General features: G+C 33.2%; 2 protein-coding genes and 1 non-coding gene across 4 annotated transcripts; 2 read left to right on the top strand and 1 right to left on the bottom strand.

Moving 5' to 3' along the window:
- The first annotated feature begins 14172 nt into the window (after positions 1 to 14172).
- Positions 14173 to 16278, top strand: LOC100817205 (transcription factor MYB17). The gene is made up of 3 exons (XM_003543905.5): positions 14173 to 14349; positions 14475 to 14604; positions 15076 to 16278. The coding sequence occupies exons 1-3, from the start codon at positions 14217 to 14219 to the stop codon at positions 15791 to 15793; spliced, it is 981 nt and encodes a 326-aa protein (XP_003543953.1). The 5' UTR covers positions 14173 to 14216; the 3' UTR covers positions 15794 to 16278.
- Positions 16279 to 28925: 12647 nt separating this feature from the next.
- LOC112998899 (small nucleolar RNA R71) lies at positions 28926 to 29032 on the top strand. The gene has a single exon (XR_003264078.1). It is a non-coding gene; the product is annotated as a small nucleolar RNA R71 (small nucleolar RNA).
- A 19122-nt stretch (positions 29033 to 48154) lies between these two features.
- Positions 48155 to 59272, bottom strand: PIN6A (auxin efflux carrier component 6a). Of its 2 annotated transcripts, XM_041007827.1 has the most exons (7): positions 58331 to 59272; positions 56234 to 56814; positions 52118 to 52325; positions 51259 to 51344; positions 50506 to 50663; positions 50232 to 50308; positions 48155 to 49216 (listed from the first exon to the last, which is right to left on the bottom strand). In XM_041007827.1, exons 1-7 carry the CDS (start codon positions 58759 to 58761, stop codon positions 49150 to 49152), a joined length of 1608 nt encoding a protein of 535 aa, XP_040863761.1. In that variant the 5' UTR covers positions 58762 to 59272; the 3' UTR covers positions 48155 to 49149. The 2 variants fall into 2 exon arrangements, with proteins under 2 accessions (XP_040863761.1, NP_001276195.1); NM_001289266.2 differs by lacking the exon at positions 52118 to 52325 and having other exon boundaries at positions 48572 to 49216; positions 56197 to 56814; positions 58331 to 58761.
- Positions 59273 to 72089: the final 12817 nt, after the last annotated feature.

Below are 72089 nucleotides of genomic sequence, written 5' to 3'. Positions count from 1 at the left end.
GAAGAACGAACGAAGAAAGATGAAGAACGGTGAAGAATCTTCACAAAATCGCTCACAGAAATGTTTCGGAAGTGTTACAGAAGCACCTCGGCTTGGATTTTTTCCACAGAAACAATTTTCCTCACTAATTTCGAGAGAATCCTAAAATACCAAAAGGGCTGAACAATTTACTCTACCCTCTTTCCCCTATTTATAGGAGAAAAGAGGGAGGTGGTTGCCACCCAGGTCGCCCAGCCGAGCTGGGTTGCTTCCACTAGAAGGCACCGCCTTCTGTTGGAACCCCCTGGAAGGCCCAAGGAGGGCCTGGTTGCTATTTGCACCCCCTTTTTACTAAATACACCCCCTTGTGTTTTTTTGTTGATTCCTTTCCAAAATGTTATGGAACTTTACAGATTACGTAACGACACCCATTTTCTTTCCGGAATGTTGCGAAACTTTACGAATTATGCAACAATGCTCTTTTTGACTTCCGGAATGTCGCAAAACTTTACGGATTGCACAACAATGCTTCTTTTTGACTTCCAGAATGTCGCGGAACTTTACGGATTACCTAACGATGGGTGTTAAGTACCTCGAGGCGGCCAAGCGAAGGTTGCATGCCACCAAACAATGGTCCCCGGACAAAATTAGGGTATGACAGGACGCATGGGCTAAGTATGAGCCCACTTATCTTTGTACATATTAGATTATGATTTCATTATTTTTGGGCCTTGTATTTAGGACTCCATAATGTAGGTAGGGTACCTTAGAAATGTACGATTTTTCAGCCCTTGTATTTTTTAGGGCACCTAAACTAGTTTTTGTATTAGGGGTAATTTTGTAATTTCACATACATTAAGTGAATATTTGATGTGTGTGTTGAGAAATAAATTTAATTGAATTGGGAGATGCCCAATCCAATTAAATTTTAGAGGGGGAGTTGAGCATTTCCTTGCTACACCTCATTGCCACATCATATAGTCACACTTTGTGCATGTCATTCATGCTTTACATGCCTCATGACACCTAAACACACTTAGTGGAAAATCTTGGACTTGATCTTGGATTGGTGGACTGAAACCATAGTTAAAATTCACTAATCATAATTAGTGAAATTTTGACTCCAAAATTTGGCTTCACAAATTCAATTTCAAATTCAAGTGAAATTTGAATAGAAATTCAAATTTCCCTCCAATTTTGTGTGACACTTAGGCTATAAATAGAGGTCATGTGTGTGCATTTTTTAAACTTTGATCATTTGAGAATTACACTTCAAAGTTCAGACCTCATTTGAGGCACAAAAATTTGTGCTCCTTCTCTCATTCTCCCTTTACTCATCTTCTCCTACCTTCAAGCTCTTATCCATGGCTTCCTATGGTGGTGAGCTTGTTCTTGACTCATCTTCTCCTTGAAGTGTTGTCTCCAATCATCTTTCTTCCTTATTCATTCCGCTGCCATTAATCTCAAGAAGAAAAGGACTCCATTGATGAAGAAGATCCAAGGCCTACAAGCTCCACATGGAGCTATATCAATAACTCTCAAACAGAAGCACTTCACTTAATCAAGGTAAACAAGCATCATAAGCAATCATGAAAAATAACTATCAACCACAATCATTTCACTCAACCAAAGTAAACAATCATCATAATCAAGCATGAAAAATAACTATCAAACACAATCATTTTACTCAACCAAAGTAAACGATAATCATATTCAATCATGATAAACAACCAAAGTTAAACATTCATCATAATCAAGCATGATAATTAATCAGTACAAACATCCAAAGTGGCTAGGATTATAAGTTATTTAGGTCTATGAGTCCTAATTCTCTTCTAATAACAAGGAAGTTTTCTTTGGGGAGAGGTTTTGTAAAGATATCGGCTAATTGATTCTTTGTGTCAACAAATTCTAATATGCAATCCCCTTTTTGAACATGGTCTCAAAGGAAGTGATGCCTTATTTCAATATACTTTGTTCTAGAATGCAGAATAGGATTTTTGGACAGATTAATTGCACTTGTATTGTCACAGCGGATAGGTATATAATCAAATTTTAAACCATAATCAGAAAGTTGTTGTCTCATCCAAAGGATTTGTGCACAACAACTTCTAGCAGAAATATATTCCGCTTTTGCAGTTGATAAGGCAACACTATTTTGATTTTTACCATGCCATGATACTAGAGCAGAACCAATAAAATGATAAGTGCCACTAGTACTTTTTCTATCAATTTTGCATCTAGCAAAATCAAAGTCAGAGTATCCTACTAAGTTATAAGTTATAAGAGGAATTCTTAGGATACCATAACCCTAGATTTATAGTGCCTAACAAATATCTCATTATTTTTTTAATGGCACTTAGGTGAGATTCATTGGGATTTGCTTGATATCTTGCACACATACAAACATTAAACATTATATCAGGTCTACTTGCTGATAAATAAATAAGAGATCCGATCATACCTCTATATTTCTTTATGTCTATTGACTTACCAGTTTCATCTTTATCCAGATAACAAGCAGTGCTCATAGGAGTGGCCATGTGTTTAGCATTTTCCATCCCAAACTTGTTAATTAGATCTTTGCAATATTTTGACTAACTAATAAATATTCTATTCTTTGTTTGCTTTATTTGTAGTCCAAGGAAGAAATTTAACTCACCCATCATGGACATTTCAAATTCATTTTGCATATCTTGAGAGAATTCTTTACATAGAGAATCATTAGTTGACCCAAAGATTATATCATCAATATATATTTGTACTAAGAGAATATGGACATTTCAAATTCATTTTGCATATCTTGAGAGAATTCTTTGCATAGAGAATCATTAATTGACCCAAAGATTATATCATCAACATATATTTGTACTAAGAGAATATCATAAAATTTTCTTTTGATAAAGAGTGTAGTATCAACCTTTCCTCTTGTAAAGTCCTTTTCTAAAATAAATTTGCTCAATCGTTCATACCAAGCCCTAGGGGCTTGTTTTAAACCATATAGAGCCTTTTTCAATTTAAAGACATGATTGGGCTTATCTGAGTTTTCAAAACCAGGAGGTTGATCAACATAAACTTCTTATTGGATGAAACCATTTAAAAAGGCACTTTTAACATCCATTTGATAGAGTTTAAAATCCATGATGGATGCAAAGGCCAATAACATTCTAATGGCTTCTAATCTGGCTACTGGAGCATAGGTTTCCTCAAAATCTATTCATTCTTCTTGATTATATCCTTTGGCCACTAGCCTAGCCTTATTTCTAATTATTATTTTCCATGTTCATCCAATTTGTTTCTGAATACCCATTTAGTTTCTATAACTGGATAATTATTAGGTTTGTCAACTAATTTCCAGACTTTATTTCTTTCAAATTGATTTAACTCTTCTTGCATAGCAATAATCCAATGTTCATGAATTATGGCTTCATTTAAATTTTTAGGTTCAATTAAAGAAACAAAAGCCATATTATTGCATGCATCTTTGAGAGAGTGTCGAGTTGTTACCTCTTTTGAGATGTCACCGATGATATTATCACCGATGAAATCATAGTTCGTTTGTTATAAATTCTAAAAGCTTTACTATTCAAGGAATAGCCAGGGAATATACCTTAATCAGATTTTGCATCATCTTTCTCATTGTTTAGCACAAAACACTTATATCCAAAAACATGAAGATGAGAAATGTTCGGTTTTCTTCCTTTGTACAATTCATATGGAGTTTTCTTTAAGATTAGTCTAATTAAAGCTCTATTCATTATATAGCATGTAGTATTAACAGCTTCAACTCATAAATATTTAGGAAGATTTGTATCATTAAGCAAAGTTTTGCCTATTTCTTCTAAAGATCTATTTTTCCTCTCAACTACTTCATTTTGTTGAGAGGTTCTAGGTGCAAAAAAATTGTGTTCAATGCCATTTTCATTGCAAAATGATTCAAAATCCTTATTTTCAAACTCTCCTCCATGATCACTCCTAATAGATGCAATATTGAGATTTTTCTTGTTTTGAATGATTTTAGCAAGTTTCTTGAAAGCATGTATGAAAATCATCTCTTTTGTAAGTGAGAAATAATGTCCATGTGAATCTTGAATAATCATCAACTATAACAAGAGCATAATAATTTCCTCCAAAACTCATAGTTCTAGAGGGACCAAAAAGATCCATATGCAAAAGTTGTAAGGGTTGAGTTGTAGAAAAATATTCTTTGATTTGAAAGAAACCCTTACTTGTTTTCCTTTTTGACATGCATCACACTATCTATCTTTTTCAAATTTGAGTTTTGGTAAACCAATTACTAAATCCTTAGAAATTAGTTTATTTAAATGTTCCATGTTTATATGAGCAATTTTTGTATGTCATAACCAAGAATCATCATCTTTACTAAAAAAACATTGAGCATGATTTGATGTTTTATCTAAATTTATCATGTATACATTATTAGTTCTATAGCTTATACGTTTTATATTTCTATCATGTTTATTTTAAATAACACAATTATGAGAATCAAATGATACTAGAAAGCCTTTATCAGATAATTGACTAACACTTAGTAGACTATGATTAAGACCATCAACAAGTAAAATATTTTCAATGGAGGTAGATGGATTCATACCTATTTTTTTGATTCCAAGAATTTTATCTTTGTTGTTGTCTCCATAAGTCACATATCCACTTTTCTTGGGAGATATATGAGTAAATTTTGATGCATCTCCCGTCATGTATTTAGAGCATCTGCTATCAATGTATCGGCTTTTCTTCAAGAAATCCTTCATTCACGTAATTATGTTTTTGACTTAGGTACCCAAATTTTCTTGGGTCCTTGATTGTTAGTTTTGATCAAGGATTCTTTTGGAACCCATATCATTTTAATGTTACTACTATTTTTCCTAAAACAACATGTTGATGCACTATGTCCTTTATTTCCACAATAAAAACATGTTAAGAAAGGAGAACTATTCTTTTGAGAAGATGCAAAGAAGTTTGTATACATTCTCTGTTGTTTTTCAGGTCTATATCCTAGTCCAGCCTTATCAAACACACATCTTTACTAGCATAATGTCTAAATTATTTTTTTCTAGAGTAAATTTGGCAAGAGAATTTTTTAGATCTTTAATTTCTACTTTAAATTTATAACAACATTTACATTAGTGAGATACTTTATTAATATCTTGTATGGTAGAAGATTGATTTGTATCAATTGGTTTTAATGTTTTTACTTCAGTTTTAAGATTTTCTAGTTCTATATTTAATTTCATAACTTCTTTTTTTTAAATTTGAAATTGTTTTCTTAGAAAATGAAACTAGTTTGGCAAGTTTGACTGATTCTTTATGCAAGTCATTAAATGCATCTTGAAGTTCATCAAAGGAAATAGATAGGTTATTGTTAGAAGATGTTACCTCTTCTTTGCTATCATAGTTTTTGGCCATGAGACTCATATTCACGACTTCATTTTCTGAATCCCCTGATGAATCTATATCATTATCTTCCCAAGTGATGTAAGCTTTCTTTGCTATCTTGTCTTTGAAAATTTTCTAATCAGACTTCTCCATTCTTTTCTTGAAACTGGGACAATCAACTCGTAGATGTCTAGGTTGATTACATTCATAGCACTTTGGAACAAAAGGAGAGTCTTCTCCTTTTCTCTTTGGATTGAAATTTGTTCTTCTTTGATTTCCTTTGTTCCTTAGAAACTTGTTGAATCTCTTTATGAAGAAACTAAAATCATCATCTTCTTCTATTTCATTCAAGTTTTCTCTGCCACTTTCTTCTTGAATACAAAATGAGGCTTTAAGTGCAATTCCTTTCTTTTTCTTGTCATTTTCTTCATGTTGATTTAGTCTTATAAGTTCCATTTCATGTTCCTGAAGCTTTCCAAAAAGAGTTGCAAGAGACATGTTAGTGAGATCTCTTGATTCTGCAATTGCAGTTACCTTTGGTTGTCATTCCCTGCTTAAACATCTTAGAACTTTGTTAATGAGATCCTCATTAGGAAATATCTTTCCTAATGATGCAAGATGATTAACTATATGTGTAAATCTCTTTTGCATATCTTGTATGGTCTCATTTTGATTCATTCTGAAAAGTTCATATTCATGTGTTAAGGTGTTTATTCTAGATCTCTTAACATCTGTTGTTCCTTCATGCATTACTTCTAATGTATCCCACATTTCTTTTGAATTATTACAATTTGAGACTCTAGAGTATTCATCCATTCCTAATGCAAAGGTAATAATATTTTTAGCTTTTAAGTTATATTGTACTCTTCTTCTTTCCTCTTTATCCCATTGTTCCCTATATTTTTCCATAGTTGCATTTCCTACTACCATTGTAGGGATGTAAGGACCGATTTCAATGCCTTCCCAGATGTTTAAATCTATAACCTCTATGAAGATTTGCATGTGGGTTTTCCATTAATGATAACCCACACCATTAAATATGGGAGGCCTATTAATGGAGTTTCCTATGGGAAATATGAAGTTTGATGAGGCCATAATTATTCTTGAAGTTTCTAAATTTATACAAGAATCAAGCTCTGATACCACTTGTTGGACAAGTGGCCTCAATAACTTAAGAGGGAGGGGGGTGAATTAAGTTAAAAAAATTCTCATTTAATTGACTTCTAAATCCCTTTTTAAATCTATTTGTTAAGAATATTGAAGATGAAGATGAAAATTATATCAACAAAATACTTCAAGTGTGCAAGATAAATAAAATATGAAAGATAAAGTAATCAAGATAGGGAAGAGAAAAATGCAAACTCAGTTTATCCTGGTTCGGCCACTTCATGTGCCTACGTTCAGTCCTCAAGCAACCCACTTGAGATTTTCACTAACTTTGTAAAAATCCTTTTTACAACTTCTGAACACCTGAGGGATCCCTTTCCCTTGTGTTTAGGAAACTCACAATTCAAGAGACAAACAACCTCTTGAAACTCACAATTCAATGATTTGTTTTTGAGAGGATAAGACAATAAGGTTCTGAAAAACTTTAAAATCTTTCATAAATAAGTCACATATTTATAGGCCCTTGGTGGCTTTTCAAAAACATATGAAGAGACGTGACTTGTCAGAGTAATTTTTAAAATTTCCCACTAGTAATTGATTACACAGTTATGCAATGAGAGGTCATGACTTTTCAATTTGAATTTCAGGAATTTCGTCACTGGTAATCGATTATAGACAAGTGGTAATCGATTATAGCTTTCAAAATTCAAATTTCAAACTTCCTGAAAAAGCTTTTTAAAATAATTTTGCTTATGGTGATCAATTACAATGTCTGGTAATCGATTACCAGTGAAAAAATGCCTTTTTCAAAAATGTTAAAAATATTTTAAAACTTTTTTATAATTAATTTAAAAACTATGTTGTGAGGTCAAACCTTTGCAATCACTAAGAGACTCTTTTAACAAGGATTAAACTAAGACTTAATTTTCTTCTTGATCTTTGTTTTCATGGTCCTTATTTGGATTTGATTTGAACTTGAAATAAAACTTGTGTTGCTTCTATTTTGACATCATTAAAACCTTCATACGCATACATTCACATTTATACAAGAATAACTTGGATGTACACATATCTCACTTGCATGACTATGAAACATGATAAAAACCAAATCTTCTATTTAAAACTAATCATATGTGTGTGTGTGTGTATATATATATATATATATATATATATATATATATATATAAAGACGATTTTTAAATTGAATAAAAAGGTAATACAATTGAGAACAAAAAAAATCTAGTAGCTTTTAAATTAACTTATTTTTCATAAGCTATCTCAAGTAGTTTATCAAAATAAGTTACTTGAGGTAGCTTATGAAAACTAAGTTACTGAAATAAGCTTGTGTAACAAACAAGTTTAGCTTTACTCAAAGTTGTTTATAAACCAGTCAAATGAGTTTATAAGCTTCTCAAAAGCCTTATCAAACATAAACTTAGGTTATGTTTGAAAGAGACTATGTTTGGTAAAAATAGCTTATAAGTTAGCTAAAAGCTTATAAGCTAATTAATTTAATTGCAAGTATTTGGTAAGACTAACTGATATGTTGACAGATAAATGTCAAAAGACATAAAACAAGATAGTCAATTGTGCATAGGTTTAGTTTACAAAAAGTGAAATTTTTTATTTTATGAATTGAATCGATAATATAAAAATCATGCAAGGAAACAAATTAGAAATTAGGTCACATAATTTTAGAAAAAACATAGAATGGTTCATCAAATAATTGTAAAGTTGATATGATTTAAAGAATTTTTAACCTTAAAGAATGGTGTAGTAATAACAATTGATGAGTTGATTGTCTTGTGTATCGTGTGTGTGTAAGAAAGTAAAGTTAAATAAATATCAACTTTTTTTAGACAATGAATAAATAAGAGCTGATAAAACATAGCCAAACTAGCTGATAAGCTAGTTGAAGCGACCAGTTGAACAACTATAAGTTAGCTAAAAGCTTATAAATTAATTTATTTAATTGAAAGTATTTGGTAAGACTAATCGATAAGTTAACTTATAAATGTCAAATGACATAAAATGACTGATCGAGGCCGTACCCGAATCAAATAAACACGAAAATGCAGTAACTAGGAAGTGATCCTAGGTCGTTTCCCAACGAGCAGTGACAAGCCAAATGTTCATAATATACTTGCAGTAACAGTAACGATGAGGGGGGGGGGGGTTGGTTGTTTGGTAATTAAAGAGCAGAACAAATAAAATGGAATACGAAACTACTAATATTAAAAACCAGTTGTTTCCTCTGATTCAGAAGCCACTCTCTTATCCTGGGTGATGGAGAATTCGTCCCTAACAGTCAACCACTTAATCCAACCCTATTTCAATTTACTAAGCGAAAATCAACTTAGGGTTTTCAATACGTGATTAGGCACCACATACACCAGTTAGCCCTTCGTCCATTAAGCATGAACGCAAGTTAGGCTCAGAGGTAATTAATCGAACACGAAGCGTGCACTGATTAATATTCACGAAATTGGGATAATTGGTGAAGGGAAAACTGCCAGGAAACCACATTACAAACGAAACCTCAAAGAGAGTTGGGCTTCGTCCTCAAAAGGAAACAACACCAGAAAATCTAGCCTTCCATGGATTCAAACAGAAAACGCAAATGAAACATGAAGCAGAATCGTAAATGAACAAGCAGAAACGTAAATGAACAAGAACGTAAATGAACAGAAACGTAAATGAACAGAAACGTAAATCAAAGTAGTAGAAGAAGCAAGAATGAACTCATAATTAGAAGCAGAAAACGAAAATTTGCATTAAGAACGAAAACTGTAACAAGGGAACAGAAAAACGTGAAAACCTAAAACCAAAGCTCTGAATAATGAAAATAGCATAGCAGAATAGAATCCCCTGCACGAATCCCAAGGCAGCTATTTAAAAAGAGTCACTCAAAGTCACTGGGCCCTATTACAATACTCTGGCCCAAAACGAAATAAACACTGAACAACATAAAATAAAATTGCGAAATTTCCTAATTAGAAATTAACTAAGGTAAGCGCTGCTTTATTTGCCCTCTTCAAGTCCACAACCAAAATCCGGATTAAGCCCAATGTTTCATTAATTCCTGAAATTAGATTAAAAACATCAAATTAGCTAAATGAGCCCAAATAATAAAACTGCCTAATTAATTGACAATTAAGACCAATCAATAATTAAAATGGTGCAAAAAAGGTTTAGAAAATAGAAGAAAATGATGGCACATCAATGACATATTTAATATTTCTAATATTTGAATTTTATTTCTAATAACTTGTCATCTTAAAAGTAAGATAATAATTTTTTTGGAATTTTGTATTATAAAAAATGATAAAATTAAATTTTTCGTTTGTTTTTGGTAAAATAAAACTAAATTAAATAAACCTTATTAGAATTATATTGTTTAAAATCATTTTTTAACATTTAAATACTTTATTAATAATATTATTTTAAAACTAAAAATAAAAAAGTATTTTTCTTATAATTTTTCTTAAACATTTTTTTTGTTTGTACTAGAAGAACATGAATGTGTACGCCTCTCACTTGTGTGACGAAACATTATACAAATCATATTTTCTAATTATGATCGGTAAAACATTTGATTTTTGTCTTTTATTTACTAGTTTATTTCTTATGTTTTGTTCATTTTATGCTTTATTTGGTTAAACATTTGATTCTATCCTAGAGTTTAAATTGTTTTTTTTTTTTGCTCCTTTAAAATTTTCAAACATTGGTTTTAGTCCCTCTAAATTGTATTGTCTGTTTTTTGTCATCCCTCTAATTTTGAAACGTCCACTTTTACTCTTTAAAATGATTTAAATAGTGCTTTGTAGAGAAACAAAAAGTGGTTCAATTTACATTTTGAGGGGGACTAAATGATGCATTTCAAAATTATAGGAAGAAAAAATGAACAAAAGGTAAAATTGAATTTGAAAATTTTAAAAGAACAAAAAATATATTTTACTTTTTTTTTTTACTTTTTAAAAAAAGATTATTTGCCCTTGATGACCACGGGTCCTAGATCCGCCATTGTCGTGACCCATCTTCTTGAAGATAGCAAATAAATATATTTATTATTAATATGTTGAGCACAATATGTTGAGCACAAAAAAAAAATATATCTATACTTAATTATTATGGTATCAATGTGTTTGTGTCAATCCTTATATTTATTTTCGGGTATGAGTTTAGGAATTGCCATTTTCATATTTGTTACAAGATATAAAAAAATAGTTCTAATCTCTATACTTTATAAAAAAAAAATTAGTTTAGTCCTTGTAAAATTCTTAGTTTTACTCTCTATTTTTCATTTATCAGGAATACACTATTAACATCATTTTCTACCTGAAATCTTATAGACTAAAATTATTGATTTTTAAAAGTTCAAAACCAGAATTTTCGATTCTGAAGTACTATAACTAAAACAATGAATTTTACAAAATATAGACTAGAATCATATTTTTTTCAAAAAAATAAATCATACATCATTTATTGTCAAGAAACTAAACTACTCATATGTTCTCTCCATTTCTTTGTTCATGTAAAATGGTCAGAATCTTATATTTTCATATCTTTGTTTATGTAAAATGGTCGGAATCTTATATTTTCATAGGAATGTAAAATAACTTCCAACTTTTTAAAGCTTATTTTATCACTTATTCATTATTTATTAATTTATTTTTGAATTCAAATAAATTTAAAATTATTTTAAAAAATGATAAGTATTTATCAAATATTTATTTTATGAGAATAATATTCTTAATTAGTAAAACAAACACGCCCTTAAATATATTCCATATTGGCATTTATAATGACCACTAAAATTATTTTTTAAATGTTTTTCTCCGTCCATCTACCAACTTCTCATTATTGTCATTAAAAACGCCATTACTATTGCTGGGAAAATTAGTTATGTTTCTTTCACTAATAATATCAATTTTTTGCAAACAATATTATTTTCTAATAGAGAAATCAAATAATAAAAAAATAAGTATGTTCTAACACCATCCAAAAACTTTCTAAAATTATATATATATATATATATATATATATATATATATATAATAATAATAATAATAAAGAAAGAACTATTAACTATTATATTTATATGTTCATGAGTGTGAAAACGTAAACTATTCAAATCTAATACTTACTGTCAGTTTGAATCCAACAATAGATCCGATCACAATCACATAGTCACTATAAAAAAACGTGTCTATAAATAAATTCTTCCGGTCTTAATCCTATTGAAGTCTTCTACGGTTAAATTTCAAAAAATCAAAGTGATGTATATGAGACTAAAAAAAACACACACACACACCAATGTCTGATAATAAAAAAGAAAAATAAATTTAATTCTTTTTGTATGATGATAACATTAACAACAACAAAAAAAATGCTTTACATGAAGAAAAAAAAGCATGCATTTTACAATTAAGATCTCTTTATTTTAATTTAAATGGAGTGTATGATATTATGTATGGATTTCAGATTAGGAGGCAGCATGTTAGAATAAGCAGCGATTATTAGGCATTTACTCTTACCACCAATGATGCTGGAAAGTACATTTATTTGTTAGAATAAGCAGCTATTATACATTAGACAACTTTAACCTTAAAAATTAATTTTGTGAGACCGAATTAGGTCTTGAATCCATATTAAAATTTATCTTAATCATTATTATACATTAGCCCTATTAAGTTATATATAAATAGGATATGATAATATTCATATTACAAACCGATTTAACCCAAATGTATGCATAAAATACCTGAGTTTTCAAAAAAAATAAGGACCTAAGAATTTTTCTTGAAAAGATTGTTCTTCTTCTTGACTTTTTTATTTTATTTGTACAGAATAAATATATGTAATATATTGAAAAAGTTCCTTTTGGCTATATCACTGATCGATGTGATCTTCAACTTCACAAATAGTGGTAATAATAATACGTACCCACACATTAAACGTGAAAAGAATGATATCAAATTTTAATGTTTCTCCATCTATGCTTACATACTTTTTACCTTTCCTGTGATTGACAAAGTAAACACGCAAGTTAAGTTTCCTTACAAAGTTTCAGAAGAAAGAGACAAGGCATTTAGATTTAGTAATCATCCCGTGGTATAGATAGGGAGCAAGCTACCACTTTGATCCTGACCTCATCTTCTTAAAGATGACAAATAAATATATTTCTATAAATATGCCAAGCATAAGATTTGCATATGGTAAATATATATACTTATAAGGTATCAAATGACGTACCACTCTACCAGTCGAGTTCATATATATACAAGACTCCTATATAGGCCGAGAAAGATACAAGGGTTTTAGTGTTATACTTCTGATAGGCATTTATAATGGCCACCGAAATTATGTCTTAAATGTTTTTCTCCGTCCATTCACCAACTTTTTCATCATCATTAAAAATTTAGAGAAAATGTCCCTGGCCATTAATAACTATTGCTCGGAAATATTAGTTATGTTTCTTTCTTTAATAATATGTAAATGTGACTATCGGTTTTTTTGCAAACAATAATATTTGCTCATAGAAAAATTAAATAGTAATATGTCGTAATACCATCCAAAATCTTTCTAAAACATATTATGTTTCATTAAATCTACAACAAAGAAAGAAATAACTATTCATATTAAAAAAATGACTATTAACTATTATATTAGGTTCATGAGTGTCAAAACACTAGTATAAGTGCTATTCAAATCTATTTGTCAATTTCAATCTAATAAGAGATCCAATCACATATATATTCACTGTACAAAAATGTGTCTATAAACAAATTTTTTCCCTCCTAATCTTAATGAAGTCTTCTACGATTAAATTTCGAAAAATCAAAAGTGTATGACCTAAATAATAAAATAAAACGAATCTGTCATTTAAAACACACAAGGCAATTACTCGCAAAAATGCATTGAAAAACTATGATTATCCTATTTAGGCATGACTTGATCCATTTAAAAGTCTAATTTGACATGTTAGTGTACTTAAAAACCTATTTTATTTTAAAGCTTTTATATATGTTTAACTTTTTTCAACATATGCTAATATATAATGAGCTAATAGACCAATGAGAAAAAATTCTATATAAACAAACTATAATCCATAAAAATAAAAAATCATTCACTCAAAGCATGAGATAAAGCCTAAAATATGCATGATATAATTTATTATCTTTATGATAACTTAGTTAAAAAAATCAGTTTTACAATAAGCCATCTAAATAGAATATAGATTTATCACTCAATAAGTTTATATGCTTGACCTTTTATGTAGGATAACATGCTTAATATTTTAAAAAATATACACATGTTGATTTTCTCCTTCTATTATTGCTTATTCACTTTTTACCTTAATTTCCCTAGGATTGACAAAGTAAGCACACAAAATACATGATCACTTTCCTAACAAAATTATCAGAGGTCAAAGGACAAAATTCATGTAGTAATTATCCTGTGGTACAGGGACCTAGCTACCACTTTGATCCAGACCCCATCTTCTTAAAGGTGACAGATAAATACGTTACGATAAATATGTTAAGCACTTAAGCATAAGATTTTCAAATGGTTAATATTTATACTTATTACGGTATCAATGACCTACCTTTGTACCAGGTGAGTTCATATATATATATATATATATCACCAAATGTTGGTCTGCTACATGCATAAGAACAAGCACAAGGTCTGATTCGTGTTTCCTTACATCAACTTGTGGTCTAAAAATGGGAAGGATGCCATGCTGTGAGAAGGTAGGGTTGAACAAAGGACCATGGAAAACCGAAGAAGATGAGAAGCTCGTGGCTTATGTTGAAAGGCATGGCCCTGGAAACTGGCGTTCAGTGCCTGCCAAAGCGGGTAATTAATAAGTTAATACAACTTCTGTATACCGTTTCCTCAATCTGAGTCTGAATGTAAATGGAGGAATATTCAAAGTTTGATCAATTCCTAATTTTATTTATGTTGCATTTATGTATGTATAGGTCTTCAAAGATGTGGCAAGAGTTGTAGACTGAGGTGGATCAACTACCTAAACCCTAATATCAAACGAGGAAGCTTCAGCTTGGAGGAACATCGCACCATTGTTCAACTCCACTCTCTTCTCGGAAACAAGTGAACTTCAGTTTCTTTTTGGTTTTGAAATTATTTTATTTTTAGCATGGTTTTAAATTACAGTCCGTAACTGTAACAGTGTCATGACTGCAATTGCAGTTGAATTAGTCACATTTTCCAGCAATTATCTATAATGTAAAGATTTTTTCACTGATCGGTCATAACCGTAATTTAAAACCATGATTCTTAGATCAAATGGTTAATCATATATTTTTTAGTTTCTTTTGGCTTTGAAATTTTTTATTGTTAGCATGATTTTAAATTAGGGTTCGTAACATAAGTATTTCTTCGTCTTACCGCAACTGCATCACGATTTCAATTGCGGCCGAATTAGTCACATTTTCTGATGACAGATCGTAACCGTAATTTAAAACCGTGATTGTTAGATCCAATGGTTAATCTTATATATTTCTTTGTATCAAGGGTGTCATTGTATTTACATGTCTGTTTATGTTTGTATTGCGCGCACAGATGGTCAATCATAGCCGCGCACCTGCCCAAGAGAACTGACAACGACATCAAGAACTACTGGAACACCAACATCAAGAAAGGACTCATCGGAAAGGGCTTAGATCCCCTTACCTACAAACCAATAAAATCCAACACTTTTCAAGCCTATGGTGGTAATTTCCTTGACCCTTCCATTGACACCACCAATATGAACCATGTGGCTCAATCGGAGAGTGCTCAAATCGAAGCCGAAGCAAGAGAATCTATGTTGCAATTTGGATCTCTCCCTTCACATCTCCCTGGGCTAATCTTAAGCAAAATCCCAACTCAACCTTTTCCTTCATCAGCTTCTCTATTAACCCAACGCATTAATACAACATATGACATGTATGCCCTCGTGCTTGCGACGAATCATCTTGACCTTCATCCACCACCATTCACTGACCCTGAAAGCTTCCCTAGTAGGAAGCTTCTTCCTTCAGTCTCTACCAGTGTTGGACAATCCACTGATCCTGAAAGCTCACTCTCTTATGATGGTATTGGTTATAATATGATAGACAATAGTAGTAGTCAAATGCAAATGACGATGGAATGTTATGCGACAAACTTTGAAGATGATGATGTTATGATAGCTCTAGAAGCATTTGGAATAGCAAGGTTTGAGGGCATTCAAGAATTGTTTGACGGGCCCACTACCATGGAAGATCTAATCAATGAATCTTTTGAAAGAGATGTGTAGAAGAGTATGGAAATGGAAAGTGCAATTTCCATGCTTTCCTTTGTTGGTTCCAATAAAAGTAATGTGTGGTTTTGTAACTTTTCTTTTGAGGGATTTTCTATTTCATGTTGAGTTGGGTGCCTCATTACATGTGTTTCAGGTTCAGGGTGTCTTGTGTCCTGGACTACATGATAGGTGTTGAGGGTTGTTCTGTTATCGGAATACACAACACTTGTACTGTAGTTTTCTCATGTTTTGGTGCTATAGTCTCGAGCATTTCTTGCGTTTATTTTCCTTTATTTTTAATGAGTTATTTGCCTTACTAAAAAAATTACAGTGAAGCCAAAGTCGTGAGGTTGCAAGTGTTGTCATGGTTCTAAATTGTGTTTGGGATTGTGGTTGTGATCTCATTGCAATTATGATCAGTTGTAATGAGTTAAAAAAAACTTTTATGTTACAGTCACAGTTATGAATATGAACTGCAATGGGTGTCACCTGTTCTGCTATTGCACCTCTTGTTCACGGTCTTTATTCCAATATAATCCATAATTAGCAACTTCCATGGAAAGCCATGTTATGAAACTGATGTATCCATTGTTTTCAATCTATCTATGTATTCCATATTTGCTTGGTGCAGATTTAGAGGCACTTTGAGAAAAACACTTAGGTTCATTAATATTTTTGGTTTCTTAGTTTTTCAAATTCATAATTTTAATTTCATTATAATATTTGATTTCCTAACTAGTTTTATAAATGAGTAATTTTAGTTTATCTGATAGACTATTAACTAATAATTATAATTAATAAAGTCAATACACTAATTATAAATTAACTAAAAGTCATTAATTATTAAAAAATTAATGAACTAAAATTATTAATTGAAAACACTAACTAGAGGGAATCAAATGTTACAACTAATAATCATGGGAACCAAAATTTTGGATCTAAAAAACAAGAAAAATCAAAATTACACTTTAGCTAAAAAAAAGTTAGGTACCTGATAAATTATGTTAACTTGCTTGTGATTTCTTCAGATGATTTACTAGAGAGGCCCAAGAAAAATGCATATATAATTTCATGCGGTGGAACATGGTTTAATATTTTCAAGCAAATTAATATTTACACTACTAGAAATAATGGTTTTAACATCAATTTTTTTTATAAAATCGATGTTAACAAGATCATGTTAACATCGATTTTTTGAAAAACTAATGTTAACATGTTCTTGTTAACATTGGTTTTTAAAAAAACCGATGTTAACATAAGCTGGTTAATATCAACATTTAAGAAATCGATGTTAACATTTAGCTGGTTAACATCATTTTTTTAAAAAAACCGATGTTGTGTTTTAAATTAAACAAAAACCCCAAACCCTTTTCACCCGTGCTCAGTGTGTTAGTTCCACAAACCCTTTTCCTCTGTCTCAACTCCACTCTCACTCCCACCCACGACCATCTCGCTCTTGGTGGCCACTCCTAAAAGGTTAGTGTTCATTTTTGATCTGGATGCGTGTTTTGTTTGTCGTTTATGCCTATTTTTTGTGTTTTATTGTTAAAGAAATAGAGATTATTAGAGAAAGGCACAATGCTAGTGTTTACGCCTATTGATTTTGTTCTTTAATTGAGATTATTAGAGAAAGGCACAATGCTAGGGTTTCCAGTTATTGTTCTTAGTGAGGCTATGTTTAAGTACCGTTTTGACAGGTTTATAAAAGTATACAAGTAAAAAATTGCTTCAATTGGGGCAACAGACCTAAGAAATTGTACATGCCCCTACGGTGTTTGTAAAAATGTTTCAAACACTTTTTTGGTCATTTGGTATCTACAATGTTCTCATTTACAAAATGAGACATTTTTTAGTCATTTGGTACCATTAGCCAAGCCAAGCATATCAACGATCAATTATAATACTAATATTGTGATTTGAACTTAATTTTTTTTTAGCAATTTTATCCCGTGAGGTGTGATTTATCAGCTACTACTATAAGAAAAAGAATACAAGAAACCATAATTGTTCTTAGTGTGGCTATGTTTGAGTAAGGAAGTTTGCCTTGTGAAGCCATTGGAACTAGAGGTGTGTATAACTATAGGCCAAATTAATAATTTGTGAGCTGGAAAAATATGGATGGTAATGCCTTAATTGTTTGTTAATATTCAAGGGATTACTAGGTCTTGTGTAGTAGTATTTTTTTTATGATGTCCCTTCGATATGTTTAATTGGTAGCTATATATCAATTCCTGCATTTTCTGCCCAGTTCCATGTGCTAAAATAATTAAGTTGGACGTAGTCTTTCTACAAGATCGATGAGGATGGAACACTTACCATAGTTTCCCCCTCTCATGCACCAATGTAGTACCAACTAGCTAGTGCTTTTCCAAACTGAAAATGTGTGCTATGTGGTATATAATGCTCTATGCTATATTCACAAAAATAAAAAATAGAAACAATTAACCCGATCAAGTGAAAGCATATATATGTGTGTGTGTGTGTGTGTGTGTGTGTGTGTGTGTGTGTGTGTTTTATATAAAAATTGTCATGTATGTATTAATGAATAAAAATATTAGACAGCAGAATTTTCCATTGCATATAACATGGTTTTCCATTGCATACCCAAATGTGGATTTGATTTGATCTGGTCGTTGTTCCCATAGTTATAATTATTTTTTCTTTATACATGCAATTACTAGGTTGGTGTTGGTGGGAACAAGAGTAGTACTATATATTTAATTAATTTGATGTTTAAAGTTAAAGAAAATAAATAACAACCTCAAAAATAACTAGGTTGGTGTTGTATTGAATCTTGAATTGTCTGTTTGGATAGTTTGGGAAGAGTCATTCTTTTATAGTAGATTCATATGTATAGGTTAACTTTATTTTCTTAAATCTGATGAAATTACGGTATACTACATTTTACTTTGTTTTTTGAGTGCTTACTTGATTGTGGTGGAATTCATGTTACTGCTTTCATGTCGTGTACTTGGAGATTAATGAGAAATGCTACCAAAATTTCGTCAAGTCTAAGAAAAGAAAGTTAAGCTTTATGTATGAATCTACTATAAAAAATGTCTTCTTGAATCAGATAGGGTCACACCTTTAATGAAAAAAGTAAGGTTTTCATGCATGGAATAACTTTGTGAGTATCACAGAGTTATTAGTTAGATGGATCGAAGTTGGATGAATGTAAGTCGCATGAGCCTTGCATATATACGAGGAAGGCGTTGAAGAGTTCTTGCAATTTGCCTCTGGAAAAAGTCAACTGGATGAGGATGAAACATATTTATGTCCTTGTGTAAACTATTTGAATGGGAGACAACAAGTACTAGACGACATACGGGAACATCTTCTGTGTGAAGGGATTAAGAAGAATTATATGACATGGATATGGCATGCTGAATTGACAGACATGCAGAAAGGGTCCCAAATTGAACCAATTGATGTAGAAATAGGAAATTTATTAGAGGATATGATTCATGATCTTGGACAATTGTCATTTCAGCAAGCACATGCCCTTGTGTATAATACATTGGAAAGTGATTCGAAGAAGCCTTTGTATCCGGTATGTAAGAAATCTTTGTCCATGTTGTCAACGGTGTTAAGTCTAGTTAATGTCAAGACCAGATATGGGTGGAGTGACAAAAGCTTCACTTCACTGCTTTAGGTAGTGCAGGATATGCTTCAGAGGAAAACATGTTGCCAAAAAGTTATTATCAGGTGAAGAAGATACTGCGTTAGATGGGTATGGAGTATCATAAAATACATGCATGCCCTAATGATTGTATATTGTACAGACAAGAGTACAAGAAATGCATAAATGCCCTAATTGTGGGGTATCACGATACAAAGTGAAGGATGATGAAAAGTGTAGTAGTTATGAAAGCACAACAAAAGGCCCCATGGCTAATGCAAATGACACAAAAGACCTTACATGGGATGCAGATGGGAGAAATTGTGATGGAATACTTCGTCATCCAGCTGATTCCTCCCAGTGGAAGAATATTGATGTTTGTATCCAAATTTTGGCAAAGAGACAAGAAATATTAGGCTTGGACTAGCCACTAATGGAATGAATCCCTATGGCAACTTTTCATATTTCTCCCAAAGATAGTGAATATGTGATCTATGGAGACAACAAACAAAGGCCACTTAATCAACAAGCCTAACAAGTGATATCAAATGATACCAAGAGGTCACTTGTCATTGATTGATTACTTTTGATTATTTTTTTCCTATGATTGTTAACTTTTGATTGAGTTTTTTATGATTGTTCTTGATTGAGTTTTGATTGTCTTTGATGATTGTTTTTTATGATTATTTCTGCTTGAGTTTTTTATTGTCTTTGAAAAGGTAATGTCTTCTAACTATGAGATGCTTATCTATTTCATTTGATGAACTTCAAGATGCATTCAATGATTTGCATAAAGAATCTATTAAAATTTTCAAATTAGTTTCATATTTTAAGAAAACTATTTCAAATTTAGAAAAGGAAATTTTGAAATTGAAATTTGAAAATTGAAATTTGAAAAGTTAAATTTGAAAATTGAAATTTGAAATTAACAATTGGAAGTTGGAAGTGGAAGTTGGAAGTTGGAAGTTGGAAGTGGAAGTTAGTGGAAGTTGAAAGTTGAAAATGGAAGTTGGAAGTGGAAGTTACTGGAAGTTGAAGTTGGAAGTTCAAATTTCAAATTTGAAAATTGAAAATTGAAAATTGAAATTTGAATATATTTTTTTTTTGGAATAGAAATTATTGTGCATAGTTAGTTGATTGTTAATTTAATTGATTTGATTTGAAATGTTTGATGATTGATTGTATTTGATTATGTTTGATTGATGTGTTATTATGATTGACTTTACTTGATTGATATTCAATGTTTGTTAGTATGATTGATTGATAGCATTAGATGATGTTTATAGGAATAGAAATAAGTCATTTTTAGGAGAAAAGGCTATTTTAGTGTTCTGGTAATCATAAATTTGATCGAGGCCATAAATTAAAATGCATAACAAATAGTACTTTAGTTCAACCACTTAATCTAACCCTAAATTAAATTACTAAGTGAAATTTAACATAAGGCATTCATTATGTGATTAAGCAACACATACACCAATTACTCATAAACGATCATTAAGCATGAACGTAAATTAAGGGTAGAGACAATTAATCAAGCACTAAGTATGCATGAATTAATAGCAACAAATTCAGAGTAATTAGTGAAGAGGAAAAACTGAACAGAATTTAATAGTAATAATAGAACCTCAAAGAGAACTGTGCTTGATCCTCAAGAGAAAACAACGTTGGGGACTTAGCCTTCCATTAATCAATAGAGAACAAAATTATGGATTGAAGAACGAAATTTTATTGCTAAAACTAAAAGTCAGAACTGGAATTGCCAAAAACGAAAAAAAGGAGAAAGAGAAGAGAGAGGGCCTAAACTAGAACATTGGTGCTGTTATATAGTTTTCCAGCCCCAAAGCTTACAAATCTGTTTTAAATCCAAGCCCATAAATAAAATAAAATCAAATCTAGATAAGATAAGATCTAGATGAAATAATATCTAGATGAGATCAAATCTAAATAATATCTAGATAAGATAAAGTCTAGATAAGATAAAATTTTGTAGAATAAAATAGTCTGCCCTCTTCAAGTCCAAGCCCAATTCTGGATTCAAGCCTAATGCTTCATTAATTCCTGAAATTAGATTAAAAACATCAAATTAGTTGAATGGGCCCAAATAATAAAACTGTCTAATTAATTTGACAATTAAGATTAATCAGTACTTAACATGGTGCAAAAAGGGTTAAGAAATAGGAGAAAATAATGGCACATCAAAACCCCCCATACTTAGTCTTTTTCACTCCTAGGCAAAATGAAACAAAGAACAAAATCCAAGGATATCAAAGAGAGACAAACAAAAATATTTACATATTTCTCAATGAACATCAAGGAATGAAAGGAATGGGTAACATCTAACATTAAGAGATCCAAAGAGTCAACACATTCGTGGAAATCATCCAAGCAACCCAATCATGGAAAAATAGTAAATCAGCTCAAGAATGAAAACTGATAAAGCCTCACAAGATATACACTCTATCTCTCAAGTGTCTAGGCTATTGTTTACTCTCGAAGCACCCATGAAAACAAACACCACATAGACTTGGCAAAATTCTAAAATTGACAAACAACTTGACAAACACATGCATATGAGGATCAAAAGGTCTTTAAAGGTTGTAATGGGGCCAAGGACAAGGTAGGGAAAAAATATGGAATAAGTAGCTAAATCCCAAAGGAATAAGGAGCAATGGGGAATAAGTGGAAATTAAGCACAAGTAGTAAACCCAAACCCTCTAATATAAAAAAAATCAACCAAGGCTCCCAAATCAAGTCCTGATAACAAGACCTTATTTATTCAACTTCACTTCTTTTCTTCTTCTCTTTTTTTTTTAACAGTACAAATTTGTAGCAATTGAATTTTTTTTTTCATTTTTTTAAACAGTATGAATTTGAAGATTAAAGCAAGAACTAGGCAATGTATATATATATATATATATATATACAACATAAAACATTAAGCATGGCCAAAAATCACATCTTCCAATGAAACATACCCCCCACACTTATTCCCAAAACAATTCCAAAGCTCCAAAATTCCTTAAGGTAAGGTGATATCATGGTTTTTCACTTAAGGCTTGTAATGAGCTTCAAAACAAAGAAAGGGGAACATAGGCTCAAAGGGGCTATCAAAGGAATTAATTCAAGGTAAGTCCATTTGGCTAGAAGCTTATTATAACAGAATTGGCTAAATCATTTCCAAATATACATGTGAATTAGGAAGCATCAACAAGAATCAAGCCAAGGCTATTGTGCAAGCAATCAATGGGGCAAAACACACCAAAAAATTATGATGATGGATGGCTCAAATTCTCACAAAGGTAAACTTATCACTTTCAAATTGAGCTTTCAAAACTATCATGACATGTAGAGGAAAAACAAGGATTTCAAATCACAAAATGTCAAGAGACTTTTATTTTCAGAACAATTACCCATTTCTTGAACATATCCTATAATTCAACGAAAAATATGCAAAGTTGTACATGCAAACAAAATTGACCTAAAATATTAAACTAGAAACCCAACAAAACTAACAAAACTAACAAATTTAACACACAACAAAACTAGCAAAACCAAAACCAAAGAACACCCCCCCCCATACTTAAACAACACATTGTCCTCAATGTAACACAATTAAAAGATTAAAAGCAATTAAACCATCAAATAGAATCGGACAAATGTAATAAAAGTAAAGAAGGAGATAGGAAAATAAAAACTCCCTAAGTCATGGTGGAGGAAGAGTAAGGTGGAGTAAGGAAGTCTCTTCCACCACTACATCCACTAAAGAAGGGTTTGTGAGGAATGGCTTAAGTCGGTGTCCATTGACCTTGAAGCTCTTGTTTGTGGAGTCACTTTTGATCTCAACTATACCATAAGGAAAAAAATTAGTAACAACAAAAGGACCAATCCACTTAGACCTCAACTTACCACTCATGAGTCCAAGCTTAGAATTATACAATAACACTTTTTTCCCAACCATGAAGTCCTTCTTAATTATCATGCTATCATGGAACTTCTTGGTCTTTTCTTTGTAGAACTTGGCATTCTCATACGCTTCTAGGCGGATCTCATCTAACTCACTCAGTTGTAACTTTCTTTCCTCACCAGCTTGATCCATAGAGAAGTTGCAGGTCTTCACTGCCCAGTATGCTTTGTGCTCAATCTCAACTGGAAGATGACATGCCTTTCCAAAGACAACCCGATAAGGAGACATTCCTATGGGTGCTTTGTAGGCAGTCCGATGTGCCGAAAAAGCATCATCTAGCCTGGTACTCCAATCTTTCCTGCTTGGCTGCACAATCTTTTCTAAAATTCTCTTGATCTCCCTGTTAGAAATTTATACCTGTTCATTGGTTTGGGGTGGTATGGTGTGGATACCCTGTGTACAACCCCGTACTTTTTAAGCAAGGCATGCATTGATTTGTTGCAAAAATGGGTTCCTTGATCACTAACGATTGCTTTAGGTACTCCAAACCTGCAAAACAGATTAGATCTGACAAAATCTACAACAACCTTAGCATCATTAGTTCTAGTGGGCTTGGCTTCCACCCATTTTGAAACATAATCAACTGCAAGGAGAATGTAAACATAACCAAAAGATACAGGAAAAGGGCCCATGAAATCTATACCCCATACATCAAACACCTCACAAAATAGCATAGGTTGCTGAGGCATTTGTTATCGCCATGTAAGTGCACTTCCTGCTCTTTGACACTGCTCACAAGTGCTACAAATCTTCCACGCATCTTTAAAGATGGTGGGCCAATAAAAGTCACAGTCAAGCACTTTGCGAGCTGTCCTTTGAACACCCAGATGACCTCCCGGTGCAGAAGAATGACAGAACCGCAGAACTAAGTCAGTCTCATGATCTGGAATGCATCGTCTAATGACTATACTGCACAATTTCCACAAGTAGGGGTCATCCCAAATAAAATGCTTAGCATCACTTTTAATTTTATCTTTTTGAGCCTTAAATGCTAAGGGAGGAAAAACATAAGCAACTAAATAATTGACAATGTTAGCAAACCAGGGAGTAGAAAAAGAATCAGAAATACTATACAATATATATAAATGATCATCAGACACATGTTCGATCCGACTCAAATGATTAGCAACTAAATTTTGTGCTCCGCTCCTATCACGGATCTCCAAGTCAAATTCTTGGAGCCAGAGCATCCATCGGATCAACCTAGGCTTTGAATAAGCCTTCTTCAACAAGTACTTTAAAGCTGCATGGTTAGTATAAACAATAATGCGAGTACCAAGCAAATAAGAACGAAATTTTTCAAGAGCAAAAATTATGGCTAGTAGCTCTTTCTCAGTAGTAGTATAATTCACTTGGGCAGCATCTAAAGTCCTAGAAGCATAATATATCACCCTAGGCAATTTATCAATTTTTTAAGCGAGGACAGCCCCCAATGCATAATTGGATGCATCACACATAAGCTCAAAAGGGACTGTCCAGTCGGGTGCCTGGATGATGAGGGTGGTAGTCAGTGCTCTTTTGAGGCAATCAAAAACCTCTTTGCATTTATCATTAAAGTCAAACTCCACCTCCTTTTGCAACAAGTTGGATAGTGGAAGGGCTACTTTGCTAAAATCTCTTATAAAGCGCCTGTAGAATCCTGCATGACCAAGAAAAGATTGCACCTCTCGCACACAAGAGGGGTAAGGCAATTGTGAAATAATAGAAATTTTTGTACCTCATAAAGAAAGTCAGAGGTATGTGTACTTCTTGAAACATGGTTAGTTCTATCTGACTTTATAAAATCAATCTCAAGAGGTAAAACATCAGACATGTAATCAATATCAAATTCAGATTCACTCTCAGCATCAAATTTAGACATATGATCAAGTACAAATTCAGATTCAATGCATGAAGAGTGACAGGCATGCAGATTAGAATGAAGATCAGTCATGTATTCATCAACAATATGGTCAATTATTTCAACACGAAATACAGAAAGATCTTCAGATAGGTGTTTCATAGCATCAAGAATATTAAAATGAATAGTTATATCACCAAACTCCATAGATAGTGTGCCTGTATATACATCTATCTTAGTTCTAGTATTTTCATAAAAGGTCTGTCTAGAATGATGGGAACTGATCCTTTAGAAAATCCCTCCTCCATGTTCAAAATATAAAAATCAACAGGGAAAATTAGTTCACCAACTCTAACTAAGGCATCCTCTATGAAACCAACAGGATAGGCAACACTTCTATTAGCTAAATGAATTACCACATCAGTTGACTGCAAGGGACCAAGAGATAGAGAATTAAAAATAGACAGAGGCATCACACTAACAGAAGCTCCTAAATCTAGCATGTCATTGTCAAAGTTACTGTTTCAAAATATAAAAATCAACAGGGAAAATCAGTTCACCAACTCTAGCTAAGGCATCCTCTATGAAACCAACAGGATAGGCAACACTTCTATTAGCTAAATGAATTACCACATCAGTTGACTGCAAGGGACCAAGAGATAGAGAATTAAAAATAGACAGAGGCATCGGACTAACAGAAGCTCCTAAATCTAGCATGGCATTGTCAAACTTGTTGTTCCCTATAATACAAGGAATGTTGAATGTACCTGGATCTTTACATTTTTCATGGATTTGGGGAACAGATTTACCGATCAATGCGGAGACATTTCTGCCCATCCTAATTCTTTCACTTCCTTTAAGCTTCCGCTTATTAGTGCACAACTCCTTCAAGAATTTAGCATATCTTGGAATTTGCTTTATTGCATCCAGCAGAGGTATGTTTACCTCTACTTTTCTAAATGTTTCCAAGATCTCTTTCTCTACCTCTTCCATTTTTTTGTTGGAAATTGCTCTTGGAGGGAATGGAAGAGGGATATGCTGCTTCTGTAAATTAGAATTACCAGTGGAAGATTCACCTGCATAGAAATTGTTAGGTAACTTACTCTTTAAATTTTTGTTATCATCTTTTTCTGGAGTAGAGTGAGGTTGGGCAGGTTCATTTGTGGACGAGGAAGGTGCTACTGGTTGAGGTCCTTGACACTGCTTTCCCGACCTCAATGTAATGGCACTCACATTTTTGGGATTCTAGACAGATTGAGAAGGTAATTTGTCAGAATTCTGGGACTGTTATTGATTTAACTGTGTAGCCAATTGTCCCATTTGATTAGTTAAGCTCTGAATGGAGGCTCTGGTCTTTTGTTGAAACTGCATGTTTTGCATAGTCATTTTCCTCACAAGTTCTTCAAGGGAAGGTTGCGGAGGCGCCTGAACTGTTTGTTGTTTCTGGGGCTGTTGCTGTTGTTGGATTGGTGGAGGAATGTATGGTCTGCTTGGGCCAACAACATTTTGGTGTTGGATCGAGTGGCCTCAGAATAATTAAGAAGGGGGGGGGGTTGAATTAATTATTCCTAAAACTTTACCAATTAAAAATTACTCTTTTAAGGCTTTTACTTTTGTTGTTAAGAGAATATAGAGTAGAAGAGAAACTTAACAGAAAGTAAAAGCCAAAATTAAATGCACAGTGGAAAGTAAAAGAGTAGGGAAGAAGGAAACAAACACACAAGAGTTTTTATACTGGTTCGACAACAACCTGTGCCTACCTCCAGTCCCCAAGCGACCTGCGGTCCTTGAGATTTCTTTCAACCTTGTAAAAATCCTTTTACAAGCAAATATCCACAAGGGATGTACCCTCCCTTGTTCTCTTTGAAACCCTAGTGGATGTACCCTCCACTAGAACTGATCCACAAGAGATGTACCCTCTCTTGTTCTCAGTCAAACCCAAGTAGATGTACCCTCTACTTGTATCACAAAGGATGTACCCTCCAATGTGTTAAGACAAAGATCTCAGGCTGTTAAACCTTTGATACTTTGTGAATGGGGATACAAAAGAATTCTCAAGCGGTTAAACCTTTGAACGCTTTTGTATTAGGGAATGGGAAGAATCAAAAGAATTCTCAGACTGTATCGTTTTGAATTCTTTGACAAGGGAGAAGGGAGACACGAAAGAATTCAGGCGATTAGTCCTTGGCGAATTCTTTTTGGCAAAGGGAGAAGAGAATGAAAAGATGAATAGCACAAGTTTTCAAGGTTTAGAAAATCAGAAAACTTCAGAAAGCTTTTGGTACAAAAGAAGAAGAAGAACTTCAAAGAGATTTCAAGGCTTGTAAAGGATTGATTGGAAAAGCAAAAGTATTCGAGATTGTTGTTAGAAAGATTGATTGGAAAATGCAAAACAAAGCCTTGCTTTTATAGACTCTTCATGTCTGGTCAAAAAGGCCATTCAGAAGAGTTATAAGTTTTAGAAAAACTTAAAACCCATTTGAAAAAGTCAAAACCTTTTTGAAGAGTTACATCTTTAGATTTTTCATAAACAAACACTGGTAATCGATTACCAAATATGTGTAATCGATTACACAAAGCTTTTGAGTGAAACAATGTGACTCTTCACTTTTAAATTTGAATTTCAACGTTCAAGGACACTAGCAATCGATTACCAAAACATTGTAATCGATTACAGCCTTTTGAAAATATTTGGAACGTTGTAAATTCAGTTTGAAAACTTTTTCAAACTCATTTTGCTACTAGTAATCGATTACAACAATATGGTAATCGATTACCAGAGAGTAAAAACTCTTTAGTAAAGGTTTTGTCAAAAACTCATGTGCTATTCAAAGTTTTGAAAAAACTTTTTAATACTTATCTTGATTGAGTCTTTTCTTCATTCTTGAATCTTGATCTTGATTCTTGAGATCTTGAATCTTGATTCTTGATTGTAGAATTTCTTCTTGAGTCTTGAATTCTTCTTGATTCTTGAACTCTTGACTTGTTCTTGATTCACTTGAGATGTTCTTTGATTCACTTGAGTTGTTCTTTGATCTTTTGAGCTTTTTGTTCATCACCTTTGTCATCATCTTTTGTTGTCATCATTGTTATCATCAAAACACCTTTGAATCATTGTTGATTCATCATGAAACTTTGCTTCCACATTTGGAAGGAAGGAGCAGGCTGTTGTTGTTGTTGTTGAGGGCTAGACCATCTGAGATTAGGGTGATTCCTCCATCCAGGATTGTATCTGTTGCTGGAGAGGTCATAATCGTTCTGTTGTGGTTGATTTTGCTGCTGAGGTTGAGGAGGTCTATTGTAAATGTTTGCAGCATAAGCTTCAGGCTGCTCAATTGCTCCAAGTTGCTGCATAGAAGGGCAAAGGTCTGTATGGTGGTCAGAAGAGGAGCATAAACCACAGAGTCTGGTGACAGGTGCAGATTTTTTATTCATGGCCAGTTGGGTTACCAGGTTAACCAAGGCATCTAGTTTACCTTCAAGCTTCTTAGTCTTGGCTGATGAAGATGAATTCGTGGCTACTTCATGCACTCCTCTAATGACAATAGCATCATCACTTCTAGCACTAAATTGATGGGAGTTTGAAGCCATCTTCTCAATTAAACTTCTGGCTTAAGTAGGGGTCATGTCTCCAAGGGCTCCACCACTGGCAGCATCTATCATACTTCTCTCCATGTTACTGAGTCCTTCATAAAAATATTGGAGGAGAAGCTGCTCAGAAATCTGGTGGTGAGGGCAACTGGCACATAGTTTCTTAAATCTCTCCCAGTATTCATATAAGCTATCTCCACTGAGTTGTCTAATGCCTGAAATATCCTTTCTAAAGGTTGTGGTCCTGGAAACAGGAAAATATTTTCTAAAAAGAATACTCTCTTGAGGTCGTCCCATCTCGTGATGGACCGTGGATCTAAGTAATAAAGCCAGTCCTTTGCCACTCCCTCTAAAGAATGAGGAAAGGCCTTCAGAAATATGTGATCATCCTAGACATCTGGGGGTTTCATGGTGGAGCAGACAATATGGAATTCTTTCAGATGTTTGTGTGGGTCTTCACCTACAAGGCCATGAAACTTTGGAAGCAAATGAATCAGTCCAGTTTTAAGAACATATGGGACATCCTCATCAGGGTATTGGATGCACAAGCTTTCGTAGGTGAAATCAGGTGCAACCATTTCCCTTAAAGTCCTCTCACGGGGTGGAGGTTGTGCCATGTTCTCAGAATGTTCAAAATCAGAATGTTCAAAACAATAATGCTCAAAATCACCAATAACAGAATACTCAGGATGCTCAAAAGGTATTAAATGATGTCTAACTAATCTATAAAATGTCCTATCTATCTTAGGATCAAAGGGTTGTAAGTCAGATGGATTGCCTCTAGTCATACACTATACTCAACATGCACAACTAGTTGCCTTCTTATTCAAGTAACAGTGTAGGTTTGAAATACAGCAACCCTCAAATGATATCCAAATGACTTGAAATTTTGTGAGCAAACTTATAAAATGATGATAAGATAGCACAAAAATTTCAAACGAAAATTCAAAGTCTAACTATAGAAGCTAAAAATGATAAGTTAAGAAAAATAAGAGAATAATACTTGGAAAATATAAAAATTTTGATAGAATCGCAATTTTTGGAAGGAGACCTCAGGCTGGCTGCCACTGCATGGGAAATTTTTTTCTACCCCAAATACATATATAATAATAGCGATTCTGATAACCGAAGCAAAAGTTATGGCCATTTGAAGTTTTAACAAAAATCAAATTTGCTACTTTTTTGGAACTTTCAAATCTGACCAAACTAAGGGCTCCAGCTATTTTTCCCACAAAATATGGATCAAAAGAAGTGACCACAAAAAACTTCAGCCAAAAATAACAACTATGGCTACCAAAACAAAAAATCCGAATTAATTCAGCAAGGGTGGTCTCTAAAATCTGTCGCTAAGGGATTTCCACTACTACCCTGTTTTCCAGTTCAACAAAAGTGGTCACTAAATCCATCGCAAATCACTATTCACAGCAAAACACAAAAACTGAAACAGGGGAAGCGCTGAATAGAAAAACTAAAACAAAACACCACACTAAACAAAATAGCAAGACACTAAACAACACTTAACGCAACACGAACACAACACTAACACAACACACGAAAGCATAAAAAAACTAAACATAAAACATGAATTACTAGTTATTATGAACCTTTGGACACTGCTCCCCGGCAACGGCGCCAAATTTGATCGAGGCCGCACCCGAATCAAATAAACATTAGAATGCAGTAACTAGGAAGTGATCCTAGGTCGTTTCCCAACGAGCAATGATACACCAAATGTTCATAACAAATAGTAGGAAAAATAGTAACGAATGGGGGAGTTGTTTGCTTTTGTAAATTAAACAACGAATAGATGTGAATTAGAAAATATCAGAATTAAGAACACGTTGCTTCCCCTTGATTCACAAGCAAGTCTCTTATCCTAGGTTATGAGAGTTTATCCTTATTCAGTTCAACCACTTAATCCAACCCTAAATTAAATTACTAAGTGAAATTTAACATAAGGCATTCATTATGTGATTAAGCAACACATACACCAATTACTCATAAACGATCATTAAGCATGAACGTAAATTAAGCGTAGAGACAATTAATCAAGCACTAAGCATGCATGAATTAATAGCAACAAATTCAGAGTAATTAGTGAAGAGGAAAAACTAAACAGAATTTAACAGTAATAATAGAACCTCAAAGAGAACTGTGCTTGATCCTCAAGAGAAAACAACGTTGGGGACTTAGCCTTCCATTAATCAATAGAGAACGAAATTATAGATTGAAGAACAAAATTTTATTGCTAAAACTAAAAGTCAGAACTGGAATTGCCAAAAACGAAAAAAAAAAGGAGAAAGAGAAGAGAGAGGGCCTATACTAGAACCTTGGTGCTGTATTATAATTTTCCAGCCCCAAAGCTTACAAATTTGTTTTAAATCCAAGCCCATAAATAAAATAAAATCAAATCTAGATAAGATAAGATCTAGATGAAATAATATCTAGATGAGATCAAATCTAAATAATATCTAGATAAGATAAAGTCTAGATAAGATAAAATTTTGTAGAATAAAATAGTCAGCTCTCTTCAAGTCCAAGCCCAATTCTGGATTCAAGCCAAATGCTTCATTAATTCTTGAAATTAGATTAAAAACATCAAATTAGCTTAATGGGCCCAAATAATAAAACTGCCTAATTAATTTGACAATTAAGATTAATCAGTACTTAAAATGATGCAAAAAAGGGTTAAGAAATAGGAGAAAATAATGGGAAATCAATTACCAACATATGTAATCGATTACACTAGAACAGGTGGCCTGTAATCGATTACCAATAGGCTGACTCATCCTGTAATCGATTACCAATCCTTGTAATCGACTACAGGGCATCCTGGAATATAAAAATCGCGTTTTTTGGGCACTTGTGCAGACCCTATCTTATCCCCTTCATAGTGACGATGCACCACCATTCCCAAACCTTCATATCTCCTTCGTTTCATCACCAAATCACATCCCACAAAGCCCAAACTTCATCTTTTTCATTCCTCTTTTGATTCCACCGATTGAAATCTGCAAAAACTTCATCAAATGGCTGAATCAATGAAAAAGAGAAAGGGTTCTTCCTCCACCACCGTCGTTGTTGGCCATCGCCGCCATAGACCATCTGAAGCACCCATAGCACTGGTTCCTCCTTCTGTGTCATCCCCACGATCATCTACTTTATTTTCTTCAGATGATCAACGTCTAAGGTACTTTTCCCAATTTTCTTCTAGGATCATTCTAGACCCTAAGTACCTTGATCTTGAATTCTTTGATGGAGAAACATTTGATTGTTATCAAGTGTTTCAAAATTTTGGTTTGATTGATTTTATGTCTCTGAAACTACCTTACTTTCCTGAACTAGTTTTTCTATTCAAATTTGAAAATTCATGATGGTATTCTTTACTCTGAGGTGCAAAATATACCCATTGTTATTAATCAGTCTTTATTCTTCTCATTGACTAAATTACCCAGTCAAGGTGTTCCTTTTGAGGGCACTATTGTTGATGACTGGAAGTTCGATTACTCAAGTCATGATGCTCGTCGTATGGTCTATGATGACCAGGCTAATATGACTGGTAGATTTCTTGCTGAGTCATTAACCTTTGACTGTCGCATCATGCACTAATCATTATTCGCATTTTCTTACCCCGTTCGTCTAATCTTGCTCAAGCCTCTGAGGAGGACTTGATTCTTATGTGGGCTTTTCTTATCGGTCGTCAGATCGACTGGGCCCACTTGGTTAGGAACCGTATGCATAAGGCATTATGGACCAATGCACCTCTTTTGTATTCTCATCTTGTCACCCTTTTTTTTTCTTCGTCATTTCCAAATTCCTTTGGATGATGAACCCTTTGTTCAAGTAAAATGATCTTTTTCTATTGGTGCTGGTGTGGTTACCTCCTTTGGTTACCGAAAGGATGTTGATGGTCAGTGAATTCATAAACAAGACTTGCCTCCGCCTATTCCTAACGAACGTACCTCATCTACTTCACCACAAAGGGTTGATTCCTCTTCTCTTCTGACCGAAGTCCTCACAGAACTTTGTGGTCTTTGAGCTTTTATAGGTGAACGATTTGATGCGATGGATACTCGCCTTGATGCAATGGATGCACACTTTAATTGGATGGATACACGAGGATCACTAGTCTCAAAGATGATATGAGCTTCATTAGGCGTTGCTTCGATCCCCCAGCTGACTCTTATCTTGATTATGCTTTATTTCCTTAGTTTTATGGTTATTTATTAGCCTTTTATTTTGGCTTTTAATCCTTAGTACTTTGGTTACTTTTTATTGTGTTCTTGCTTGTCTTGGATATGGTTGCTTTGTGTTTGGATCTTTTAGCCTTTGTTTTGCTTTTGTCTTGGTTTGATTAGACTTGCTTGAATTATGTTATGGATTAAATCAGTTGGATTATGCTATGATTATCTTTGTCTAGATGTGTTAAGATCCTAATTTAGTTCTTTTCTCTGACCGTTTTTGGTGTAGAAGCAAGCTCCATGATGAATCAAGATTGATTCAAGGAGTTTTGATGATAACAGAGATGATGACATTCAAGAATGAGTTCAAGATTAAGTTCAAGATTAAGTCAAGAACACTTCAAGGATCAAGAGGAAATTTGATTTCAAGAATCAAGATTCAAGATTCAAGAATAATCAAGATCAAGATTCAAGACTCAAAGATTCAAGAATCAAGAGAAGACTTAATCAAGATAAGTATTAAAAAGTTTTTCAAAACATTGAGTAGCACAAGAAGTTTTTTACAAAATCATTACCAAAGAGTTTTACTCTCTAGTAATCGATTACCAGATTATAGTAATCGATTACCAGTGGTTTTAAAATGTTAAGATTTTCAAAATTCAAAATGAAGAGTCACATCTGTTGATGTGTAATCGATTACACCTTTATGGTAATCAATTACCAGTGACTTTTTTCGAAAAATTCATTTCCAAAAGTCACATTTCTTCAAGTGACTTGTTTCTGGAGATTCTTTCAAAAGTCATATCTTTTTAAGTGATTAGTTTTAAAGGAATTGCCAAGAGTTACAAGTTTTGACTTGAGTCATCAAGAAACTATAAATATGTGACCTTGGCATGAAACATAAGAACAATCACATTCATATCCATCATCTCTTTCAATCATTCTATTTTTCAATCTATCTTTCAACATCTTCTTTCATTTCTTTCAGAACTTTCTTATTTCATCTTCTTTTCATCTTTCTAAAAGTTTTTGTTCAAAACATTTTCTTCCAAGAAAAGTTCTTTGTTCAAAAACTTGTGTTATTCATCTTTTTCATTCCCTTCTCCCTTTGCCAAAAAGAATTCGCCAAGGACTAACCGCCTGAATTCTTTTTGTGTCTCTCTTCTCCCTTTTCCAAAAGAAAGAAGGACTAACCGTCTGAATTCTTTTGTGTCTCCCTTCTCCCTTGTCAAAGAATTCAAAACGACACAGTCTGAGAATTCTTTTGATTCTTCCCTTTCCCATAAACAAAAGATTTCAAAAGACTAACCCCCTGAGAATTCTTTTGTTTCCTCATTCACAAAGTTTCAAAGGACTAACCGCTTGAGAACTTTTTCTTAACACATTGGAGGGTACATCCTTTGTGGTACAAGTACAGGGTACATCTACTTGGGTTGTTGACTGAGAACAAGAGAGGGTACATCTCTTGTGGATCAGTTCTAGTGGAGGGTACATCCACTAGGTTGTTCAAAGAGAACAAGGGAGGGTACATTCCTTGTGGATCTTTTCTTATAAAAGGATTTTTACAAGGTTGAAAAGAAATCTCAAGGACCGCAGGTCGCTTGGGGACTGGATGTAGGCACGGGTTGTTGTCGAACCAGTATAAAACTCTTGTGTTTGTCTTCTTCTTCCCTACACTCTTTATTTTTCGCTGTGCACTTTAATTATTGTTTTTACTTTTGGTAATATTAAGAAGGATAGATTTTTAATTAGTAAAGGTTCGTTAATAATTAATTCAACCTTCCTTTTTAATTATTCCGAGGCCACTTGATCCAACATTTGGCTTTTTGATATTGCCAAAGGGAGAGAGAACTTAAGGGTAGAGTTTATCATGAACTTGGGCATAAATTTAGGGGAGTAAGGGTTGTGAGAACACATTATCAATTGCATATTGTTTATCTTGATTTCAGATTATTGTCATCATCAAAAGGGGGAGAGATAGATAAAAGATAAGAGAGTAAGGGAAATTATCTATTCTTTATGAGACAACTTTTTATATATGAAATCTATGAAATCTTCAACTGTCTCATATAAGCAATCATTGCAAAACCAAGGGGGAGTAAACTATATACAAATAAATATTTTTTGTTGCTCCTAACCTACAGGTGGTTGTCATCATAAAAAAAAAGGAGAATATAAATCATGCAGGTTTTAATGATGTCAAAAAGAATTTGCTTGATATCATCAAAAAGGGGGAGAATATGAATCATGCATGTTTTGATGATGTCGAAAAGAAATCACTTGATAATGATTGTCATCATCAAAAAGGGGGAGAATGTGAATGTATGTATACATGATTATGATGATGCCAAAGAAGAACCAAACAAGGCTGCTTCAAAGGATAAGCATTGCTTCAAGATTAATACAAGATTGCTTCAACAAACAAAGTCTTGCTTCAAGATTTCTTTAAGATCAAGCCTTTGCCTCAAAACAAAGTGTTTCCAAGACATGCAAGGCTCTGGTAATCGATTACCAGGCAATGTAATTGATTACTAGAAGAAAAGTTTGAAAAATAGTTGTTAAAAAGGGTTTTGAATTTGAATTTTGAACCTGTAATCGATTACCAGATGTTTGCAATCGATTACCAGCAACGAAACTCTTGAAATTCAAATTCAAAAGTCATGACCCTTCAAAATATAACTGTGTAATCGATTACCAGAAACCTATAATCGATTACTAGTGAAGAATTTCAGAAAAAGTTTTTCGAAAAGACACATCTCTTCAAAAAATTTTGAAAAGGCATGAAGGGCCTATATATATCTGTGTGTCTAACTTCAAAAAGCAAGAGAGATTTTCCAAGAGAACTTCATTGCCAAATGCTCTCTCAACAACTCTTAGGCAAACACTTGAAAATCTATTAAGAGTTCATGGAACTTCAATTGTAATATCCTTCTCTTAAAGAGAGAATTCTTCTTCTTAACCAAAGAGGTTGATTAAGGGACCGAGGGTCTCTTAAGTTGTAAGGATTCCTGAACACAAGGGATGAGTTGTCCCTGTGTGGTTCAGACTTTGTAGAAGGATTTTACAAAGAGAATGGAAAATCTCAAGTGGGTTGCTTGAGGACTGGACGTAGGCACGGGGAGTGGCCGAACCAGTATAAATCGAGTTTGCATTTCTCTCTTCCCTTATCTCATTTATTATTGCAATCAATTTTGTCTTGCATGTTTAAAGAACATTATTGAATTGATTGTTGCTGCTTCTTCTGCATTTTGATCCTATCATTTAGAAGGGGGTTAAAAGTTTGTTAGTGAAAATTAATTTACCCCTTCTTAAGATAACTGAGGTCATTTGTCTAACAGGTTTGTTATTGATGATTGAAATTGTCAATGATGTTGTTGTTGTATTGATTTGAATTTTTGGGAAAAGTCTTAATTATAGAGGAGAATCTGCCCAAAATTTTATATTTGTTCTTTTGTTTACTTCTTTATTAAATTTTAAATGGGCATAAGAGTTTGTTTTGAATACTATAGTTTTCCTCTTTAATTTAGAATTTTTCTTAAAAATATGAGTCTCGTGGTATTATAGATTGTTGTTGTATGAGGTTTATGTTGCTTGAAGACCTAGGGAATGTGAATCTGAGCATGAATATATATGTATGTATGTGGAATGTGATTGCTTGTGATGTTGATGATGTATGTTGTGTATGTACATGGGAGGTGTGGAGACCATGTTCGATATCCCTAGAGGGGGAAATAGTGTTTTAAAGAGTTTTAAGCATACCTGGAGAGAGAAGGGGATGGCTTAGAATCTTTAATTATCCATGGTCAATGCATTGACGATGCTTATGTTTCATACTTCATATTGCATAGAAATAGTACAAACTTTGTCAGTAAGTACTCGTAGTTTTTCATGAGGAAAAATACTTGTACTTGGGGGCATGTCACTCGGTTTGGAACTTCCTTGAGACTCAGGTTGATCACCATGGGGGGGGGGGGAGTTTCCTATGCATGACAGGGTGACATCGACACTTGCTGCCTAGTTTTCCTAAGTGAGAGTGTCATGTGGACATGCTTAGGCTATTTCCAAATAAATGGTACCACATTGTATTTTAGAGTTAAGTTAGGTACATGCATCATTCTGAGCATATATGATTTGAATTATGGAAAAGTTGATGACTAGTTTGTTAAGTGTACGTTGAATCGATGGGTTATTAAGAACGATTGTGTTCATTGTTATTGTTTTCTTGTTAATCATTGTCTTTTGGAGTTTGCTGATCTTTTATAATAAACTCACCTTTGCAATTTTTATACCGTGTGATTGGTGCCTATGATGATCTTGAACTTTTATTCGTGGGAGCAGATGAGCAGCAGTAGGTGACTTAGAGGGAAGTCTTTTGTTGGAGCCGCAAAGCTGACATGATAACATTGGAATTTATTTTGGAGGAGATTTGTTTTTTGTTATGAACTCTTCCTTAGTTGGTTCCTTGAATCTTTTTGATTGGGCATGTAAGTCCCAAGTTTAGATATATGTAAAAAAAATATGAATTATGTTCTGACATTTGATAGATGTGTAGTGGTGTATAATATATATATATATATATATATATATAAGTACGTATTTGTTCACGTGTGTTTGTGAGTTGCTTGATGAATGTACATCACAAAAAATTTACCATCGTTTTCACTATCAAATTAATGGAGCTTTCACTTAAAAATTGAAATGTCACATTTTATAGTAAGTAATATCGTATTGACAAGGCGGGTCGTTACACCAATGGTCTAGTATCATTGAAATACTACATGATATAATAAAACATAAGTTAATAATACATAATATCGATTATAACAAAATGAAATACATTTGAATTAAGCAATTACCGTTTCTCAATTATTCTTGAAACTTTCTAAGATTGTAGTTGACATCCAGTGCATGACGTAATACCCACACTCAATGCTTCCTTTTTGTCTATTACACTAAATATATTATGAAATTTAGATATTCAATGTTAAGTACAAATTAGTCTACACAGTATTAAAATATAACTAGAAGCATTGTTTAAATGACTTCCTTTAACAACAATCCACCTAGCAGTAGCCTTGGATTTATTTTGTGGAGTATCATCATATCCTTTCAAAGCGTTATTCAATACAAACATATACAGATGTGTATTATACAATTAAAATATTGATATGTTCCCGACTAATGCTAATGTAAATGTATTAGAAAATATAACTGACTTGTTAATAATTCATTTCAAGTAGTTGTCTGGCCTATTATGCAACAAACAAAACCAGATGAAAATATTTTCCTTCACCTCCACTTCTTCAATCACCAGCGGCTTCCCAGCATCCCATGCAATCGCAGCTATACTCCATTACACAATCCAATCAGTAATAATATAACGTTCTTGTTAACTAGTGTACTTACAACACTGATTAAAGAATTAAAAGAAGATTTAAATGAAAATCATATGAAAGCATATTTTAAAATCATATAGGAGTATATTTCTACATATTCTAATAAACAACTTTTCATTGCCCTTAGGAAATTGATTAACATTTAACGTAATACTAATACATTATCGCAAAGAAAAAAAATGCAAAAAGAAAAAAAGAAAAGAGAATGATACCATCTTACTAATCAGAGTGTCCTTACAACACTGGTTAAAGAATTAGAAGAAGAAAAAATTAATTGAGAATCATAAGCATATTTTTTAAAATCATATGGGATCGTATTTTTAAGTATTCCAATAAAAAAAACTTTTCGTTGTCCTTACTAGGATATTGGTTAACATTTAAGGTAATATTAATAATACATTATCACACAGAAGAAAAATGCAAAAAGAAAAAAAGAAAAGAAAATGATGATGTTAATGAGAATGATGAAGTAAGAGATGGGTGACCTTTGCACTTGATGGTCTGGCCAACGGTACTAGACATGGTGATGTTTTTACTTAGAAACGAAGATGAATGAAATGAAACGAATGATTATGAGTGAGTTTTTTTTTTGTGAGGAAAGCGTGGGTTTGAGGAGGGTACTTGTGGGTAAGAGAGGGAAGAAGGAAAATGCGGAAAGGTGAGCCAGAAAACCACGTTGGTCGTGGTATTTATTGCACGTTACTCGCCAACCTTGAAACGAATGGTCGTTGCTCGCTTTTTCTGTGTTCTGTTTATAGGACCTTCTACGATTCTGCCTGTGGTTTTAGGTCTCTGCCTACCGTGCCGCGCTTTTGGATTCTCTGCCCCTCGCCCCGTAACTTTGACCGAGATAAAATGGAAATAGAGAAATTGTATTTGTAATCCTTTTTTATTCTTAATAATAAAAAAATAACCACTGCTTTTATAATTTTTCTTAAAAAAATTAAATATGTTTTCATATACGTAATATATTCATTTTTTTTAGTTAACTACTTAATTTTTATTTTATTTTACCATGTGATATTTTCAAAAAAAAATTCCATTTAATATCATTGTGTTAAGTAATGATCTAATAATACATAATAGAGTATTTCATCATGAATTAAGTGATGTGATGTGCTAGTTAAATAAAATGTCACATCATCACTTAATAGATTTAAACTAACAATAAATTCTAAATGAAATTTTAAAAAATGTGAGGGAGTAAAGTAAAATATAATATATATATATATATATATATATATATATATATAATATTAGGTAATAAATTAAAAAATATATATTACAGGTATGAAAATATATTTAAATAAAAAAATAATAAAAATATTTTTTTTACTCCATAGTTAACAAATTGATCATTTTAATTAGATATCTAAATTATTATTTTATAATTGAGACCTTTTAACTTGTATTTATTTTTAATTAGATAATTTCATTTAACTGATTTGTGTGAGGTTTTCATTAAGGTTGTTCTAAAGTGAAACCTAAAAAAACTTGTGATGAAATACTAAATGCTAAGTCTGGACGGTCTACTACCTATTGGACAATCAATCATTATTCTTTTATTTTGAAGGTTGTAAAGGTATAAATTATTGATGGACTAATGAACTATTCTTAAGTGAACATAACCTACTACATAAGGAACACACTTGCTATTATTTTTTATATTCAAGCTCTTATTTGTGCACGTCCAATCACAAGTGGAAACTGCTTTACTAAAGATTGTATCTAGCATCCAAATTCGCTATTAATTAGCTAGCACCCACTCTTGTGAAAACCTGTATTTATACACTGTTATTTTTATTTGCATCCAATGGACTTAAATCACTTAAATGTTTAAGTATAAGTCACATCCAACATTGTAATGAAAATCAATGTTAACTAAAAGGGAAGTGCACAAACTTAGCTTTCATAATTTTATTTTTGTCTCTCTTTATTTGAATTGTTAACATTTTGAATTTAAGGAAGAATAAAATAGAAGAAAATAGAAGCAATTAAAAGGAATATTCTTCACAGGGCGCTTTCGTCGTAGAAGAGAAGCACGTGTAGTTGTATGCACTAACGTTCCTTCCAATTAGAGTGTGACACATTACACTGCTTCCAACTGTGAGACATCGATCATATCGTGGAGACAACACTAATCTTGTAACAGATCCTTCTCTAAAGGGCAAATTGCCCTAATAGGGGTTATTTTACAAACAAATTCCCAGAATGGTGCTGTTTTGAAAGTATTTCCGGGATGGTGTCTTTTTTTACGTGGGAGGAATGCATGCCGCCATCAGGAATGGTGAGTCCTCCACGGATGGTCCACGTGGCAGCGGACTCGCCGGGACCAGTGGCGATTTCAAGCCAGCTGGTCTCGCCAGTCAAACTGGCGAGTTGGTCCCTGCCCATGTCTCGCCAAACGCAGTGGCGATAAAGCCATGCACTAGTGCAGCAGTGGCTTCAGGGGGCGCGCAGGCTAGGGCCAAAACCGCCAAAAGCATTGGTTCAGTGTATTCTGAGTGTGTGACATCGTTCAACTTAAATAGTTGGTTCTTCCTCCTATGGTTTTAGTGTGCATTTTAAAAAATTTCTAAACTTCCAAATTTGCCTTCTGCAACAGTTATAAGTTCCTGAGCCTTCAAGCTTTCAGAGTTAAAAACAGTTACAAGGAAGAGGAGCTACGCACGAGCAAGAGGCAGCACAAGAAGGAGCAAAGCTTTTTCACTAATAGAAACCAAACACACACTCACAATATTTTTTTTTGAACTGGTACGTGAAGGAGTCAAGGAGAGATCCATTTATAGGAGAAAATGAACAATTTTTTTTCAAGCTTTTCGCTAGTCAAACTGGCGAGACCAGCATGCACCAGTGCATGTCGCCACTGCGTCTGGCGAGACAGGGTGCAACTTGCTAGTCAAACTGGCGAGTCCAGCTGGTACGAAATCATCGTTGGTACTGGCGATTTTCCCTCCACGTGTTGCTGCATGCTCAAATCGCCATTGCTGCTGGCGTTTTCTTTGAAAGTTCACGTCAAAAATAGACCCATCCCGGAAATTGTTTAGAAAGAGCCCCATTTCGGGAATTACTTTGTAAAAGGACCCCATCGAGGGAAATTTGCCTCTCTAAAGTCTATAAAAGGCGACTCAAGCTCTACATTTCAACAATTAAGTAATAAAAAAACGAGCAAAAGAACTCTGAAGTGAAACATTGTCAAAATCATTGAACTCTAACAGATCCTTCTCTAAAGTCTATTTTTGGGTGATTCCAAAAAATTTAAAACCTAGACTCATTTATTTTTACTATGGTATAAAATTGGTTGCATAAATATTTCAAAAAAATAGATTTATACACTAATCTTGTTGGTTGTTCTATTTGTCAATACAATGAAACAATCTGACTTCTTTGATTTTTATAATTTTTGTATATTTTTGTTTGATAAGTAAATTTTTTCTGTTTTGAAAATAGACTTAATTATATTTACATCAAGATATAGCATGAAGTAAATGAAAATTATTTAAGGTATAACATGTTAATATCTCTTAGCTATTATTGCAAAGTGAATTTTAAAATGAATTTGCATAGTTTTATCAACAGAATTGACTATTTTGATGTAAATGATTTCCAAACTTGATTTATATATGTTTGTGAGTAAACTGAAATGTGTTCTTGTTGAATATAATAGATATCAAAATAAACTTAACATAAATATAAGTCCTTCTGAATAAAATATGCCATTGACTTAATAATTGTGTAAATTTATGAAAGTTATGTTGTTGCTGATGGGTTATGAGTTTGATGATGTGATTATCTTATAAATAAGAAGAAGTGAAAATTGAAACTTTCAGATTTTAAGATATCGAAGGGACATGGGTTTTCGTAGAGTCTTGCTTAAAGGACCTTGTCCTATGAAAGGACTTGTCACCCTCTGGAAATCCATTTGGGGACTTTGTAGAGTTCTTCTAAGAAGACCTTATCTGGTGAAAGGACATGTTGATGTAAACCTGACTAGGAGTGGATCGTTTGATACAGGCTACGGAGTTTTTGGATGATGCCACTTCCAGTGAAGGAAGATAAGTCAGGGTAGACGCCACAAGGATTACCTTGATAAGTCTGAGATTGGTTCAACAAGGAACCCAGAGAGAAGCTCTCACCAAATTTTATCAAATGCTAAAAGTTTCCTTATTGAAAACAAAAACCACTACTTATAGTGTATCTGAACAAAAATATAAAAATAGACATGGGCCTTCTAAACAGTTTGGGCCAAAATTACAATAATTAAAAATTATAACCAAAAACATATTTAACTTGGGCCTTCAGCAACAATTAATAGTCTTGGTAGTGTCTTTGCCTCTGGGCCTTCATCTTTTTCCACTTGGGCCTTCAATCATCATCAATGGTAGCTATACAAATGACCAGCCTTGTGACGTGTTGGGTTTGTTTAAGTTTGCCTCTGGTCATGGGCCCTTCAAGTGCTTCATGGTCCTTGCCCTTAGTTGTGTCATCATCACTCCCTCCTTCTTGAAAAGGATTTGTCCTCAAATCCAAGGCTCCTCCATCTGCATCAAAAAGAGATAGATTAGACACATTGAAAGTGGCACTTACATTATACTCACTAGGCAAGTCAATCTTGTAGGCATTGTCGTTGATCTTCTCCAACACTTGGAATGGTCCATCTCCTCTAGGTTGAAGCTTGGACTTCCTGTGTTCTGGGAACCTCACCTTCCTCAAGTGTACCCAAACCCAATCACCTGGTTCAAGCACGACTTTCTTTCTGCTTTTGTTGGCTTGCCTTGCATAGCTCGCATTTTTCTTTTCAATTTGAGCCTTCACTTGCTCATGTAGCTTCTTCACATACTCAGCTTTAGCCTGTACATCCTTAAGCTTAAACATAACAATGTTAAGCATAGGCAACAAATCAAGAGGAATCAAAGGATTAAATCCATACACTATCTCAAATGGTGAACAATTAGTTGTGCTATGGACAGCCCGATTATAAGCAAACTCAACCTGAGGCAAACATGCTTCCCAAGGTTTAAGATTTTTCTTTAAAACAGTCCTAAGCAGTGTGCCTAAAGTCCTATTGACTACCTCAGTTTGACCATCAGTTTGTGGGTGACAAGTAGTAGAAAACAACAATTTAGTACCAATCTTACCCCCACAAGGTCCTCCAAAAGTGACTAAGGAATTTTGCATCCCTATCACTGACAATGCTCCTCGGTAATCCATGAAGCCGCACTATTTCTTTGAAAAACAAATCATCCACATGACAAGCGTCATCCACTTTCTTGCAAGGGATGAAGTGTGTCATCTTAGAAAACTTGTCAACAACAACAAACACAGAATCCTTTCCATTCTTGGTTTTGGGCAGCCCCAAAACAAAGTCCATAGATATGTCAGTCCAAGGATATTCAGGAACAAGCAAAGGAGTATACAATCCATGAGGTTTAACCTTAGATTTAGCTTGTTTACACACAATGCAATGACCACAAAACTTATGCACATCATGCCTTATATGAGGCCAAAAGAAATGCTCTTGCAGAATTTCCAGGGTCTTTTGAATCCCAAAGTGTCCCATCAACCCCCACTCATGGGATTCACTCACAAGCAACTCTCTAATGGAACACTTAGGCACACACAATTTATTTGCTTTAAACAAGAATCCATTATGCCTATAGTAACCATTTTCAGAAAACTTTTCACATGCAGAAAAAATTTCAGCAAAGTCCACATCATGCACATACATGTCTTTCAAAGACTCGAGACCAAACAGTTTAGTTTCAAGCATAGCAAGTAAAGCATGTCTCCTAGACAGTGCATCAGCCACTACATTCCCTTTCCCCTTTTTATGTTTGATGACATATGGAAATTTCTCTAAAAACTCTACCCACTTAGCATGCCTCTTATTAAGCTTTCCTTGGCCTTTTAAGTATTTTAAGGGCTCGTGATCACTATGGATGACAAACTCTTTGGGTAATAGGTAATGCTGCCAAGTTTGTAAAGCTATAACCAAAGCATACAATTCCTTATCATAAGTTGAATAGTTAAGGGCAGCGGCTCCTAAATTTTCACTAAAATAAGCTATCGGATGTCCCTCATGCAACAAAACAGCCCCAATACCCACATTTGACGCATCACACTCAATTTCAAATGATTTTGCAAAATTAGGCATAGCAAGAATAGGTGCATTAGTTAACCTATGTTTGAGGGCAGCAAAGGCCTCTTCTTGTTTCTTACCCCATTTGAAACCCACATTCTTCTTAACAACTTCAGTTAGAGGTGCAGCCAATGTACTAAAATCCTTAACAAATCTCCTATAGAAACTTGCTAAACCATGAAATCCCCTCACCTCACTCACGGTCTTAGTTGTTGGCCATTCTTGGATGGCCTTAACCTTTTCCACATCCACCCGTACTCCCTCAGCACTAACAACAAAACCTGGAAACACCACATGATCAGTACAAAAGGAGCACTTTTCTAGGTTGGCATACAATTTTTCTTTCCTAAGCACACTTAAAACAGATTGCAAATGTTCAGCATGCAAATCAAGACTAGTGCTATAGATAAGAATATCATCAAAGTACATCACCACAAATTTCCCAATAAATTCCCTTAAAACATGGTTCATCAATCGCATGAAAGTACTAGGTGCATTAGTCAAACCAAATGGCATAATCATCCACTTATACAAACCATTTTTTTTTAAAGGCAGTTTTTCATTCATCTCCCTCTCTAATTCTAATCTAATTATAGCCACTTTTCAAATCAATTTTGGAAAACACACATGCACCATACAATTCATCAAGAAGATCATCTAACCTGGGGATTGGATGCCTATACTTGATGGTGATGTTGTTTATGGATTTACAATCAGAACAGATCCTCCATGAGTCGTCCTTCTTGGGTACTAGAATGACAGGTACAGCGCACAGACTCATACTATCTCTCACCCAACCTTTGCTCAGGAGTTTGGACACTTTCCTTTCGATCTCCTTAGTTTCTTGTGGGTTGCTCCTATAAACTGGCCGATTGGGCAAGGAAGCTCCTGGAATGAGATCAATGTGATGCTCAATTCCCCTCAATGGTGGCAAACCATCTGGTACACTTGTTGGAAACACATCATCAAAATCCTACATAAGAGACTGAATACCAGAAGGCAATTTAGATTCATCAATTGGGTTAGCATGCAACATTTGACGTTGAGAAAACAATAAATAGAGGGGTTGTCTCGCACAAAGCACCCTCCTTACCTCCCTTTTTGTTGCTAAACAAAGTTGTTTGCCCTCAAGTGTTTCACTCTTTTTGTTTTCTCTCTTTTCCCTCTCAAGTGTTTCACTCTTTTTCTTTCCTCTCTTTTCCTTCTCAAGTGTTTCACTCTTTTTTCTCTCAATTGTCTCACTCTTTTTCCTCTCAAGTGTCTCACTCTTTTTCTTTTCTCTCATTTTTATTTGATCCTCACAAACCTCTTTAGGAGATAACAGTTTGAGAACAATTTTCTTGTCAGCTTGCTTGAAAGAGATTTTGTTGGTGAAGCCATCATGCACTGCCTTGGTATCATACTGCCACGGTCTTCCTAACAACACATGGGTCGCTTCCATTGGGACCACATCACACAGCACCCTATCATTATATCTCCCAATGGTGAGACACACCTCCACCTGTTGAGTCACTTTTACCTTTTCATCTTCACTAAGCCACTGAAGTTTGTATGGTCTAGGATGGGGCTTAGTTTCCAAATTCAGCTTGGACACTAATCTGGAACTTGCAACATTGGTACAGCTTCCTCCATCAACAATTAAAGAGCACAGCTTACCATTAATTACGCAACTGGTGTGGAAAATATTTTCTCTTTGATTGTCATCCAGTGGCTGCATCTGATTTCCCAACAGCCTTCTCACCATCAGCATATCACCCTGCATAGCTTCCTCCTCATACTTTTCTTCTTCCACTTCTTCTTCACTAATCTCAGACTCACTAGTGATTTCTCCATCAGCCTTCATGATCATGGTCCTCCTGGTTGGACATTCAGAAACAATATGTCCTCTGCCTAAGCACTTGAAGCATTTTATGTTTCTGGTTCCAGTATTGGATGAGGAAGTGGAGGTGTTATGTTTGCTTCCACCTACACTGGACGCTGCTGACTTTCCATGCAGGGATGTGGCTGCAGGGCAGAACGAATTACCTCCCTCCTTCTTGGATCTGTTGGCCCAGTTCTGGTTGTAAGTATTGGGTGAGTTCCTCCTTGTTGCACTTTTTCTTTTAATTTGTTGTTCGACCTGGAGTGTCCTATGTAACAAGTCATCCAACGCCACATACTCCTGTAATTCAACAACATCTCTGATTTCAGGGTTTAGACCATTCAGGAAACGAGCCATTGTGTCTTCGGAGTCCTCTTCGATGTTGGCCCTCACTAACGCCATTTCCATCTCTTTATAATATTCTTCCACAGTTAAATTCCCTTGGGACAACCCTTGGAGTTTCTGTCGCATGGTTTTGTTATAGCTAGTGAGCACATACCTTTTCTCATCACCCTTTTCATCTCAGTCCATGTATCTACCTCTTGTCGTTCCTCTCTCAGCATTTCTCTCTGGTATTTATGCCACCAAACAAGAGCATAGTTGGAGAATTCAGCTGCTGCTAGCTTGACTTTCTGCTCTTTAGTGTAGTCATTGCAGGCAAATACATGCTCAATCTTCATTTCCCAGTCCAGGTAGGCATCTGGATCACTTCTGCCTTTGAAGGGAGGAACATTGAGCTTTACTCCCTCAACCCGGTTCTGCCTCGATCCGTCATTACCGCCATTGTTACCTTTGTTCCCATCTATATTTCTTCTAGCATTCTGATTGACTTGGTTCTCCAAAAATTCTAGTCGTCCAAAGACCTCCTCATTGGTACGGTCCAACAAACGTTGCATCTGTGCATCCAATCATAATTCAACAGAAAAAAAAAAGTTTGCAATAAAAATTATATATAATTAACTGAGTTAGACATCCTTAATAGTATCATACAATTAACTTTATCATATATATATATATATATATATATATATATATATATATATATATATATATATATATATATATATATAATTCCAGAATGAAAATTCTATTATTATTATTATTATTATTATTATTATTATTATTATTATTAAAGTCTTAATTTATTAAAAAATATAATGTTAAAGTTGACCTTTATATATTAAATTAAAAGAACTCTATTTATTATTATTGTTATTGTTTATGATTTTAAAAAATGTGTAATAATTATTAATAATGCACCAATTTATCTTTTACTTTTAATTTAAATATTATTTTAAAATTAAATAAATATATCGAAATTAATAAACTATATCAAAATTAAATATTCAATTAATTAATAACATATTACTTCATATAAAAATATTAAAATTAATTTTAATTATCAAAATTGTACATTTAATAGCATTCATGTGAACAATTTTATTTTTTATTTAATGTAATTGTTACAAAGAAAATAAATATCTAATGACTATTATAAATTTGAATTTTCAATTAATGACTAATACTTGTTGAAGTGAAGTTTACTTGTTGTACATATAACAGGGCTTCAGTCTCTAGACTTCGGCAATATTGAATTCGTCAGGTTTAGACACGTCCGGCTTTATTAAGACATCCTAAGATATCTTCTTTCTTTTTATTTATGTAGAAACGTAGTTTCAATCAGCAGTAGATCTGGAGATAAGGATTATAATATGCAAGTCCAGTTATGGAAAAGGTTTAATATCAATTTCATTCAGGAGTATGGTGCTTTTCAGAGATATTTTGGTGTATTTAACAATTCTTAAACATGGCTTCAACTGTTATCAATCACGGAAAATGCTTCCACTAATTATTTGTTGATGAAATGTTCACCAATATTATTGTCCAAATATACTTTAAGAGTAAAACCAGATCCTAGGAAAAGAAGGTTTGTAGTCTACTTTCTTAACAAGAGCATAATATATATGCAATGCATTCCCACCCAAAAGAAAGAAGCTAATCAAGCTATGATGTTGGAAGGCTTCTTCCTGAAGAAATCCTAGATGATTAGGACACGTATATTTCATATTATGTATATGCTAATAATTTCTTGGAAAAGACACGTTTGGGGTTATAATAGCCTTATTTTGTCAATCTTGTATTCTCCATCTCTTCTTCCTTTAGAAGAAAAAGTATTCTTTTCAAAGTCTTAATTCTATTGTAAAGAGGCATCTGTTTCACATACAATCAATTACTATATTCTCATTGGTTTGACACATTGAAGACCAAAAGATAAATCACCTAAGAGTGCCATATATTTGGCTAAGTGTCACCTTCCAACTTTTTTATGGCCAACATTTGTTCCCTCAAGCTTTTCCAACCTCCAACAAGAAAGCATGTTTCCTACCTTAATAATTGGTCATGATAATATTTATTTCCCTTTCGGCTACCACTAATCTATGTAGCTGGGCATGTCGAGAACTATATAAATCCTAGCTACTACTGCTCTTGTGTCATCTCTGTCAAACCCCTGTATTACATACGAAGATAACATAACACTTGTGGCTTTTTGAAATTGTTTTTGGCCTTACCAAAGTCAACCTTCTCCGCAGGTAGTGTCTACAATAATGGAAAGCTTTCATACATGATTGTGGTCGGTGCTGACAGAATTATGGGGATGCAGAGAAGCTTTCCGATATATATTGCCCCACCTAGTCTAGTAGGGTTATTATAGTTTGGATCATACTTTTTTTTTCAATGCCTGATTCTTGTTTGAGGTTGTAGCTCTTTCTCTCCCTTCATAAGCCAAGAAATATGTAATATAAGAGAGTTATTGGTAAGGATATTAACATGCCAAAGATAACCCTGCAAAAGAAAAAGGAAAGAGCAAATGTTAGTATGAAAGTTAATCTATATATGCATTGGCAATGAAAGTTAATATGAAAGCAATCTCATAAATTGTGAATAACGAAAGTAACTTTAACTTGACTTAATTTGACCTAAAGGGTCACTAGAAAGGTAGTACTGTCTACATATGTAGGTATCAAATGGTAGGGTTAAAAGCCTTACAAGTTCAAATTTTGCTAGAAAGCATTCTCTAGGTTTTCAGAATCAAGAAAACTCTTGCCAACTAATGATTACCTATTAACAAGGTAAAAGAGGGTGCTCGAAATTCTTTCAAGGTCAAAATTTTGAGGGAAATTCGTCATGAAAAGGCAAATAAATTTCCAATCACCATTAGCACACATAATTATGTGTGTCCAAATTATACATACCCTGGTTGTTATGGACAATCTGTTTGATAGATTCGGTATCCTAGCTAGAGCTGCTTAATAATCAATTTATTATGTGGGGTAGGTCAAAAGTTCAATAGAATGCTTGTGAACATACAATACTCTTTGCTTCGTCTTCCATCATTTCATTTTCTGAGTACTTTATCCTCCAATCAGCCTTCTACAATGAATGGTACCCCACTCGCAAACAGCTAACACCTTGATGTTGAATCATCAAACTATTTTAAGGGTCTGACTTCTAATTAACAAAGTGAAAAACATTTTCCTACATATGTAATCCAATGTAACCAACCACGACAGCATGACATGCAGCATTGGAATTTTATATATCTTAGCACATGAGTTTATTTTTAGTTTAGTTTGTAACCTATTCAATTTAGAACTTAGTGGTTATGCACTAATTATCATCCAATCACAAATTACGTCAACAAATATATCTTACATGATGATTTGTGATTGGATGACAACATAATTAAAATTATATTATTCTCACTGCATATCCTTTTTTCTCTTCAATTTATTATGATGTATACATATTGAATCAATTCCAAATAAGGATGTCTCATAAGTAAAATGTCCTAGCTTACCCTGTGCTCAAAATATCAGGATGCAATCCATATTCCCTTGCAAATATAAATGGCACTATCCCCTGTGGAAGAGCAGCCTGAGAAGCAAAAAGTTAAAAACACATGTACATCAATTTTAGTTAATTGTCCTCCAGAAACAGCACATGTTAAATTTTCCCTTTAGAAACATTTATGACCCTAGAAGCATACACCCATTATTCTCATGTATACGAGTTATAATTTCCATGTGGCTACAGATGTCAAGTCATTCCAAAAATATGTGTAGTCCAAGTACCTGTACAATGGCAGTGTGAAGTCTGTCTTGTCTTAATCCAATGACAATTGAAGAAGCAGACATTACAAGAGGCCCACACATGAAGCGAATGACCATGCCCATGACTGCTCTTTTGGTACCGCAAGCTATGATACGAGGCTGAAGGGCCATGAAAAGCCCTGCATATTTGGCAAATGAGTATCTGTCATTGTTTGTGTAAAAAGATATGTGACTACCATTTTGGCACTCATCTTCACTACCTAATCGCTTTCATTTTACTAGTTCCATTTCCTCTCCAACATCATGTGCTATGTGGACATGTTACATTTATTTTATTTGGTTGTCATAAACACCCGAGTACATGACAACTCATGTGTTCCAGTTTTTTACTTGTTCTTCTTTTGTCTTCCTCTCCAATTTGATTAGGAGTGGGTATGAAAACATCTGCCAAATAAATGATTTTTTTTCAAGGTCGGTATTTGCGGGTAAAGTCCGCTAGGTCCGAAAACTTAATCGATCGGAGTCAAAAAATTTATATAATTATACAGATTTAAAAAAAGAAAGAAAAAAATCTGTTCTCCCCCTGTCGGCGGGTTTAACGGACAGGTCTGCAGACATATATATTCACCCCTAAATTTGATATTAGTTAGTGAATTTGTGTAATGTGGATATATATAGAAAAAGATTCCATGTGTTGTACGTACCCCTCTCTCTGATATGTCTGAAACTAATATGCATGCTATAATTAATGCTGTTAATATATTTGTAATATACCTAAGCTAAACATAGCCATCCCAAGGCCCGCATCTGAGATGATTTTGACCGATGCTTTGATAAGACTAGGCATTTCCATATTCCATCTGCAAGTTCACATCATAAAATGTATGAAATAATACATACCGCAAATTATAGATTGTTATTGTAATTATAAAAATCATAAAATTGTTATTCACCATCATAAAATGTATGAAATATACATATTACATCCATATGACTTTTTAAATTATTATTGTAAAAAAACTTAATTATTATTTTATTCCTTCAATTTATGATTCTTAAAATTTAAAATTATTTTTTAGTTTCTGGCATAATAAAATTAATACTTTGTGAAATTTTTTAGATGTCATAAATTTATTTTATATTTTAGACATTTGAATTTTCATTTTAAATTAAAACTACCACAAAGTGCTAAAAAAATTCACTACAAAGTAATAAAAACCGTTAAAAAGTATCAACTTGTTATATATAAGAAATAAAAAAAATCAATTTGTTAAAATTTGGAGACTAAAAAAGTATTTTTAAATTTTAAGAATTAAAAAAAACATATATCCAAATTTAAAGATTAAAATAGTAATTAAGTCTTGTAAAAATTAATCAATTTTTTTATATATAATAATTTATAATTGAATAAGAAGGTAAAACTATTTTAGTGTATGATATATTTTCTCCTAATTATATATATATATATATATATATATATATATATATATATATATATATATATATATATGCAGAACATTTTCTTTTAATATGAATTTAGGGTGAGAGAAATAATTTAGTTTAAGGTGAAGGATGTTGGTCTAGCTAGATTTGGTATTACTTTTTTGGTAATGAGATTCAATATATCACTTACTTGAAAGAGATTAGAGACCAAAGAAGTCCTAATACACTAGAATATGTATTAGGGTTTCGAGAAAGTTTTCTTCCTACTACGACGAGAATAAGCCTAATCATAACAAAGGCATGTGGCATTTTCTGGTTATTGGCAACTGTGTCTTTGGGTTCTGCAGCTTCCCCCGGCATAGGGACTTTGGTGCTGTCTCTGAAGCTGATTTCTTTATCTGTCATAATTACCAAAATTAATAATTAATAGTAATAGGAAAACAGTATTTGGATATATATGGAGAGTGTAAAAACAAAAAATTGTAATTTGAAATCAATCTCAATCCTCTGCCACATGCATTTCATAATTGATTGTGAATAATTAGGAAGAGACTTAGACGACAATTAAGAATAAAAAATATTTGTCTCACTACTTGCTATATTTTTTTAAGACATATAATATTGACACCCAATGCAGGTGTGAAACGAGTGGAATAACAGAGAGATAAAATGAAAAGAAGAAAGAGAGACTGAAGAATGTAATAAAGTAATAAATAATGTGATGATAAAAATTAAAAACATATATAAAAAGGATATCCAAAAATGGCTGTAAAAATTAAATATAATTCTTAAAAAAATATCATTTCATCTTTTAGTTATTTTTTAAAATTATAAATATTTTTTTATTAGAAATAATTTTATTCAAATTAAATAGAATTATTATAAAAGTCAAATCTCTAGCTTCAAGTATAAAGAAGAGTTTAAATATAAAGCAAAGTTGAAAAACATGTAAAATAATTAAAACACTGTTAAGAAATGAAATTTTAGATGCTTATGATTCGGTGTTATGATATGGGAGACTGTACACCATTTTCACCACCAATTAGGGAATCATACAACTTCGGTAGGGTCATCATTACACACGTGCTCTCTTGCAAATGATGGCTACTATCAATTAAGCTTCTGACTAAGCAAAGTGGCAGATTTATATATAAAGGTAAATAATTCTATAATTTTTTTACCACTTGTATTTTTTTACATTTTAAGTAGCTAAATGTTTTCTTACTTTAAAGATGGCGTGAAAGGGTGGAAGGGACCACCTGTCTAGCGCCCCATAGTACTCTCTTGAGGATCTAAAATCAAATTATAAAGCCATCCTTTTAACTCCTTTTTCAGAGTTTAATATGCATAGTCGTTTCTCACGTGTAAAGATTACAGTTTAATTATGATGCAACATTTTTAAAGAATGATAATTGGCTCATAGAATAACTAAAGTTAGGATAAATAGTAATTTCGTTAAGGAAGTACTTAGATCTCGAAAATGCAAGCTTCCTTTGAAGTAAAAACTCATGTTTATGCGTTAAGCCTATTCATACTATTCTAACTCCCTCACAATAACTGAAAGATATTTTATTAAAATAAAGGAAACTCAATACATTATATATATATATATATATATATATATATATATATATATATATAATCTTAGGTTAAATAAATGTTAAAATATATTTTTCATTTTCATAAAATAAAATGCATTATTTTTTCGTTCAATCCAAACTTAGGTATTTAGTTTTTTTATATTCATTATATACATATAATTAATATAAAAAGTGATCATTGTAAATATGGATTTATCTAAATTAAACCTACGTACAAATTAAAAAATGATATATATTATAATTTTGTAAGGAAGAAAATATATTAAAAATTTTACAAAAATAAATTTTAAATATTTTTATATTTATAAGGACACAAATTATATTTTAACCTTAAAACTCTTCCTCAAAGCCAGGATGTATGGAAATAGGGAAAGAGAAAAATGTCAAGAAATACTAAAATGATGCGAGAAGAAAAGAACAAAATGAAAAATATAAGATGAATATTTAAGTTGAATAATTTTTTTTTTTCATTTTATTTGGCTTAATCTAAAATAGTTCAAGGAATTTACGAAAGAAAATTAAATCAAAGCTTGACAAATAATGAGTATCGCTCACATCATGAGAAATCTAATCAATTGGTGAGGGTTGGGTCGGGGACAAAACGTACGCCCAGTGCCTGAAAAATTCGCATGGGCATGCGCAAGCTCTCTTAGCACGACGTTTGATTTTAGATGCCAAACAAACAACCTGCCACTAAAGATGACATGTCTTCTTCCTCTCATTCCCGCAAAACGACGCCGTTCATTCATGGGACCATCCTACTAATGTACATGCCTTTCAGAATTTTAAATTGGCTTAATTATAATTATCATCAGAATTTTATTATTTAAGTTTTATTTTGGTAAATTTTATCACTTTAAATTTATAATTTTATAAATTTTATTACTTAAATTTTTTTCACAAATTTTATTATTTAAATTTTAACATTTCTCAAATTTTATTATCTAAATTTTTTATTTTTATGTATTTTATCATCAAATTTATAACAAAATGATATTAAAAATGACTTTTTTTCATTAAATATAATTACAATTAATATCAAAATCATTTATTTTCAGTAAATAATTTTTCAAACCAACATTAATTAATTAGTTTTTCATGAATTAAAAGTTAGATCTATTAAATTAGTAACCTTTCATAGATTTTAGTCAGAGTATCATAAAAAGTCACATGCATTCTTCTTTTGATTTTAAAAAAGGAGAGAATATCACTTTTGAATTAAACAGTCTTGTGTTTTACACACACAGAGTTTAAGTAGTATTATAAGTATATACTATTAATATAAAATATTGATATAATTATTTATTCATCAAATGCTGATATAACACATTAATGTTAGTGTAAATCTTCAAAGTCTACGTTAATATTTTAATTTTTATTAAACAAATATTATACTAACAAAGACAATCATATTTTATTTGTTAGTCAATGACAACTATTTTATATGTGTCTATTCAATTTTGAGAAATGTCACTCATATTTTCTTTGATTAAAATTTATTAAAAATTATTAATTTGATAGGTTTTATTTTTCATTTAATATAAATCAAGATACAAAATTATTAATTGAGAAATCATACCAACAAAATTAGTGATTTTTAATAAATTTTAACCAATAAAAAATATCATAAAAAAGTTTTAAAAAATAATGTTGTCAGCATCCCTCATTCACTTTTATTTGAGAATAGTTCAAAAAGTTGTAATAAAAAGTATAATATGTATAAATAAACAGGAGTCATATATAAAAGCTCGTCAGAACTATAAATAAATAAATAAATAAAATCAACCGCCCATCACTAATACTTGTAAATTATAAAAACATTTTATTCATATTATATACAATGTATTTAAATAAAATTTCGACATATCATTAGTTTAAAAACATTATTTTAATATATTGATTTATGAATTCATTATAAAATTTTATTATGACAATCATTACTTCTTTTTTTAAGCAATGACAATCATTAACTAAAAGGCTAAAAGTCCGTATTATTAAGTTTTATAAACTACAAAGTTTATTGTCAAGGAAGCTATATATACACGAATTTGCTTAAATATATATTTTTTTCTCAATATAATTTAGTTTTTTATTATTTTTTTCCTATCAATTATTTTTTTAACCCTTAAAAAATGTATTTATTTTATTTTTCATCTTTAGAGTATTTTAAGTAATATTTTGAACAATAAAAAAATTCTTTTAAATAACAAAAAATTATTATTTAAAACACTGAAAAATAAAACCATTAAATTTGCAAAGAACTAAAATAAAAAATAAAATTTTATAGAGACGAAAATGAAAAAAATCCTAAATTACAAAAACTAAAAATATATTTAAACTTTGATTATGTATATAAAAAAACTGTACATATTATTGTAAAAAAAATATTAATAAGTACGATGATAAGTTTATTAGTATTTACGCTCACAAGTTTTAAATTTTTTATTCTGTATAAAATTAAGCTCAATAGTGTTAATAATTATTCTAAATTTTATATAGCATTTAACATTTATAAGTTATTTTACAAGAAATTATTAAATGATCTAATAATATAACATTTAAACAATCAAATATATACTCAATAAACAACATATCACTTAATGATTTCTACTCCTTCGCCAGCCACTGAGGCACTAACTACTCCCTATCGAACCAAACTTGATCTCACACACATGACGAAATAAATAAATCACTCAAACACGTACCTGACATGGTAATGTCCTTGCAGCCTTGTCTCTTATCTCCCAGGCATTTCCCCGGCGACTCCCACAACACTCTCGCCACCGGCGAAGACTGCCGGCACACTCTCCCGGCGGCGACCGGTGACCTCCCCCACACGGGCGTGCCGGCCTCCATCTCGTTGAAGTTCGAGGCCCTCGGCGTTGGCTGCAGCGAGTACGCGTCGGAGGAGGCGTAGCCGGAGAGGTGGGGGCTTGCGCCGGCGGCGAGGTTGCCGCCGCCTTCGTGCAGGTGCAGCGGCGTGTTGATCGAGAATATGTCCGCGTTGGAGAGGTTCGACTGCCGCGGCGTCACGACGGTGGTGTTGCCGCCGATGGAGGAGTTCGTCTCCGGCGCCGACGAGACGGAGCGGCGGATCCGCACGTGGATCCGGCCGTGGTCGTCGGTCTCCGACTCCGTCCGCAGCGGCATGTCGTGGCCGTCAAGGGATATCACGTCGCCGTCGACGTCGAATTTCGCTATGGATGCCGCCGTTGGCCCCGGGAACTGCCGTTGGATCAGAAGTGTCGCGGCTCTGTACTCGAACAAGAAGAGGAGTAAAGTGTACCTGAAGTGAAAAACATTGACCCCACACGTATGTTGAGTAAAAAGTAAAATAAAAAATAAATGTAATTTTAATTAGCTAATGAAAGATTATAAATGCATTATATTCGGCACCACCAGAATGTAGTATATATATATATATATGTATATATATATATATATATATATATATATATATATATATGTTAGTTTGCTAACCAAAATGAAAGTGTTTAAAAAATAAATAATAATTTTGTAAAAAAAATAGTACTAATAAGTAATAATAATAATATTTTTTATTTGATAGCATGGTAATTAAAACTTTAGATTTTTCGATAATAGTCAAAATATTTCTACAAGCTTATATTTTTACAAGATGAGAAGATTAAACTCAAATCATTTCCCACAAACTAATAATAATATTAATATACATGTATTTATCGGTGATAAACAAAATTAAACAAATTTTTGTTATAAAAATAGTTCAATTAAACATTTCTTAATCTTGATTATGTATTTGCAAAATTCCTATAACATGAGTAAACGTGATGTCAGTAAAAAAAATAATTAATGATTATTATTTTAAAACACGTAATCTTTTTATGGTTAATTAAAAAATCAATTATTACTACCTCACCTCAATGTTATATTATCTATTATTGATTTTCTAATTAACAACTAAAATTACTTAATTTTCTATTTGTTTTATACGAGTTTCACCACCATATAATTAGTGGAACCCGATCTCCCGAATATTAGTCCTAAAATAAATTTTTAATAGTATAGTTTTTATCATTTAAAAACTAATTAATATGATTGGGTGATATAATTTTTAGGAAATAATTTAATTGTTTATTTCGATAAAAATGTTACACCTCAACTTTAGAGTAATGGTAAAAAAATACACCATAAAATGGAATGTTTGGATAGAAAGAAGAAGGGATATGGAGAGTGAGAAATTAGAAGATTATTTGTTTGAAAGGTAATAATAATAATAATAATAATAATAATAATAATAATAATAATAATAATAATAATAATAATAATAATAAGATGATCATGATGATATATTTGATCAATAATGCGAACAAAAATGAAGAAAAAGAAACATGAAAAAATGGATTATCTAATTTATCATAAGTAAAAATGAGGTTAAATAGGGCATAGAAAAAAAATTAGTAAATTAATTATGTATTTTAGGATTTTCTAATTTTTTTAATAGCATTAATTATTTTATATGGGATTAATTATATAACCTCATTTTTACTATTTTTACTTGAAGTGACTTAGAGAATTTCTAAATAAAAAATGATACATAGGAGTGAGATGAAATGAAAGTAAAAGTGAAAGGATATATGTATGTTAAAGTATAAACTATTCCCCTAAAAACTTTCGACACTTTTAGGAGTGTGACATGGTGTATTAATTGCCTTTGGCAGTGCACATAGTTTTAACTTTTGAGTAAAAAACAAACACTGTACAAAATCAAGCTTGTAACGGTGGCGATTAAAATAAAAGCCAATGGTTTTCTTTTTCTTTACCATATGGTGCACTGAAGAACCACGAGTTGCACCATGAGCGATTGCGTGAAATCGCCGTACATGGCTTGGAGCAGCGGAATGCCCATAACAAGCGTGTTGGGCAAGGTAGCGAGGGAGAAGAAAGTGATGAGCCAATCCAAGGAGCCTCCGGCGAAGAAAACGGCCCAGAGGGAGAGAAATAGAAGCACGGCGAGCTTGGATAGCGTGTCGGCGACGATGAATTTGGCGTCCATCTCGTAGGGGTTGTTCATGGAGATGAAGTGGAAGGAGAGAATCGGAACAGCAAACACAGCCACGAAACGGTTGATGCCGGAGCACTGGTCCGGGGTGAACATCTTGCACCACTTGACTGAACCGTAGGCCACCAGCATTGCGAAGTATAGCGGCACCATCGCGCACATCACCTTGTACAAATCCTCTCCCGTTATCATCTCGAGAGAAAATTACTAAGTGTGTTTGGATTATCGTTTTAAAAAAATGTAATTAATGTTTTTTTTTAAGTAACAAGTGTGTTACTTTTGTATGTTTGTGTTTTAGAGAACTTTTTTTTCAAGAAGTAGACAAGCACACTCTTACTGGTGTGGTTAATTATGAGAAGGGAATGGAGAGGGTTGTGTGTGTGATATGAACTGTTGTTGTTACTATGTTTTGGTGATGTGAATGAGAGAGATGAAAAGGGTGGGGGAGAATGGAAATAGAGAGGGGTTTTAATTTATAGGGCGTTTATGGACCGGTTTGCCCTTTGCTAAAATGCTAAATTACTTGGGAAGTGCTTAGTAGAATTTGCGGTTGTTAGGATTAATGATTGGCATAATATATGACACGTTTCGGCGTGGCAAAAGTGTGAGGAGGCGGAGGGGACGAGAGGCGTCAGCGTGATATGCTTAATTTCTTTGTTGTTTTTTTATTTTATTTTAACCCTTCCGTGCATTACAAAAAGTAATGGTGATTAATTTAGAGTTTAGTCCAGATATAAATAAAGATTGATCAATAAATATTTTTGTCAATAATTTAATTTGGATAATATCTAAACGATTTAACCTTAACCTCAATTAGAAATGGATAAATGGACTCGGATTCATGAACCGGCTTGTAGGGCTCACGGTCCACGCGCGGCCATGGATTAAAATTTAAAATAAAATGCAAGATTATGCAGGATTTTGGATCTATCTTGCATAATTCACGGGTTGGCCTACAAATTTGCAATATCAACCAAATTATTCTTAAATTTCTAAACCTAATTAATTCCTAAATGCACACAAGTGACACAACACAGTTTCTTCTTCTCCTCACAGTTGCAACTCAGCGTTTCTTCTTCTTACGGTCGCGCCTCATGTGTCCCTCCACACAGTACGCCCCCACACCACCATCGTGCCACCACGTGAGGTCCGTCTCTCTCTCTAGAATTTGGTTCTGTTTCTTTTGTGTTCTTATTTTTCTGTTCTATTTCTTTTTTTACCACTAAGCCACCAAGCAAAGATGGTAGTTGGGTTGCTGTTCCAGTCTATTAAATCTATCAGGATTGTTCCCACTAGGGAAGTCCTGTTGTTGTTGAGGCTCTGTTTTTTAAATTAGGGTTTATGTTTTTGATGAAGAGTTGAATTGGAAAGGGTTGATGTTTTTCATTACTGGAATGTAGTGTGTGCTTTCAAAACTTGATATTTTGATTTGGAGCATTGAGTATTGTGTGGATCATGGGAAAGCACCAATATTTTGAAAACTTGATGTTTTTTCGTTACTGGAATGCATTGTATTGAGGCATTTGTGTTAGAACTTAAATTGATTGTGTTGCATGTTTGTTGAAATTACAATTTTTTTTAAACTAGGCTTGTGGACCAAATGGTTACAATTTTTTTAAGCTAGGCCCATGGACCAACCTGTTTGGCCCGTGGGATGGAGGAGGTACCAATTTATTAGATTTGTGTAAGAGTGTGGGGCGGGTTGATTCTTGTCAATGCGGACTTACTCGGTTAGGCCTTACGCGGGACGGACTGACCTTGCTTATCCACCCCTAACCTCAGTTCATTCATCACTAATACTCAATCACTTTATTTTATTGGTTGTTATTTGGGAAGATCGAAAAGATCAACATAATTATGTATTGAGAATTTCCTTATGAATCTATCTCTACGTCACATGTGTTCTTTTTAATGAAAGACATTTGTATTTAAATAATTTTCATTATCATTAAATTTTCTAAATGTTTGCATTTTAATATTTTTCTTATCATTATTAAATAATTTTATATAAATAAAATTAATTTTCACAATATTCTATTTACTTTATATATATATTTTTTGTTGGACAAGATAACTAATTTTAAAGAAAATTAAAGTTATTAATTTGTTTTTTACCGAACAAATTTTTACTTCAAAGGAACTTTTAAGCTAAAAGAAATCAAAGATAACAAACAACTTCTACTTATCTTTTAAAGTTCTTATTTTGAATTTTAACTTAAAAATTTTGAATTTTAACTTAAAAGTAACTTTTAAGTTAAAAATAAGTTGGATAAAACGTAAACTTAATCTCTGTTTTTACGTTACATGATCTGAAAAAGGCTTTTCTAGCTAGCTAACAACAAAATGCATACAAACCAAGTCCTTCAGATGCTGTAGACATTCTAACAGTGTAAGGAATGAAGCTTTTTCTATGTTCGTTTTTGTCTGCTCTATAAAGGTATGGCTTGCGGGGACCGTGCCTGGTACATCGCAGCACTCTTCATTTGTCAGCACATGTAACAATTTTAATGTTTTGTCACTTTAATACAAATCTCCTGCAATAAAAAGGTTTAATATTTTTATTTTAATTTGTATATAAAAGATTATTCATAAAAGAAATTCAAGCTTCCACTAAATCTACCAATAAACTGTACATGGATTTGACTTGGGTACAATTAAAGATATACTGTGTGTAGAATTATAACTAGCGTGTATAAAATATAGTGAGAACATAATCCAAACTATGAGGCTGGCCGTGCTTTAGTCTATCAACACACAAATTACGAATGGGCGTTTGTGTTTTTTACTATTGCTGTAAATATTCTTATTATGATAACTGCTTATTATTTTTTGAAATATTTTTAAACTTATTTTAAATTAAAATTGAAAAAATAAGATAAAATAAGTTAAAAGTGAGAATTAGGTTAGAAAAAAACTTATATTTTCATGGAAATATAAATATATGGTTTCCACTTTTTACATGAGGATAAAAAGAATGAAAAACATTAGATTTATCAAAATGGGATCACTTCAGCCCACTTTTGGGTCGATTAATAAGTGGATCAAACCAATCCGGTTCATTTGTTGGTGAGTCTATAAAAGTAATTGCTAAATGAACTTTCCATAGTTACTAAGGGCACTCCCTTTTTATGCTTTGGTTATTATTTTCCAATTTTATTCCTTCTGGACACCCCCCTATAGTAGTATTTGGTAGAAGTAAACTTTCCATGGTAACATTCTGGAAATTAATTTCCGGAATGACATTCCAGAATTTAATCTCCGGAAATCAGTTATTAATTTTCAGAAGCATCTTTTTCATTGGCCTAAACTGCTAGACAGGTACATATGCATTCATTCGCTCACTTTTCTCTACATGGTGAAGTCGTCGTTAATTGTGGCAAAGTATCAACACGACACAACCAGATAAAAAAAAGTGTTTGTGAAGTGTTGTATTTGTTTAGTGTGTGATATGATATGATACTTGTAGTATAATATAGCCTTCTTTTTCACGACCAAATTCTGAAGCCTAAAGAAATCCTAACCAACCTCACTCTGATTGTTGAAGCCTTAAACCCTAAACCCCCAAATTCTTTATTCAAGCATGGCTTCGTAATCGAGTAGCAGATTGATGTTCAAGCTGCACCCTCTGGTAATCGTGAACATATTGGATCATTATACCCGAGGGGTCAAGTCTTAGATGAACCCAACCCTTGCATTGCACAACAACACTGTTGCACCCAACGGCGGAGACGACGTCGTTTCCCCCTCCCCTCGCGAGCCTATGGCTGCGTCACAGCCGCAGGGGGGGTGTAGAAGGGTCCCAACCTTGAGATCTTCAACAACTTTGAAGTCCTCTACGATCCTTCCACCATTCTCGATCATACCTTCATCAAGAAGAAGCAAGAACTCCAAACGAACAAGAAGCTTCTGGAAGAGATTTCGTGTTTGCCAGGAATGACTCTTGGCTTTTGTTGAAGGACGGTTATGCCGACAGTGTTGTGCGGTAACGTGTAGGAATTATGGGGTTTTATTTTTTGTTGTTGGTTATGGTTGAATTAGTAGGTGTTGAGGTTTGATTTTAGTCTTTTAGAAGGGAGGTTTGGTTACTAATGAAGATGATTCTGTACACAGGGGGGTGCCTTTTTTTTTTTTTTATCAAAGGGGATTATCAAAACTCTACACTACAAAAGATCGGGGCAAACAAACCACAGAAAAAGAATTCCAAAGCATACCAACACAAGGAGGGGGTTGTTGTAACTAGTGTACTCCAATAGATCTCTATTATGTGAGCTTCACCAGCCAACCAATCAACAACAAAATTAGCTTCATGACATTGATGTGAGAAGTGAACTCGACAATCTTCACCAAACAAATCATGAATTAGCCACACCATAGAGATTAAGAGGGGCTGTTTTCACCATGAAAAGAAAAAGGTAGAGAGGAGTGTGTGTTCAAAGGGTAGTTTGGAGAAAAAAAACTTAAAAAAAGTGTGTGTATATATACGTAATATAGGAAAGTGGAAATAGCAACTGCCCTATAAAATGTTAATCCAGCCTAGCTCAATACGCATTGACGGATTAAATGAATTAATCCACCTACAATAAAAAAATATAAAAAAGTCATTTTTTTTATAAAATAATTAATGAAACTAATTGAATATCAGAAAACAAACTAAATTTTTAGTGCGCAATTCACTGCCTCAAACGACATGCACTTACCAAGTATAATAAAGTCCAATCAACCACCTAATTAATAATGCTTAATTAGGTACGTTCAAATTTATATTAATAATTGGAACACTCCTTTCACAAGTTGCTACTGTATTTGATACTCCTATATATCATACATTTTATGTATAAATATCTTTTCCAAAGTCTAATCTAACTTGAAGAGATTAGAGAAACATCCATGCAATGCCTTTTCAAAATCTAATCTCTAGGAATGCTTTTACTTGGAAGTAATTGAAGATGCAGCAAGAGGACAAAAAATTAAGTTCAACAAGACAAGTCAATATAACTTTGCACATGAATCGAAGAAGTGAAGAACGAAGAGGGAAGTCAATATAACTTTGCACATGAATCGAAGAAGTGAAGAACGAAGAGGGAGCGTGCATGTTGTTGTTTCATTGTTTCTCTGTATCACTTAAAAAATTCAATTTATCTTTAATATTATTTTTATTTCTCGTTCTAAACACACTCTAATTGAATGAGGTTTGCTTGAGTGAATGGCTTGGTGGGTCAGGCCTCTATTTTTTTAGGGAGTGTGGCCGTAGGAACTGAGTTGAGGGAAGGATTTCTTTTAATACACTACTAGAAAAAGAATAATTTACGATGTACTTTCGATATCAGTCGTCAGAAACTGTCATAGTATTATAGGTAGTGATATTTTTGTAATTAGGAAGTTTGTCAACCAAGACGGTTATATAAACAACTATCTTCGAATGATGCATACGACGATTTCCACAATGTTTTGGGAAAAATCGTCGTAGTTTGCACGTCATTTAGTCTCATGAACCCAGCCTCGTGTCCTTAGTCAGTACTCACCTACGTGCACTACATTGTGCCCTCACTCAGCTCACCGTCTCCGTTGTAGGTATCTTCTGCACCGCCCAGTCCCGTTGTCGAACGTCTTCGAGCAGCATTCAATTACCACCATCGTCGTCGTAGGTCAATATCTCATTTCCCTGTTTGATTCTTACATTACTGTGCCTTCAAGGGTTGCTGATATTGAACGAAGAACTTTTGAGGATCTTAAAAAGCCTTCATTAGGGTACATATCCTCAAAATTCCAACATTTCCTTGAAGGCCTTTGAGACCATGGACTTGATGTTCCTCTTCAAAACATTTGGTGAAAAAAACTATTGGTTATGAGCGAGTTTTGCAACCCTTTAGTAAGTGTTCATTAATAATGGTTGGAAATAGAAGAATCCTAGTTAGACTACATAGAAAAACAATTTGGGAAACTGGTTTTGTATACTGGTTTCCTTGTCCCAGAGCCACCAATGGATGGGCTAGAGGAAAAGTGGTCCAAATGGTTAGATAGTTTCCCTACCAAATCTATCATACTATGCTTATTTTCCAATGAGCAATTTCTGAATGATGATCAAATGAAAGAAGTGGCCAATGGCTTAGAACTAAGTGGCTCAGAAGCTTGAAAATGCAGCTTTTTACCAAGTGTCAAGAGCCTCTCATGGTTGTATCTCAGTAAATTAGGTTGAAAACCTATGTGGAAATAGCCATTTAATGTATTCTTCTATACATCATCAGTGGAAGTACTATGAGAAAGACAATCCTATAATCTCTTTGGTTTAATAATGAATTCAGGATAAATATTTTAAAATTTGAATTCTCGATATTGGCATGAAGAGAAAGGGATATATCCTTCTGTGAAGCAAATAGAAAATGTAAGGAACAATGAAAAAATTTCTTATGAGCAATCCAATTTAGATATCCCGATGATCATATCAAGCCAATAATAATAGGGGACAAAAGAGCTTTTAATTAAAATTCTAAAATACTTTGTGTCTATAGATTTCTTTTCAAATTCCTTTAACAACCAATGAACCCTAATGTTTTTTAGCAGATGAGAACAAACTTACACCACCTAGGTTCTGATACTTCGACCAATACCAATTCCAGAAACAAATGGAAGAAAATCACAGCCAGCTAAGACGCACATACTTGGAGAGGGGAAACGAAAAGCACTTTTTAGCCTATCATAAACCTAAAAGCATGAGATTTGTTTTCTCTGACATAGACAATGAACATCTCTTTGGAAATTACTAGAATCTCCTGAATTTATCCTAAATTAGTAGTCATCTCAAGTTAATGTATCCAACAGGTGAAAGCACAGATTCAAAAAAAGGTCTTTCTTTTAAACAAGTTGCTAGTTTATTTTATTTCTTTATTTCCTGTTTGATAAGACATTTATGTATCAAGAGCTCTAGAGATATATAGTAGTTATATAAAGGCACATCCATGTATGCTCATCATAGATTACAGGCCAACCTTGACCATTTCAAGGGAGTAGTATGTGATCACATACTATTGAAATCCACAAACAACAAAATTTACCTGTGAGGAGTTTCATATTGAAACTTTGAAATAAAGATCTACCAGATTTAGTAGAAAACACTTTCTCTAACTCAATTCTTTCACCATTCCCATGACGGTCAATGTTAAAAATAATTTGTTCAAAACCACTGCAAATTACAATCCAAAATGCATGACTTCTATGAAACGTAATAGTGAAATAGTAAATAAATCAAGATATCAAAAAACCAGTAAACCTTCATGCACAATATGACAGTATTGGAGGAGTTCTTATAGCTGGACAACCATATGCTATTAGATCACTATCTTGTGTGATCACCGCTACAACTCCACCATTTTCTACTCCAAGTTGACACATGTGCGCTAACTGAGCATCTACTTCATATGGAGCTACAACAAACTCAATGTTCTCTGATTTTAGGGTTTGCAAGGTAATTATATGATGGAATTACAGTTGAGTGTAGATTAACTAAAGATCATTGTTCTAGAGTAGCAATAGCATTCGACAAAGTTTGTGATAACGGGAAAAGAGGTATGGTGGGGGTATTTTTAGTACTACCTGTCACAACTCACAAGCTTATAGAATAGAAATGTTTACAACATACTTGAATTAGGTTATGTGCCATAACGTGAGTAATATTCACTGCTCTTTGCACACAAAAGAAAACCTTGAATTGTTTTGCCTCATTAGCATAAACATTAGCATATAGGAAAATGAAAGACAAAAATATTTCATTATAATAATGATAAATGAAAAAAAATGTAGATGCAGTTTCTTGGGTGTTTTTGGTGTTGTTCTCCAATTAAAAATTGGAATTTTACCTTGATAACCCACATAATAAGTGTTTACTTTAAAGGTCAGCATAGGTTCCTGAGGTATTAGAGATAGAACAGCACCAAAAGCACATAAAGTGGAACATGTAAGTTTTGTCCTTAGATTAATTGCTAGCAGTGTACATTGGTTTATTTTTCATTTTTTTTCCACTTTCATCAAACCAAGACTACTCCAATAAAACTCCACAATCATCTGATTAAGACAACATGCAGTAACTTGTTAAAGACAAATTCTAGTAGTAATTAACAATGTCCTCCAAGAAACCATTTTTTTTGAATTTGAGAAATGCTACTACCTGGAAGATCTCTGAAGCTGCACCAATATTCCCTTCTTTGAGCTTCACCATTGTCAATTCACGATAAGCCCTAAAACTATCAATTCACGCACAGAGAAACGACATTCACTTCATCAAAAGGACAAGTACTAGGAGTAAAAAAAGATGAAAAATTTGATTTAAAGTCGAAGACTTATTAAAACTAACAAACAAAAAAAAAACATGGTTGTTTTTGTGTTCCTTAGTTGCAGCCTTGCAAGGAACATTTCAACCATCAAAAACAACAATTGGAGTTATTTTATAGAAGTGAAGCAAGTTCACTCTATGCATAAAATACTCAAGGTACCACAACTTCCTTTCACTATTGGAATCCAGACAAAGCTCCATACTACACGAATAAGCTGAAACATTTAGATGCCAACTTCAACTTAGAAGTTATTAGTTACCCCAAAATTGAAAACCATTCACAATACATAACTCATTAGTCACCCCTTTGTGAAGCTATGAATACGCATCAATACCCACCTGTAGATTTTGCAAAGTGAGCAAAAACAAACACACCCTAGATAAAATATTGTGGAAAAATCAAAACTTGGAATAATGAGGTTTATTCTTACATGTTTTCCATCATACTTCTTGATGTGGACAGGTTCAATGTAAGGCTTCATGAACCTCAGAAGATCCTTGATGCCAATTTGCAATGTTGTAGGTGTTGGACAAGTGGCCTCAGAAATATTAAGAAGGGGAGGTTGAATTAAGATTTCGTTGACTATTCCTAATTGAAATTTTCCCTTTCTTAATTATTCTCTAGATTCAATTATTTATTTATTAACAAGTTACTGAAATAATTAATGAAGGAAAATAACTTGCGGAAATGTAAAGACAACAAAAAGTAAAAGAGATAATGGAAGAGAGAATGCAAAACCGAATTTATCCTGGTTCGGCCACAACCCATGCCTACATCTAGTCCCCAAGCAACCCGCTTGAGATTTCCCCTATCCTTGTAAAATCCTTTACAAGCAATGAACTACAAAGGAATCCCCTCCGTGTTAAATGATTACAACCAAGAAGTTATACCCACTTCTTGCAATGAACCCAAAAGCGGTTAGTCTTTTGAGTCCAGTGATCAACCAAGAAGCAAATCCGCTTCTTACAATGAACCCAAAAGTGGTTAGTATTTTGAGTCCAGCGTTTAACCAAGAAGAAAATCCTACTTCTTGCAATGAACCCAAAAGTGGTTAGTCTTTTGAGTCCAGTGATTAACCAAGAAGACCTTCTCTTGAAAACAATCACCAGGAGTCGGTCTCTTGAAAAGCTTTTTGTAAGAATGGAGGAGAGGAAGAAAACATAATAGCACAAGTTTTTGCCCAATTAACTTTTCTTGACAAAGCAAGTATTGAACAAAAACTCTTAGAAAGATGTTTAGAATGAAAGAATGAAAATCTATTTTGAAATTCATGCCATAGTCACATATTTATAGCCATTTGATGGCTCTTGAAGAAACCATGTTAAAAGTTGTGACTCTTGGCAATTTCTTCAAAACTAGTCACTTTAAAAATTGTGACTCTTGGCAATTTATTTTTCAAAATAGTCACTGATAATTGATTACCATTATAGTGTAATTGATTACACATCAACAGTTATGACTCTTCATGTTTAGATTTGAAAACCAACATTTAGAAATACTGGTAATCGATTACAAATGTTGTGTAATTGATTACACAAGTTTGAAAATATTTTATCACAAGTTGTGTTGTGACTCTTGAAATTTGAAACTCAACGTTCAAAAACATTGGTAATCGATTACATGCCCATGGTAATCGATTACTACTTTGTAAATCAGTTTGAAAAGAATGTTGGCTACTGGTAATCAATTACTGCCTTTTGGTAATTGATTACCAGAGAGTAAAAAATCTTGGTAAAATATTTTTCTTTGAAAAATTCTTTTGGACAAATTGTGCTATTCAATATTTTGAAAAACTCTTTTTATACTTATCTTAATGGTTCTTGCATATCTTGAGTCTTCTCTTGATTCTTTACTTGAATCTTGATTCTTGATTGAATGACTCTTTGGCATCATCAAAATAAGTCTAGAAGCTTTGCTTCTACAGTAGGTTTTCTTATTCTTTCTGGGGTTTGTTTTGGGTTTATTCCGTTTTTCTTTTTATTGGATTCGAAAATTTTAATGTTTTTGTGTACATAATAAATAGGGAGGTAGAAAATGTTAGGAAGATCTTTTGTATAATTGAATGATTTAACATATCCATGTTAAGACTTATGATTATTTTGATTAATGAAAAAGGTCTCAACATTTTTTGTATGCTCTTATCAACATCAGCGAAGCTTAACGCTTGTATCATGTATTAAAATTCAGTCTGTTTATCTTTCTGCTTTCTGGTTTTAAGATAGCAAGGTAAGGCAAAAAATGATATGACACAAAATTTTGATTTATAATTACCTGATAATAGCTGACAAGGGAAAACATGTGGCCCGTGGCTGATCAAAATCAAAATTGCAAAGGTTTTGGAAACATCCTTCCCATGTTCAGGGTTGCATTTGCTGTAAACACACATAAATAACACCAAATTGATAAAAAAAATTACCAATATATATAATAACCAAGGTGTCGATACAGAGAGAGAGAGAGAGAAAAAGAGAGGAAACCTACTGTGAAATAGGACGATAGAAGATATATAAAATGTAGTTATGCCAAGAGTTTTTTTCTTTATTGTTTAACAATTATTTTTGGTTGTAGGTAAAACTTTTTGACTCAAGTTTAGGAATTTAAAGGTTGTTGTAGCCCGCAGTGTACTTTACTCAAGAATTTTGAATAATATATCACTGCCATGACCGCATTCCTTCTTCATGTTAGTCACCATCTCTCGAGGTATGTATGTCTTTGTGTCACTTGTCTGCTTATTACATGTTTGTTGATATATAAGTATTGTTTTATATTAAACATATATACATTACGAGTGAACCTTAGTTTCCCGTTTGAGATTCAATACAATGATTAATACGAACAGTTTGGATTAATCGTTGTATTGAATCTTGAATTGTCCGTTTGGACAATTTGGGAAGAGTTATTTGTTATACTCAATTCATACTCATAGGTTAAGTATGTTGTGTTATATTTGATGAAATTTCGGTTTAGTGCATATTGCGTTGTTCTTCGGGTGCATACTTGATCGTGCTGAATTTATGTCACCCTTTCATGTCGTGTACTTGGAGATCAATGCGAAATGATGCTGGAATTTCATCAAATTTGACATAAGCTACTTAACTTGTATGTATGAATCAAGTATAACAAATTTCTTCTGGAATGGGATAGGGCAACACCTTTTTATGAAAAATTGAGATTTTCATGCATATGGGATAACCTAGCCAGTATCACAAAACACAAAACATGGATCAAAGTTGGGTGAAAGCTTCACGCATAAGTGGCGAGTATAAGGAAGGGGTTGAAAATTTCTTGAAGTTTGTGCAACAAAATGCATCAGTAATGGGTGGAAAATATTTATGTTCATGTCTACAATGTGTGAATGGGGGACGACAATCATTGAATGACATACGATCACATCTTATATGTAAGGGGATCATTCCGACATATACAAAATGGATATGGCATAGTGAATTTCCAGACATGCCTACAGTCCATCAAAGTGACCTGGTTGATGTAGGAATTGGAGATTGTATAGAAGACATGATATGCGATCTTGGATAATAAGGTTTTCATGAAGCACATGCACCCTATTATGATAAACTACAAAGTGATTTTAAGAAGGCTTTGTACTCGAGATGCACAACCTTCACTCGATTATCGGCGGTGTTAGCTTCGGTCAACTTGAAAGCAAGATTTGGGTAAAGTGACAAAAGCTTCATTGAATTGCTTGTGTTAGTCAAGGAAATGCTTCCCGAAGATAGCATGTTACCCAAAAGTCACTATGAAGAGAAGAAGATATTATGTCATGTAGGTATGGAGTACCGAAAAATGCATGCATGCCCTAATGATTGCATTTTGTACAAAAATAAGTTTGTTGAAATGCGCAACTGCCTCATATGTGGGGTATCACGGTACAAAGTGAAGGATGACGAATGTAGTGATCATGCAACCACATCTAACGGCCGTCTAACAAAGGTGTGCTGATATCTTCAAATAATTCCAAGGTTTCAACGAATGTTTGTTGATGAACATGATGCAAAAAACCTAACATGGCATGCAAATTGTAGAATAAGTGATGTCTTGCTTCGACATCCCGCTGATTCACCTTAATGGAAGACAATTGATCATTTTTATCCCGAATTTGGTCAGGATCCAAGAAATCTAAGGCTTGGTCTTGCTTCAAACAGAATAAATCATTTTGAAAACTTAAGCACGAACCATAGTTCATGGCTTGTTTTGTTGATGATTTACAACCTTCCTCCTTGGTCGTGCATGAAGCAAAAATGCATTATGGTGTTTATGATGATAGCGGGTCCAAGACAACCAGAAAATGATATTGATGTGTATCTTACTCTGTTGATCGAAGACATGAGAAAACTATGGGTAGATGGGGTTTATGTGTATGACACGAATTTCCAGGAGATGTTCAAGTTACGTGCAATGATATTTTGCACCATTAATGACTTTTCAACATATGGGAATTTGAGTGGATATAGTGTTAAAGGATACCATGCATGTCCTATATGTGAGAAAGACACATCTTACATCCAACTGAAACACGGTAAGAAGACAATATATACTAGACATCGAAGATTTTTGAAACCCTGAAACCTTATCATCCATATCAGCGATTGAAGAAAGCATTTAATGGAAGTCAAGAGAATGAAAGTGCGTCAAAATCCTTACATGGAAACCATGTTTTTGATTAGGTCAAGGACATCATAACTATCTTCGGGAAGACACAAAAAAGGATGCATCCGAGAAGAACATTTGGAAGAAAAGGTCAATATTCTTTTATCTTCCTTACTGGTGCAATCTTGATGTAAGACATTGTCTTGACGTAATGCATATGGAGACAAATATTTGTGATAGTTTAATTAGCACAATTCTTAACATTAAAGGCAAGACAAATTATGGTTTGAAATGTCGCCAAGATTTGGTTGACATGGGTATACGAGAGCAGTTGCATTCGATATCACAAGGTTGGTGAACGTATTTTCCCCCAACAAGTCACACAATGTCAACAAAAAAGGAAAATTTTTTTTGTCATTGTCTACGTAGTTTGAAAGTTCCACAAGGATACTCTTCAAATACCAAGAGCCTTGTATCCGTCAATGATCTCAAATTGGCTGGGTTGAAGTCTTATGATTGTTATGTATTAATGCAACAACTCTTGCCTATAGCCATTCGCGATATCTTGCCTAACAAAGTTAGGGT

The sequence above is a fragment of the Glycine max genome, chromosome 13, assembly GCF_000004515.6.
Source record: "Glycine max cultivar Williams 82 chromosome 13, Glycine_max_v4.0, whole genome shotgun sequence".
NCBI classification, from domain to species: Eukaryota; Viridiplantae; Streptophyta; class Magnoliopsida; order Fabales; family Fabaceae; genus Glycine; species Glycine max.
This window is presented reverse-complemented; position numbering and strand designations above follow the sequence as displayed.

What these genes read in the sequence shown, in the direction of transcription:
- PIN6A (XM_041007827.1), bottom strand. Translation starts at nt 58,761, where the DNA reads ATGATAACGGGAGAGGATTTGTACAAGGTGATGTGCGCGATGGTGCCG. An exon ending in TTCACACTGCCATTGTACAG is followed by an intron (nt 50,309 to 50,505) that starts GTACTTGGACTA and finishes TTTGCTTCTCAG; the next exon opens with GCTGCTCTTCCACAGGGGAT. An exon ending in CCTGATATTTTGAGCACAGG is followed by an intron (nt 49,217 to 50,231) that starts GTAAGCTAGGAC and finishes TTTCTTTTGCAG; the next exon opens with GGTTATCTTTGGCATGTTAA.
- LOC100817205 (XM_003543905.5), top strand. Translation starts at nt 14,217, where the DNA reads ATGGGAAGGATGCCATGCTGTGAGAAGGTAGGGTTGAACAAAGGACCA. An exon ending in TTCAGTGCCTGCCAAAGCGG is followed by an intron (nt 14,350 to 14,474) that starts GTAATTAATAAG and finishes ATGTATGTATAG; the next exon opens with GTCTTCAAAGATGTGGCAAG. An exon ending in CACTCTCTTCTCGGAAACAA is followed by an intron (nt 14,605 to 15,075) that starts GTGAACTTCAGT and finishes TTGCGCGCACAG; the next exon opens with ATGGTCAATCATAGCCGCGC.